Source organism: Triticum urartu, chromosome 6 (assembly GCF_003073215.2).
Source record: "Triticum urartu cultivar G1812 chromosome 6, Tu2.1, whole genome shotgun sequence".
Taxonomy (NCBI): domain Eukaryota; kingdom Viridiplantae; phylum Streptophyta; class Magnoliopsida; order Poales; family Poaceae; genus Triticum; species Triticum urartu.
This window is the reverse complement of record NC_053027.1, coordinates 345,404,581-345,476,669: the sequence shown is the minus strand read 5'-3', so window position 1 is coordinate 345,476,669 and position 72,089 is coordinate 345,404,581. Positions and strand designations below refer to the sequence as shown.

The 72,089-nt window shown below is 43.3% G+C and overlaps 2 protein-coding genes across 2 annotated transcripts; one reads left to right on the top strand and one right to left on the bottom strand.

Annotated features, from left to right (window-relative positions):
* Positions 1-32,490: 32,490 nt before the first annotated feature.
* LOC125513452 (ras-related protein Rab-2-B-like) lies at positions 32,491-38,047 on the top strand. Its single transcript, XM_048678570.1, has 6 exons — positions 32,491-32,724; positions 32,880-33,019; positions 33,772-33,854; positions 33,940-34,144; positions 34,232-34,300; positions 37,645-38,047. The coding sequence occupies exons 1-6, from the start codon at positions 32,679-32,681 to the stop codon at positions 37,732-37,734; spliced, it is 633 nt and encodes a 210-aa protein (XP_048534527.1). The 5' UTR covers positions 32,491-32,678; the 3' UTR covers positions 37,735-38,047.
* Positions 38,048-38,179: 132 nt separating this feature from the next.
* On the bottom strand, positions 38,180-41,356 carry LOC125513453 (small nuclear ribonucleoprotein SmD1a). The gene is made up of 4 exons (XM_048678571.1): positions 41,202-41,356; positions 41,006-41,082; positions 38,607-38,798; positions 38,180-38,515 (listed from the first exon to the last, which is right to left on the bottom strand). Exons 1-4 carry the CDS (start codon positions 41,213-41,215, stop codon positions 38,454-38,456), a joined length of 345 nt encoding a protein of 114 aa, XP_048534528.1. The 5' UTR covers positions 41,216-41,356; the 3' UTR covers positions 38,180-38,453.
* Between the last annotated feature and the right edge of the window lie 30,733 nt (positions 41,357-72,089).

Genomic DNA, 72,089 nt, shown 5'->3' with positions numbered 1-72,089 from the left:
TATGGACCCAAAGGTCTGTGGTAAACTAGTCACACATCATCGGAGAGGTTATGGTGTTGATGTAGAAGCCCTCCGTGATCGAATCCCCCTCCGGCAATTCGCCGGAAAAGGTCCCCAGATGGGATCTCATGGGTACAGAAGGTTGTGGCGGTGGAAAAGTGGTTTCGTGGCTCTCCTGGATGTTTTCAGGATATGAGAGTATATATAGGCGAAGGAAGTAGGTCGGTAGAGCTACGAGGGGCCCACGAGGGTGGGGAGCGCGCCTGCCCCCTGAGTGTGCCACCCTACCTCGTGGCCACCTCTTTGCTTCCTTGACCTCCACTCCAAGTCTCCTGGATTGCGTTTGTTCCAAAAAAGATCCTCGCGAAGGTTTCATTCCGTTTGGATTCCGTTTGATATTCCTTTTCTGCGAAACACTGAAATAGGCAAAAAAATAGCAATTTGCACTGGGCCTTCGATTAATAGGTTAGTCCCAAAAAAATATAAGTGCATAATAAAGCCCATTAAAGATCCAAAAACAGATAATATAATAGCATGGAACAATCAAAAATTATAGGTACGTTGGAGACGTATCAAGCATCCTCAAGCTTAATTCATGCTCGTCCTCGAGTAGGTAAATGATAAAAACAGATTTTTTGATGTGGAATGCTACCTAACACAATTTTTCAATGTAATTCTCTTTATTGCGGCATGAATGTTTAGATCCAAAAGATTCTAGACAAAAGTTTAATATTGACATAAAAATAATAATACTTCAAGCATGCTAACCAAGCAATTATGTCTTATCAAAATAACATAACCAAAGAAAGATTATCCCTACAAAATCATTTAGTTTGTCCATGCTTCATTTTTGTCACACAAAATGCTCCCATCATGCACAACCCCTATGGCAAGCCAAGCAATTTTTTCATACTTAGCCTTTTCAAACTCTTTCAACTTTCACGCGGTATATGAGCGCGAGCCATGGACATAGCACTATGGGTGGAATAGAATATGATGGTGGAGGTTGTGTGAGAAGACAAAAAAGGAGAAAGTATCACATTGACGCGACTAATCAATGGGCTATGGAGATACGCATCAATTGATGTCAATGCAAGGAGTAGGGATTGCCATGCAACGGATGCACTAGAGCTATAAATATATGAAAGCTCAACAAAAGAAACTAAGTGGGTGTGCATCCAACTTGCTTGCTCATGAAGACCTAGGGCATTTTGAGGAAGCCCGTCATTGGAATATACAAGCCAAGTTCTATAATGAAAAATTCCCACTAGTATATGAAAGTGACAAAATAGGAGACTCTCTATCATCAAGATCATGGTGCTACTTTGAAGCACAAGTGTGGAAAAAGGATAGTAACATTGCCCCTTCTCTCTTTTTCTCTCATTTTCATTTTTTTTATTTATTTGGGCCTTTTTCTCTTTTTTATGGCCTCTTTTTTATTATTTTTCGCCCGAAATCTCATCCCGACTTGTGGGGGAATCATAGTCGCCATCATCCTTTCCTCACATGGGACAATGCTCTAATAATGAAAACCATCACACTTTTATTTACTTACAACTCAAGAATTACAACTAGATACTTAGAACAAAATATGACTCTATGTGAATGCCTCCGGCGGTGTATCGGGATATGCAATGAATCAAGAGTGACATGTATGAAAGAATTATGAAGGTGGCTTTGCCACAAATACGATGTCAACTACATGATCATGCAAAGCAATATGACAATGATGGAGCGTGTCATAATAAACGGAATGGTGGAAAGTTGCATGGCAATATATTGTAACATCCCAAATTTTCAATTTGGAATGTTATACATAGATCATTCATGCATATCATATTTTATTGCATTTCATTTTGCGATCCTCGAAATCCTAAGCAACTCAAGGACCCTCGGAGAGAGTTGGGGATTTCCCAGTTTTCATATTTGAGTTTTATCAAATATTGAAACAAGGATTTTGGTTTTAATTATTTTTTCTCTCCGAAAATATTTCATATTAAAATACATGAGAGGAGATAATATGACTTCTCCAAAATAAAGGAAATATTGGAGGAAAAATATTAAAATCAAATATTTGATTTTTATCCGGAGTTTATTGCTATTTTATTCGAATTAGAAAAATTGCACGGTTTTCAAAATTGCATTTTAGGGCCAAGAAAATGTTCACCTTATTCTAAATATTTTATTTAGACGGTGAAAATTTGTTTTGGCATTTTTAGAATTTTATTTTATTTTCTAGGATTTTTTTAGTTTCGGCGGAATTATTTTAAAAAAAGAACACGCAGTGGCTAGTTAGGCCGAAGCCCAGCCACCGGCCCACCTTCCCCGCGCCGATGTCTCCCTCCTGGAGACCGCGCGTCGCCGCCGCCGACTCGGACCGGAGTCCGAGTCGGACTCCTCCACCCCGCCGCCTTGCCCCCTCCCCCAACCTGCCCCCTCCCCTCTTTAAATACCCCGGCCCCCCCCCCCCCGCCACCACCACCAACCCCGCCGCCCGACCATAGCAGTGGCCGCCTCCCTCGACGTGCCGCGCCGCCGTCGCCCCACCGCCACAGCCCCGCCTCGTCGGAGGTAACGCCGCTGTTGCTGCCGCCTGTTTTTTCAAAAAACCGATCCGGTTTTTTTAGAAACCCTAGTTCGTTTTTTTAGATTGGTTCACCGGTTTTTCTCGGTTTAGTTACTTTGTGGACGTTCGTCCGTACGTTCGTTTTAGTGAACGGAGTTTACTCGTTAGCAACAGACAACAAACGCTCGTTCGTTAGCCTGTTCGTCAATTTTCTTTTTCTCGGATTTTCCATGATTATTTTCAATCGCGATTTCTGATCCGATTTTCGTTTTAGTTTATCTTTTCGCTCATTTATCGGAATCAGGCGATTCAAGCGCCTAGATCTTCGTCTCGAGACCCTCTTTCCGTTTAACCAACTTGAACAAGCTTTTGCTACTATAAAATTTGACCTTAGTCCAGATTAGTAAACGGATCTTGTTTCTTTCGCCATTTGAGTTTCGTTGCTCCGTTTGATTTGATTCTTTTCGCAAACCGAAGTTCTTAAGTTGAACTTTCTAGTTAGATCTTCTTATTTGAGATTTACTCGTGTTTCTTTGCTTGATTGCTTATGTATGCTTCTGTTTGTTTGCAATAGAACACCCAGAGTGCGAAGCGTGCTACTACGAGTCCCTAGGTTATGCGGTTCATCAGCAAGGCAAGTAACACTTTGATCATACCCCTTTATCACCCAGTTTTTATGCATTAGCTCCAATCCTCAAACATTGCATGGTTAGGATGTGATTAATATGTGGGTTGGGAAGTAGTTGATGAGGTAGAACCTATTGCCCTATTATATTCAAACCCTCGGGAGTTACTTCTACGTATTGCTTATATTGCTATGCTATGCTCGTAGACGTGGTTTGGGTGAGTGAAATCCATGACAAATGTGAGATTGTTAATTAATGGTTCAACTTAAGGTGGCAACTCGAATACACATTTGGGTGGATTGTTTGTTGGGCACCTAGGGAATCCAGTGTTGTCCTAGGATATCCCGGAGTACCCGTGTGATAATCCTATGGTCCGCCACCCAAGCTCAAAGGGAACTGAGATATTTAAATGCTAGAAACTTCCGTGTGCAGCCACAAGCTATTATGGGCTCTAGCATAGTTGAGTAAGTTGCGTGAAGCTCCCAAAGAGGTGGATCAGCAGGTAGTGGGATGTAGGTTTGGTATGGTCTGCCCGGAGTAAGGAGTTAATGCTTCTGAAAGACTGTGTCTCGGTCATCCGTTTCTCAAACACCCTGTAGTGCGAGAAATCCAACGGAGGAGATCGGGTCTTGTGGGGAAAAGTGCGCAAACCTCTGCAGAGTGTATAAACTAATCATGGTTAGCCGTGTCCCCGGTTATGGACATCTTGAGTATCTAGTACTTGGAGTATCCTATGTATCTCATCACTCTAAACTAATATTGTTGGGTTGTAAATTACTTTAATTGGGATTGAGTTGGAGGAACCTTCTCAATGATGTTTCAACTACCATGATAGTTAAATAAAATATATTCCTTTGTTGTAGGAAAAAATTGGCTTTTCGCAAAAACTATAACCATAGAGCTTTCCACCAGCCAAATATGCATGTACTGATAGCATTATTCTGTTCTTGATCTACTGTGTTATCTTGCCAGCATATTCGATGTGCTGACCCATTTTCGGGCTGCAACATATTATGTTGCAGACTTTTCAGATGAGGAGTAAGGTTCGTTAGGTCATTGCCGTGCAGCTCAGCTATGCCGTTGGAGTTGATGGACTCACTTTATCTTCCAAGCCTTCCGCTGTTATCGTATTAGATGGCCTTAAGCCATATTTACTGTAATAAGTTCTCTTTTGAGACATTCAATGTAATAAGTGTGTGATTGCTACTCTGTTATAAATCCTCGAGTACTGTGTGTGTTAGCATTACCGATCCAGGGATGACACTGAAGCATAGAGACTTGGCCGTTTGAGGTCGGGTCGCCACATATATCTCGGAATGGCTATGGAAATGCCATAATAGGTAGGTATGGTGGCTGTTTTGAGGACGATATAAGGAGGCTTACGTGTGATAGAGCGTATCATATCAAGGGGTTTGGATGCACCAGCGAAGTTTGCACCAACTCTCGAGGTGAGAAAGGGCAATGCACGGTACCGAAGAGGCTAGCAATGATTGAAGGGTGAGAGTGTGTATAATCCATGGACTCAACATTAGTCATAAAGAACTCACATACTTATTCCAAAAATCTACAAGTCATCAAAACCAAGCACTACGTGCATGCTCCTAGGGGGATAGATTGGTAGGAAAAGACCATCGCTTGTCCCCGACCGCCACTCATAAGGAAAGCAATCAAAGAACACCTCATGCTTCAAATTTGTCACACAACGTTTACCATACGTGCAAGCTACGGGACTTGCCAACTTCAACACAAGTATTTCTCAATTTCATAATTACTCAACTAGCACGACTCTAGTATTACCACCTTTATATCTCAAAACAACTATCAAGTATCAAAATTCTCATAATTGAAAGTGCAACTATCCCTGGGTGGTTTTGGTAATTCCTAACAACATATAGCTCATTGAGTTAATGCTACTTGAAAATAAATATTTCAGGAAAAGCTCAATGATTGGCATGGCATGGATTAGAAAGTGGACTCCTCAAAATGCCAAGGACAAAAGGATTGGCTCAAGCTCAAAGCACAAGACTCTACATTTCATTTTTAGTGATCCAAGATCACATTCAATCCATAGGAAAAGCCAATACTATTAAGAGGGGATGAGGTGTTGCTTAATGAGGTGCTTGCTCAAAGTGCTTAGTGATATGCTCCACAACCCTCAACCACTTTCTCATATCCAAATATATCCCAAACCAAAAGTCAAACTCGGCCCCACCAATTTGATCTATCCGGCGCCACCGAGTTCACTTGACATAGCCACTACCACAAACCCTAGTCTTTTCGGTCCCACCGATAGGGATCTCGGTCTCACCGAGATGGGATTGTAATCTCTCTGTTTCCCTTCGTAGCATTTCGGTCCAATCGAGATGAGTGATCGGTCCCACCGAGATTGCAATGCAAACTCTCTATTTCCCTTTCGTAATGTTTCGATCCTACCAAGAGAGCGAATCGGTCCCACCGAGATTGCCTGACCAACTCTCTGGTTAGTCTATTACCAAAATCGGTCTCACCGAGTTTGTGTAATCGGTCTCACCGAGATATTATGCCCTAACCCTAATGATATCGATCCCACCGAGTCAACATGTTGGTCCCACCGAAAACCCTAATGGTCACATTATGAACTAAATCGGTCTGACCGAGTTGTATGATTCGGTCCCATCGAGTTTGGTGATTTGTGTGTAATGGTTAGATTTTGTGTGGAGGCTATATATACCCCTCCACCCACTCTTCATTCGTGGAGAGAGCCATCAGAACATGCCTACACTTCGAACATACATTTTCTGAGAGAGAACCACCTACACTTGTGTTGAGGTCAAGATACTTCATTCCAACCACATAAATCTTGATCTCTAGCCTTCCCCAAGTTGCTTTCCACTTAAATCATCTTTCCACCAGATCCTATCCTATGAGAGAGAGTTGAGTGTTGGGGAGACTATCATTTGAAGCACAAGAGCAAGGAGTTCATCATCAACACACTATTTGTTACCTCTTGGAGAGTGGTGTCTCCTAGATTGGTTAGGTGTCACTTGGGAGCCTCCGTCAAGATTGCGGAGTTGAACCAAGGAGTTTTTACGGGCAAGGAGATCGCCTACTTCGTGAAGATCTACCCTAGTGAGGCAAGTCCTTCGTGGGCGATGGCCATGGTGGGATAGACAAGGTTGCTTCTTCGTGGACCCTTCGTGGGTGGAGCCCTCCGTGGACTTGCGCAACCGTTACCCTTCGTGGGTTGAAGTCTCCATCAACGTGGATGTACGATAGCACCACCTATCGGAACCACGCCAAAAATCTCCGTGTCTACATTGCGTTTTCTCACTCCAAACTCCTCCCTTTACCTTCATATGCAATTGTTTTACATTCCGCTGCTATACTCTTAGAATTGCATGTGTAGGTTGTTTGCTTGACTTGTGCTAAGTTGCTAAAATCTGCCAAGAATTAAAATTGGGAAAAGGCTAGATTTTTATTTGGTCAAGTAGTCTAATCACCCCCCTTCTAGACACACTTTCAATCCTACAAGTGGTATCAGAGCTTTGGTCTCCATTTTCCTTGATTTCCGTAGCTTTGGTAATCATAGCCTTGGTTTCACAACCTAGGAGAGTATGGCGTCTAGTGAGGGAAATTACCATCGTAGAGGTCCTTATTTTGATGGTACTAATTTTGCTAGTTGGAAGCATAAGATGAAAATGCATATTCTTGGACATAACCCCGCCGTTTGGGCTATTGTGTGTATTGGCTTGCAAGGTGAATTCTTTGATGGGAGGGAACCGAACCGTGAGGCTAGAGCGGAAGAGTTGAAGATGCTGCAATACAATGCTCAAGCTTGTGATATTCTCTTCAACGGAATGTGCCCCGAAGAATTCAACAAAATCAGTCGTCTTGAGAATGCAAAGGAAATTTGGGATACTTTGATTGATATGCACGAAGGTACCGACTCCGTCAAGGAATCCGAATTGAATGTGCTTCAAAGTCAACTTGACAAGTTCAAAATGAAGGATGGTGAAGGTGTCGCTGAAATGTACTCTAGGCTTGCTCTCATCACAAATGAGATTGCCGGCTTAGGAAGTGAAGAGATGACCGATAGATTCATCATCAAGAAGATCCTAAGAGCCTTGGATGGAAAATATGATACGTGTGCACATTGATCCAAATGATGCCAAATTACAAAGATCTCAAGCCAACGGAAGTCATTGGAAGGATTTTTGCTCATGAGATGTCACTCAAGGATAAGGAGGAGCTTCACAACAAGTCAAGTGGTGCTTACAAAGCCTCATGTGATGCTCCCACATCATCAAGTGAGAAACAAAACTTCAATGAAGAATTGAGCCTAATGGTGAAGAACTTCAACAAGTTCTACAAGATTAGAAGCAAGGAAAGAAGTTCCAAGTCAAGTTCCTACAATGATAAAAGATCTTCAAGTCATGAACGTAATTGCTACAATGGTGGAAGACCCGGACACTACTCCAATGAGTGTACGGCTCCCTACAAAAGAAGAGAAGGTTCTCCCAAAAGAAGGAGTAGGAGAGAAGAATCACCACCAAGAGAGAGAAGGAGTAGAGATGACCTTTATGAACGAAGAACATCACGGAGAAGCAAGGATTTGGAAAGGAAGGACAAATCATCAAGGGGCTACACAAAATGAATACTTCAATCTCACATTGGTTAATGGGTATCCGGCTCCGACTCAGACGATCACTCTGAGAGAAGTTATCACTCCAACTCCGAATATACTCAAGATGAAGGTGTGGCCGGTCTAGCACTTGTGTCAACCAACTCCTACGACATATTTGAGTCACCAAATGAAGGGATTGGAAGATGCTTCATGGCTAAAGGCCCAAAGGTATCACACCCCGAGTATGTTGATTTCAATAGTGATGAAGATGACTTGCTAGGTGATGATGATTTACTTGTTGACAATTCTAGTGATGGAAACTATGATGAACTTGCTATTAATCATGCTAATCAAGACAAAACGAATGATGATGATAAGAAGGAGATTGAGCGTCTAACTAAAGAGCTAAACACTCTTAAGTTAGCTCATGAAACTACCTTGGAAAATCATCGAGAGCTTTTAAAGACTCATGAGAAGTTACGCTTCGAAAAGCTCAATCTTGAGCAAGAGCATGGGTTCTTAAAAATGATCAATGATGATCTTCGCAAGAAAAGTTCTTCTTACATTGCCAAGTGTTTACTTTTGTCTACTTACATGCCACAAGTTAAATCTAGAAACAAGAGTAAGAAAGATTCTTCTTCTAGTAGTAACGATAATCATGCTAAACCCAATGATGTTGCTTCTAGTAGTTCTCCCGATTCCACTAGTGATTCTCTTAGCCAAGTTACACTTGAGCAAGAAAATAGCTTATTGAAGGGAATTATAGAGAAAGGTGTTTACAAGAGCCTTGCCGAAAGTAAGCAATTTGAGGAAATTGTACGCAAGCAAGGAAGACACCGGAAGAATCAAGGTGTTGGTTTTGAACGAAAGTTCAATTCCAATGGAGTTGAGTGGGAAGAAGATCAATACCCCAAGACAAAGTTTGTTCCTCAACAAGAGAAGTGTGATCCTACTTCTTTCCAAGGAACACAAGCTCAAGATGATCTTCCACCACAAGACCACAAGCAAAAAGGCAAGGACAAGCTTCAAGAGGAGATTGATGCATTTGAAGAAGCTCCCAAAGCCTTGGTCAAGTGGGTTCCCAAGACTACATCAAGTTCTACTTCATCAAGTACGACTACAACTCCAAGGATTCCCATCAAGATGGTGTGGATCCCGAAGAAGAAGAATTAGAGAGTTCTTGAGGGTGACTCCGCCAACACACTTCACTCATATCATTTTGGCGAGGACAAGTGCAAACAACTTCCATATCTTGCACTAGTTCAAGGAGTCACAAACCCTATTGTTGGTAAGACAAGGGACAAGGTAACCTAATGCATTCATGGACATCATCTCATGTGAATATAACTCTATGTCTATGGATATCCTTGTTTGTTCCTTGTGGGACTAACCCGTGTAGGTATTGAAAGTGTAACTCACTTCAAAGGATTGCTCCAAAGGATCTACATCAACATTGAGCATCTACATCTTCAACACCTACATGAAGTCATCATCGACAAAACCCAAGGTTAGTTCATCCCTCTTAAGGGGGGATATCACATCTAGGGGGAGCTTTACTCTAATCAATTGAGCTAAAGCAACTCTATTGGTGTGAACACAACAATGCTTTATGTAAAAGTAGCAACCCCACTTGTGCTTAAACGATGAGTATGACCTATGATCAAATGTTCCCATTTGACTCCTAAGCCAATATACTCATATATAAATGACCTAGTCATCGCCAAATTGCTTGATAGATGCTAGAGTGTTTGTGCATGCTTTGTCACATATTTCTTTTGCCATCTTATTGTGTGAGCATGTTGGTTGCATATTTTACTTATTCAAGGACATCCATTTGTTGCTTTGATTGTTTGGCTTTTTTCTCTGGATGGACAAGAATGCCTAAGAACTCCCTCTAGGTATCTATGCTTTCCTCGTCTCAAACTATATTCATGCTACATCACAAAGTTTGAACAAGTCAGATTCGAACCACTCTGTGTGAGGAGCACTCGAAGTCCCCGATTCGTCATAGACTTAAACTTCCCAAACCTCTTTGTGCACTTCGGTATGACCGAGTCATCCATTTCGGTCACACCGAGATCACTAAGTTGATCTAGGTTTTTAATCTCGGTGCAACCGATTAGAACTTTTCGGTCACACTGAGTTGCAGTAACTGCTTGCAGTTCTGCATCTCGGTGCCACCGAGTTGTTCCACTCGGTCACACCGACAGGGTCAGGTTATATATACTGACGGGTCAAATTTTGGAAATTTTTCCGAAACCTTTCACCCGCATGTGACCTGCTCTGCCTCCTCGGGTCTCTGGATCGTCCTCTCGCCGCCAGCGACTTCCCGCCGCTCGTCTTCGCCGCCATCAACGGCAATCTGCCCGCCGTTGCCGTCGTAGCAAGTTCACCGTCGAAGTAGGGTATGAACTTGATATTTGTGCTATTCCTTAACTCCAATTCATAGCACATTGCTTTGCCATTATTCTTTCCACGTATGAAATCATCCTGTCCAGCGAAAGCATCCCGTAGATTAGATTTGATTTGAAAATTTAGGGGTAGGTCTCCGCCGAACTCATCTCGGACCGACCGAGTTGTAGAAATCGGTCTCACCGATTTGGCTTGGGCCATTGCACATGCGTTTTCGGTCTGATCAAAAATTGCAAATCGGTGTGACCGAGTTCGATTCTTTGTGAAACCCTAGCAGTCTCGGTGCCACCGAACTGTGACTCGGTCTGACCGAGTTCACTAGTTTAGATTCCAAAAGCTGCTTCGGTATCACCGAGTTTACAAATCGGTAGATCCGAAATGCTTTCTGTGAAGAACTAAAACTAAGTTTTTAAATCATATGTTTTGCAAAAATTCTGCACTTTGTGATGCTCATCTACTCTACCTCATCTACAATCTATTCACAGGGTCTACTGACAGTTTGCCTGCAAGATGTCTGATCAAAGTGACAGCCAGAACAAGTCTGAGGAGCAGGTTCATATGAGTGAGGGCACTAGTCCCTCTAGCACTTCTGATGAGGGTAGCAGGAGCACACCAAGCAACTTGCCCAAGGCAGCCACCAGAACAAGGAAGAAGAAGACCTCAGATTCTGAGGATGAGGATTATGTGGCTGTTGAGGAAGAAGTTAGCTCCAAGAAAAAGGTGTTGAAGAAAGAGTATGGCTCAACTGCTACAACAAAGCCAGGGATGCACAAGAAGGCTCCAGCAAAGAGAATTCCCATGTCAAAGGCCAGAGCCTCAACTGCTGAAACCTCCAAGCCAACTGAAGAGGCAGTTGGAGAAGGAAAGAAAAGAAAAGAAAGGGTCAAGAATACCACTCCTAGAGTACTTGGTAGATCCTCCATTATGAGAGATTAAGAAGAAGAGGAGGAGGAAGAGGATGCTGCACCAGCTCCTAAGGCTCAGAAAATCATGGGAGATGCAATCAAGTCAGGGGCTGCTCCATCTAAGCCCAAATCTGCTCCCAAGGTTGCTGCTCAGAAACCCCCAAAACCCAAGAGGAACACCAGGAGTATAACTGCTGAGGAGAAGAACAAGGCCCCAGTGCTTGAAGCTGAAGAAGAAGATGATGATTCTCTTGTTTTGAGGAAGTTGAAGCCCAAAATTCCTAACCAAAATGATGCTCACCCAATCACTGAGGACATGCACATCGGGAAAGATGCAGGACTGAGGTTGTGGAGACAGTCTGATCCCTATGCTGTTAGGAGGAGGACTGCAGTTGACTACAGGTTCCACACAAAGGAACAACAAGATTTCTATGAGACCATTCTGCTTGACAAGAAGCCCATAGTGTGTGACATGAAATGGGTGGACTGGGAGTTCATCCGGGAAAATGAAGATCACTTCCCTGGAGTGTATGACAGCTTTAAGGCTTGTGGAGTAGATGAATTCGTTGGACAAAAGCTCACCAAATGGAATGATGAGTTGATCATGCAGTTCTACACCACTACCCACTTCTATCCAGATGGGAGGATAGTTTGGATGTCCGAGGGTACTAGGTACCAGTCCACAGTTGATGAATGGGCCAAGCTAATCAATGCCCCAAAGGAACATGAAGATGACTTGGATGTGTATGCCACCAAGAAGAAAGACCACAACTCAATGGCAAACATGTACAAGGAGATCCCTGATAAGGCTTTAGAAACACATAAGTTTGGATCTGTACACTATCTGTTGTCTGGTCTGCCTACGATTAAATGGATCTTAAGGCATACGTTGCTACCCAAGTCAGGAGATCACAAGATGATCCGAGGACACTCCATCAACATGCTGCAAATTTTTTATGTCCCCCAGAAGTTCAAAGTTATGAGCTTGATTGTAGAAACAATCAAAAGGACTGCTGCTGATCAAAAAAGGAGTTGCGGATATGCTCCACACATTCAGGAGCTCATCAACTCTAAAATGGGCACATGGACTTACCTGCTGGACAAGGAGCATCTACCTCTATATCCTGAGTTTGAAGACAACACTGTTGTGATGAATGAGGAAGAACCATCATCAGCTCAAGTCCAGGAGAAGAGAGCCAAGGAAAAGGCTGAGAAAGCTACCCAGATGCCAAGTGTTGAAGAGGCATCTCGAGTCTTCCTGAAGAGCAAGCAAGATCAGTTAGGCTATATGATTCAAGCTACACCGAGGATTGAGAAGGGCTTGGCCACCCTGACTCAGAATCAGGAGAGCCTCGAGAGGATTGTGGAAACAAAATTCTATGATCTTGATCTAAAGGTGACTGAGATTCAGACTGCAGTTGAGCAGCTTCAGGAGGAAGCAGAGAAGAGGAGAGGAAAAGCAACCACTGATGCTTTTAAGTGTGTGCCATGAGGTCCAAGGTCTGCTGCAGTGCCAGTCTCAGATGCTAGAGCTTCAGTGTCAGCTCCAGTGCCACCTCCAGCACTCACTCCATCAGCTCCAACTACTTCATCGGAAGCCTTCGTCCTTGGAGTTCTATCTACACCACCTCCCGAAGACCAAGCCTGAGAGACGTATAGCACTATGCATTTTCAAACTTTTTGGTAACTTGTTGCCAAAGGGGGAGAAATATGTATAGATCATAGGCTTCGAGATAGAGTGTCTTGCTTTTTATCTCTCTTGCTATTTTTGTTGAACTACTTTATTGTGTGCTTGTGTGAGATACTTTATGTCCTTGTGAGATACTTATATGATCATGTGGTTGATCATATGCTACCTTAATGTTTGGTTGAATGATGCTATCCTTTATATTCCATATATGATCATTCACTTGCTTGGTGATGAGTGCATGCTTTTAATTTCTATCATTTTGAGCACTCCAGCAAGATGTATGTGACATGGAAGAGTAACCCTAATCGATCGTGCATTTGCATTCAAAAGCAGATTTTAAATAATGCACAAATTTAGGGGGAGCTCTTGCTTATCACATACTTCTCAAAGCGACGATGTTTTTCAATCTTATAATCATTTATCGAAGCTTTAATCTATATGTTGTCATCAATTACCAAAAGGGGGGAGATTGAAAGTGCAACTATCCCTGGGTGGTTTTAGTAATTCCTAACAACATATAGCTCATTGAGCTAATGCTACTTGAAGATAAATATTTCAGGAAAAGCTCAATGATTGACATAGCATGGATTAGAAAGTGGAGTCCTCAAAATGCTAAGGACAAAAGGATTGGCTCAAGCTCAAAGCACAAGACTCTACATTTAATTTTTAGTGATCCAAGATCACATTGAGTACATAGGAAAAGCCAATACTATTAAGAGGGGATGAGGTGTTGCTTATTGAGGTTCTTGCTCAAAGTGCTTAGTGATATGCTCCACAACCCTCAACCACTTTCTCATATCCAAATATATCCCCAACCAAAAGTCAAACTCGGCCCCACCGATTTGATCTATCCGGCGCCACCGAGTTCACTTGACATAGCCACTACCACAAACCCTAGTCTTTTTGGTCCCACCAATAGGGATCTCAGTCTCACCGAGATGGGATTGTAATCTCTCTGTTTCCCTTCGTAACATTTCGGTCCAACTGAGATGAGCGATCGGCCCCATCGAGATTGCAATGCAAACTCTCTGTTTCCCTTTCGTAACGTTTTGGTCCTACCGAGAGAGTGAATCGGTCCCACCGAGATTGCCTGACCAACTCTCTGGTTAGTCTATTACCAAAATCGGTCTCACCAAGTTTGTGTAATTGGTCTCATCGATAACATGTTATGCCCTAACCCTAATGATATTGGTCCCACCGAGTTGACATGTCGGTCCCACCGAAAACCCTAACGGTCACATTATGAACTAAATCGGTCTAACCGAGTTGTATGATTCGGTCCCACCGAGTTTGGTGATTTGTGTGTAATGGTTAGATTTTATGTGGAGGCTATATATACCCCTCCACCCACTCTTCATTCGTGGAGAGAGCCATCAGAACATGCCTACACTTCCAACATTCATTTTCTGAGAGAGAACCACCTACACTTGTGTTGAGGTCAAGATACTTCATTTCAACCACATAAATCCTGATCTCTAGCCTTCCCCAAGTTGCTTTCCACTCAAATCATCTTTCCACCAAATCCTATCCTATGAGAGAGAGTTGAGTGTTGGGGAGACTATCATTTGAAGCACAAGAGCAAGGAGTTCATCATCAACACACCATTTTTACCTCTTGGAGAGTGGTGTCTCCTAGATTGGTTAGGTGTCACTTGGGAGCCTTCGTCAAGATTGTGGAGTTGAACCAAGGAGTTTGTATGGGCAAGGAGATCGCCTACTTCATGAAGATCTACCCTAGTGAGGCAAGTCCTTCGTGGGCGATGGCCATGGTGGGATAGACAAGGTTGCTTCTTCGTGGACCCTTCGTGGGTGGAGCCCTCCGTGGACTCACGCAACCATTACCCTTCGTGGGTTGAAGTCTCCATCAACATGGATGTACAATAGCACCACCTATCGGAACCACACCAAAAATCTCCGTGTCTACATTGCGTTTGCTCCCTCCAAACTCCTCCCTTTACCTTCATATGCAATTGTTTTACATTCTGCTGCTATACTCTTAGAATTGCATGTGTAGGTTATTTTCTTGACTTGTGCTAAGTTGCTAAAATCTGCCAAGAATTAAAATTGGGAAAAGGCTAGATTTTTATTTGGTCAAGTAGTCTAATCACCCCCCCTTCTAGACATACTTTCGATCCTACAATAATATTTAATGCACTCTATATGAAAGTTTTTATTATACCCATCCTGGATGCCTATCATATTAGGACTAATTTTATAGCCAAAGCAAATTACCATGCTGTTCTAAAAGACTCTCAAAATAATATAAGTGAAGCATGAGAGATCAATAATTTATATAAAATAAAACCACCACCGTGCTCTAAAAAGATATAAGTGAAGCACTAGAACAAAATTTATCTAGCTCAAAAGATAGAAGTGAAGCACATAGAGTATTCTAATAAATTCCGATTCATGTGTGTCTCTCCCAAAAGGTGTGTGCAGCAAGGATGATTATGGTAAACTAAAAAGCAAAGACTCAAATCATATAAGACGCTCCAAGAAAAACACATATCATGTGGTGAATAAAAATATAGCCTCAAGTAAAGTTACCGATAGATGAAGACGAAAGAGGGGATGCCTTCCGGGGCATCCCCAAGCTTAGTCATTTGGTTGTCCTTGTATTTTACCTTGGGGTACCTTGGGCATACCCAAGCTTAGGCTCTTGCCACTCTTTGTTCCAAAATCCATCAAATCTTTACCCAAAAACTTGAAAACTTCACAACACAAAACTCAACAGAAAATCTCATGAGCTCCATTAGTATAAGAAAACAAATCACCACTTGAATGTACTATAATGAACTCATTCTTTATTTATGTTTGTGTTAAACCTACTGTACTCCAACTTCTCTATGGTTCATATCCCCGATACTAGCCATAGATTCATCAAAAAAAGCAAACAACACACGAAGAACAGAATCTGTCAAAAACAGAACAGCCTGTAGTAATTTGGAAGTTTAGAATACTTCTGTAACTCCAAAAATCCTGAGAAATTAGGACGTCCTAAATAATTTGTATATTGATCTACTGCAGTTTGACTTGAGATCTTCATTTTTCTTACTAGAAGATTCACCCTTATTTTTAGGAACATAGATAAATTTGTCAACTTTGGTAGGAGGGGGATTTGAGGTGTTTTTAATGGCAGAAAAAGCGGACCCCAAGTTGGTAATAATTTCTTCGAGTTTATCAATTCTAGTGGAATCTTGATCTATCTTTTCATTGACTATGGGTTCCTTTTCCTTAAGATTTTTCAGAGTAACTCCTACCTTAGATCCATATTGAGTAATTTGGTTGTGGATCTTTTTATCCAAATTTTCAATTAACTCTACAGTGGAAATCTTATTTTCAATAATTTCAAGCCTTTGCATCACATGTTCCAAAGTTAAAATAGTTCCATTGACCAAAAGAGGTGGTGGACCTAACAAATCTATCATAGCATTATAAGAATCAAAAGTATAGCTTCCCAAGAAATTCCCTCCAGTGATGGTGTCAAGAACATATCTATACCAAGGAGTGATGCCTACGTAAAAATTGCGGAGAAGAACGGAAGTAGATTGCCTTTTAATATATCTATTTTGAGCATTGCAAATTCTATACCAAGCAACTTTTAGGTTTTCTCCCTCCCTTTGTTTAAAATTAAGAACTTCATTATCGGGAGTGTTAACAATGATAGGAGAACTAGCCATGAGGGCAAATAAATGATCTAACACATGGACACACAAGAGGCAAGTGAAAAGAGACGAACGAAAAAAGGGCGAATAAAACGGCAAAGGTGAAGTGCGGGAGAGGAAAACGAGAGGCAAATGACAAATAATGTAATGCGAGGGATAAGAGTTTGTGAAGGGTACTTGGTATGTCTTGACTTGAGCATAGATCTCCCCGGCAACGGCATCAGAAATGGCTAGTTGACGGGAGATCAAATCTTGACTTGACTTGGTGCAAATCTCCCCGGCAACGGCGCCAGAAATCCTTCTTGCTACCTCTTGAGCATGCGCAGGTTTTCCCTTGAAGAGGAAAGGGTGATGCAGCAAAGTAGCGTAAGTATTTCCCTTAGATTTTGAGAACCAAGGTATCAATCCAGTAGGAGACTACACGCAAGTCTCCTAGTACCTGCACAAACAAACAAGAACCTCGCAACCAACGCGATAAAGGGGTTGTCAATCCCTTCACGGTCACTTTCGAAAGTGAGATCTGATAAAGATTATAAGATAAATATTTTTGGTATTTTTGTTGTATAGATTGGAAAATAAAGATTGCAAAATAAATAATAAACTAGAATTGTAGATCGGAAACTTATATGATGTAAAGTAGACCCGGGGGCCATAGGTTTCACTAGTGGCTTCTCTCAAGATAGCATATATTACGGTGGGTGAACAAATTACTGTCGAGCAATTGATAGAAAAGTGCATAGTTATGAGAATATCTAGGCATGATCATAAACATAGGCATCACGTCCATGTCAAGTAGACCGAAACGATTCTGCATCTACTACTATTACTCCACACATCGACCACTATCCAGCATGCATCTAGAGTATTAAGTTCATAAGAACATAGTAACGCATTAGGCAAGATGACATGATGTAGAGGGATAAACTCAAGCAATATGATATAAACCCCATCTTTTTATCCTCGATGGAAACAATACAATACGTGTCGGTTCCCTTTGTGTCACTGGGATCGAGCGCCGCAAGATTGAACCCAAAGCTAAGCACTTCTCCCATTGCAAGAAAGATCAATCTAGTAGGCCAAACCAAACTGATAATTTGAAGAGACTTGCAAAGATATCAAATCATGCATATAAGAATTCAGAGAAGAATCAAATATTGTTCATAGATAAACTTGATCATAAACCCACAATTAATCGGATCTCGACAAACACACCGCAAAAAGAATTACATTGAATAGATCTCCAAGAACATCGAGGAGAACTTTGTATTGAGATCCAAAGAGAGAGAAGAAGCCATCTAGCTAATAACTATGGACCCAAAGGTCTGTGGTAAACTAGTCACACATCATCGGAGAGGCTATGGTGTTGATGTAGAAGCCCTCCGTGATCGAATCCCCCTCCGGCAGATCGCTGGAAAAGGTCCCCAGATGGGATCTCACGGGTACAGAAGGTTGCGACAGTGGAAAAGTGGTTTCGTGGCTCTCCTAGATGTTTTTAGGGTATAAGAGTATATATAGGCGAAGGAAGTAGGTCGGTGGAGCTACGAGGGGCCCATGAGGGTGGGGGCGTGCCTGCCCCCTTGGGCACGTCGCCCTACCTTGTGGCCGCCTCGTTGCTTCCTTGACCTCCACTCCAAGTCTCTTGGATTGCGTTTGTTCCAAAAAAAGATCCTTGCGAAGGTTTCATTCCATTTGGATTCCGTTTGATATTCCTTTTCTGTGAAACACTGAAATAGGCAAAAAAACAGCAATTTGCACTGGGCCTTCGGTTAATAGGTTAGTCCCAAAAATAATACAAAAGTGCATAATAAAGCCCATTAAACATCGAAAACAGATAATATAATAGCATGGAACAATCAAAAATTATAGATACGTTGGAGACGTATCACATACCAAGCAACAATCCCCTGAAACAATTTCGGAAATGAAGCTTCAAGCAAAGAGATCGAAATCCACGGGTTTGAGAGCAAGAACACGGGAGAGAGAGCAATGGGGAAGTTTTTCTGGAGATAGGTGATGATTTGGTGTAAAGAGATAAGTGAGAGGGGCCACGTGGGGACCACAATCCACCAGGGCACGCTTGGGGGTCCTGGCGCACCCAGGTGGGTTGTGCCCACCTGGTGCACCTCCCTCTGATGTTATTTGCACCAAAAATTCTTAAATATTCGGAAGAAAAAATCGTATTAAATTTTCAAGGCATTCCGAGAACTTCTATTTTTGGGTCATTTTTTATTGCACGGAAAATTCAGAAAACAGACAAAACATGGCATTTTATTTTATTTAATTAATAAAAACAGAAAACAAAAGGTAGGGACAAAAGGTAGTGCTTACTAAATTCATCAACTTCATACCTCTTAAAAATGATCCATTAATAAGGTTGATCAAGTCTTATTAACAACCACTTTCGATTAGCATGAAACCGAAGAACTTTCGTAAATCACTAAGTTACCTCAACGGGGATATGAATGTCCCCAACAATAAGCAATTCATATTTCTTTTTGGTAGTAGGTAGAGGTATTTGAAAACTTCCAATAGTGATTGTCGGAGATTTTTTCAATAACATTAATACCATTCACTTGGAATTGTTTCTTCGGAAAGTGCACCATATGCTAATTACCATTGATATGAAATGTGACCTTGCTTTTATTGCAATCAATAACAGCCCCTGCAGTATTCAAGAAGGGTCTACCAAGGATAACTGACATGTTGTCGTCCTCGAGCATCTCAAGTATAACAAAGTCAGTCAAAATAGTAACATTAGCAACAACAACAGGCACATCCTCACAGATACCGATAGGTTTGGCAGTTGATTTGTCAGCCATTTGCAAAGATATTTCAGTAGGAGTGAGTTTATTCAAATCAAGTCTTTTATATAAAGATAAATGCATAACACTAACACCAGCTCCTAAATCACATAAAGCAGTTCTCACATAATTCTTTTTGATAGAGCAAGGTATAGTTGGTATTCCCAGATCTCCAAGTTTTTTAGGTACTCCATCCTTAAAAGTATAATTAGCATGCATGGTGGAGATTTCAGCTCTGGTATTTTTCTCTTATTAGTGATGATGTCTTTCATATACTTTGCATAAGGAGGCATTTTCAAGATATCAGTCAAGCGGGTACGCAAAAAGAATGGCCTCGGCATTTCAGCAAAGCGTTCAAATTCTTCATCATCTTTCTTTTTAGTTGACTTAGGTGGAAAGGGAATAGGTTTTTGAACCCACGGTTCTCTTTCTTTACCATGTTTTCTAGCAATGAAGTCTCTTTTATCATATCTTTTATTCTTAGGTTGTGGGTTATCAAGATCAACTAGTGGTTCTATCTCAACATCATTGTCTGGTTCTTTACTATTTGGTTGACTATCTATAGGAACCTCATCATTAACTTTTCATTATCAGAAGGTGAGTGTTCACAACCATGTTGAGTTCCAACACCTCTAACATCATTTAAGATTCTAAATAACAAGTCACTCAAGCGAGCAATCATATCAGAATTATATTTCAATTGTGAAAGAACATGTGGTGCCCCCATGTTTGGTTTTGGTAATTGATGACAATCTCGATGGAGTAATGGTTGCCTTGAGTTATATTTGAAGGTTTTGTCCATAGGATTTTCTTGGAGTACATGTGTTGGTTTCAAGGAGAGTTTTTGTCGACCAAGGTGTTATTCAAGGAATTATCCAAAGATTGGTCATGTGAGAGTTGAGCTTATTGCAAGCATGTCTTGAAGAAGAAGATTGTGTGATCATTCATGTCTACCTTCAAGACATCATCCAAATGAAGAGAATTGGAAAGGTTCAAGGTTTATCAAGACTAAGTCAAGAGTGAATCAAGTTGATCAACTCACAAAGCGCAGAAGATGTACCGAGAGGGATCAAGTGATCCCATGGTATATTAAGCATTGTCAATTACGCTTTGTGTACTAACCCATGGTCTTCATGAGAGTTCTGTGTGGGGTTAGGTTGCCGTGTGCAAGTTCAAGTGATGCATCACGAAGAGATCAAGTGCTTGAAGCTTGCCATCCATTATGGTGACAATGGACTTGTGAAGATGTGCGGAAGAGTTGCTCACCCATAGTGGAGTATGGGGGAGCAATCTACTAGTCTTCACCAAGCCAAGCAATCAAGAAAGGTGGTCCAACTTGAGGAAGTCAAGATCGTCCTCATCTAGCTCAAGTGGACTATGTGCAAGACAAAGGTTTGCCCTTGATAGGTTTTCTATTTTGCCGGTCTCGTAGTGGTAGTTGGGAGACCGGGTTATAGGATCGATTGTCGTACTTTCAAGGGGGGCTCTTGATGAGTAGCTTGATCGTATCGTTTGTAGAGAGCTCAAACCATTGCATCCTTGCATCATCTTTTTTGGTTCTTGTTTGGTTCTTCTCTTTGTGAGTTTTGGAGCTTATGGTCATCTTGGTGACAAGCTCGAGTTCATCGAAAACGGAGTTCACTCGTGTCTTCTATGATGTTTTCAATGTTGGAGGTTTTGCCGGTTCTTCTTGGTTGGAGGTTTCACTCCTCTTTGCCGGTTCTTCTCGCTATTTTGATGCTACTCGTCATCTTGTTTCCAACAAGCTTGAGTTTGCTCAATTCGGAGCTCTTATGAAGAAGTTATGGCAGTTCTGGTTTTCTCCCTGCGGTAGTACCGCGGTCAGCAGCGGTAGTACCGCTTATAGCGTCAAGCAGTAGTACCGCTCTACTACCACCTCGATTTTGGGTCCTGCACTCTTCGTGTCGGGTTTAGCAGTAGTTGCACGGAAGTAAGGCACGGTAGTTGCTCCTATAAGCGGTAGTACCGCTCCGGTCGGGCGGTAGTACCGCTACTGCATTACTGCCGCCGTACTCTGCTCTGCCCTGCCTCTTTTGGTCCCGTGTTCTGCTCCTCCGGCGGTAGTACCGCTGGGGTGAGCGGTAGTACCGCTTATATGCGGTACTACCGCCCCAAGGTTCATGTTTTGTTGCTCCTTTTCCATGCTTCTTCCGCCCGAGCGGTAGTACCGCTCGTGTGCGGGCTGAGCACATAACGGTTGGATTTTTCCCCTCCTATAAAAGGGGGTCTTCTTCCCCAATGAACCTTATCCTTTGAGCTCGTGTTCTTCCCCCATTGTTGACCTTCTTCGAGCTTGCTAACTCTCAATCCCTCCATGGATTCTTGCTAGTTTTTGAGGGAAAAGAGAGAGGAGATCTAGATCCACATTTCCACCAAACACTTTCTCCTCTATGTGAGGGGAACCCCTTGGATCTAGATCTTGGAGTTCTCGGTGTTCTCCTTCTTGTTCTTCCTCTCATTTTCCTCCCTAGCATTAGTTGCTTCGGTGGGATTTGAGAGAGAAGGACTTGGGCACTCCGTGTGCCCTTGCCATTGCATTTGGTGCATCGGTTTGAGTTCTCCAAGGTGATACATGGAAGTTACAAGTTGAGAAGCTTACTACTCTTGGGTGCTTGGTATCCTTGAGCTTGTTCCTCTTGGGTGCTTGGGCGCCCTAGACGGTTGTTGGTGTTCGGAGCTCAATCATTGTGGTGTAAAGCTTCAGGCAAGCGTCGGGGTCTCCAATTAGGTTGTGGAGATCGCCCCGAGCAATTTGACGGGTACCGATGACCGCCCCCAAGGGTTGCCAAAGTGTACGGGTTCGGTGACCACCGTCAAGGGTTGCCATTTGTACGGGTTCGGTGACCGCCCTCAAGGGTCCCTTAGTGGAATCACGACATCTTGCATTATGCGAGGGCATGAGGAGATTACGGTGGCCCTAGTGGCTTCTTGGGGAGCATTGTGCCTCCACACCGCTCCAAACGGAGATTAGCATCCGCAAGGGTGTGAACTTCGGGATACATCGTCGTCTCCGTGTGCCTCAGTTATCTCTTACCCGAGCCCTTTTACTTATGCACTTTACTTTGTGATAGTCATATTGTTTCTTGTCATATATCTTGCTATCACATAGTTGCTTATCTTGCTTAACTTAAGTTATTGGTGCACATAGGTGAGCCTAGTTGTTTTAGGTTTTGTGCTTGTCAAACTAACTACTAGGTTTATTCCGCATTTGTTCAAGCCTCAACCATAATTATTTTAAAGTGCCTATTCACCCCCCTCTAGGTGGCACCCACGATCTTTCAAATTGTTTCATAACATTTGCATTGAAGTGATCTTGTTTTCTAATGTAGTTTTCAAACTCATAAAGGCATTGGCTAGGGTGCATATTGTGAGGATTGTCATTATCATTGAACTTCATAAGAGAATTTACCTCTACCACCTTAGGAGGTGGTGGTGTATTAAGCCCATGTATTTCTTCAATAGGAGGTAAATTTTTAACATCCTCGGCTTTAATACCTTTTTCCTTCATAGATTTCTTTGCCTCTTGCATATCTTCAGGACTGGGATATAATATACCTGTCTCCTTCGAAGTGGGTTTAGCCAGTGGTTCAGGAAGAGTCCAATCATCATAATTTTTCAATATGTTATTCAATAATTCTTCAGCTTGCCCAACAGTTCATTCCCTGAGAACACAACCAGCACAACTATCTAGGAAATCCCTAGAAGCATCGGTTAGTCCATTATAGAAGATATCAAGTATTTCATTTTTCTTAAGAGAATGATCAGGAAAAGCATTAAGTAACTGGCAAAGCCACCCCAAGCTTTTCGGAGACTCTCTTCTTTAATTTGCACAAAGTTAAATATTTCATGTAAAGCAGCTTGTTTCTTATGAGCAAGGAAATATTTTTCAGAGAAGTAATAAATCATATCCCGGGGACTACGCACACAACCAGGAGCAAGAGTATTGTACCAAGCTTTAGCATCACCCTTTAATGAGAACGGAAATAATTTGAGAATAAAGTAATAACGAGTCTTCTCATCATGAGTAAAAAGGGTGGCTATGTCATTCAACTTAGTAAGATGTGCCACAACAGTTTCAGTTTCATAACCATGGAAAGGAGCATATTCAACCAAAGTAATTAACTCTAGGTCGATAGAGAATTCATAATCCTTGTCATAAATAAAGATAGGTGAAGTAGCAAACTTAGGATCATATTGCATTCTAGCATTCAGAGATTTTTCTTTATACTTGCATAGTAGTTTCTCTAGATCATCTCTATCTTTACAAGCAAGAATGTCTCTAGTTGTCTCTTCATTCATAACATAGCCTTCTGGTACCCTAGGAAATTCATATCTAGGAAGGCTAGTTCTAGTAGGTGTTTCAAGAGTTTCAGTTTCAAGTTCATCATCAGATTCAACAACATGATGTTGTATTACTCTAGCAATTTGTTCATCAAGAAAGTCACCAAGTGGCACATCATTATCATCAAGCAAGGTACTATCATCATCATAAGTATCATTCATAGAAGAAGTAGCATCATCAATAACTTGTGACATATCAGGATTAATAGCATGTGGGGTGTTGCAAGTTTACTTATAACAGAATGTGAATCTAAAGCAGAACTGGATGGCAGTTCCTTACCTCCCCTCGTCTTAGAGGGATAAATTTTAGTCTTAGCATCCTTCAGATTCTTCATAGTAATAAATTGATAATAATCCCAAGTGACTCAACAAATATAGCTATGCTCCCCAGCAACAGTGCCAGAAAAAGGTCTTGATAACTCACAAGTATAGGGGATCGCAATAGTTTTCGAGGGTAGAGTATTCAACCCAAATTTATAGATTCGACACAAGGGGAGCCAAAGAATATTTGAAGGTATTAGCAGCTGAGTTGTCAATTCAACCACACCTGGAGATTAATTATCTACAAAAACGCGATCAGTAGCAAAGTAATATGATAGTTTTGATAATAGTAGTAGCATCAATGGTACGGTAACAGTGTTATTAATAATTTTGTAGCAAGTGCAACAGTAATGATAGTAGTAGTAACTTAGCAAGAACAATATAGGATAAATTCATAGGCATTGGATCAGTGACTTGTTGGATGATATTCATCATGAGACAGTTATAACCTAGGGCGATACGACACTAGCTCCAGTCCATCAATATAATGTAGGCATGTATTCCGTAAATAGTCATACGTGCTTATGGAAAGAACTTGCATGACATCTTTTTTCCTACCCTCCCATGGTAGCGGGGTCCAAATGGAAACTAAGGGATATTAAGGCCTCCTTTTAATAGAGAACCGGAACAAAGCATTAACATATAGTGAATACATGAACTCCTCAAACTACGGTCATCACCGGGAGTGGTCCCGACTATTGTCACTCTAGGGTTGCCGGATCATAACACTTAGTAGGTGACTATAACTTGCAAGATCAGATCTAGAACATGGATATAATGGTGATAACATAAACGGTTCAGATCTGAAATCATGGCACCCGGGCCCAAAGTGACAAGCATTAAGCATGGCAAAGTCATATCAACATCAATCTTAGAACATAGTGGATGCTAGGGATCAAACCCTAAAAAAACTAACTCAATTACATGATGAATCTCATCCAACTCCTCACCGACCAGCGAGCCTATGAAGGAATTACTCACTCCCGGCAGGGAGAATCATGGAATTGGCGATGGAGAAGGGTTGGTGATGACGAAGAACGAAGATCCCCCTCTCCAGAGCCCCAAACGGACTCCGGATCTGGCCTCCCGATGAAGAACAGGATGTGACGGCGGCTCCGTCTCGCGGATCACGATAATTCTTTCTCCTTGGTTGTTTTCTCCAAATATGTGATTTTACAGTATCAAGGTTGAGGTCTGCGGGGCCACCAGGTGGGGACAACCCACCTGGGTGCACCAGGTTGCCCCCCCCCCTGATGGGTTGTGCCCACCCAGGTGCCCCCCTCCAGTGGATCTTGGCTCCAGAAATTCTCTTTATTTATATAAAAATTCCTCACAAAGTTTCGTTCCATTCTGAGAACTTTTATTTCTGCACAAAAACAACACCATGGGAGTTCTGCTGAAAATAACGTCAGTTCGGGTTAGTTTCATTCAAATCATGCAAATTAGAGTCCAAAACAAGAGGAAAAGCATTAGGAAAAGTAGATATGTTGGAGACGTATCAGTGCCAAGTGCTAGTTATTGTTTTTTGCTTGTTTCTTACTTCGCAGAAAATCCATATCAAACGAAGTCCAAATGCAGCGAAACTTTTTGGAGATTTTTTTCTGCCCAGAAGAGACCCAGGGAGCCCAGAAGGTGTACCAGAGGAGGCCCGTGGGGCCCACAATACACCAGGGCGCGCTAGAGGCCCCAGGCGCTCTCTGGTGCCCTGTGGGGCTGTAGCGCCCCGAGACCGATGTGCCAGGTGTCTTCCAGTTATTCGCTGTTGTTGCCTTATCTTTTGCTTGCGTGTCATGCATTCCATATCATGTCATCATGTGCATTGCATCATCATGTTTTCAAAACCTGCATTCGTCCGGGTTCCCCCAGTTCCTTTTGTTGTCTGTTCTGAGCCCAGCCACACTTGCACGCGCCCACGGCATATCCGAAATATTATTTCATAAGTGGCCAGAAAATGTTCTCGGAATGGGATGAAAGTTGGCGTGCGGTCTTATTTTAGTGTAGGAAGACCGCCTGTCAAATTTCATCGCGTTCGGAGTTCGTTTGATAGCCCAACCGTTAAACTATAGCGGCAGTATAGCCGGCCAATCGTCGGACGTTTTCGGTCTCCGAAAACAGTCACCGGGCCTTTCGCTCTTCTCTTTTCTCAGTCTGAGGCCTTCTTCACAGTCCACTACCACCGCCAGGCCCAACCTAATCTCTCTCGTCAGCTCGCGGTCCTCCTCGCGCGCGCCCGGAAGTTGTCCCGAACCCAACCCAGGGAGTCGTCACCGTTGGGTCCGGAACATCCCCAAACATCTACAAAATATCATCGTTTTATTTATTGGACTCCCTAGCCTATTTTTCTCCGACTGTCCGATTTCGATCGGAGGCACGAAATAGCCCCTAACCAAAATCCAGTGCTATATATATATAGACCAATCCCCTAGGCAGCAACCCTAAAATCTAGCCCGTTGTCCCATCGCGCCACCGCCAGTCATCCACTCCTCTCCTTCCTCGGGATCCATCCCGATCCACCCAATCCCTCCATCGATCCAACCAACCAACCACCCCGACGCTCTCTCTGTGCCCGAGCTCCTCCCGATCCCCCATGGATGCCTTCCCCTGCCCAAGCTCTTCAACTGCGAGCCTCCCGCTCGCTCGCGCCTGCAGCCGCCCGAGCCCCTGTCTAGGAGCTCCTCGGGCATCCGTGCCCCACCGTCCGGTCACCGGTTCGAGCTGCCGGCGACCAGGCCGTCCCACTCTCCTTCCCCCCCTCTCTTTTATCCATCTCCCTGCCCTTTCTCTTATCTCTCTCTCTGTTCACGAGCACAGGAGAAGTGGGGCGTCGCGCCACCGTCCTCGGTCGTTGCCGTTCGCCGTTGTTCTTCACCGGATACTGCATCCCTGGCCACGGGTCTGGTCCTCCTCCGCCCTCCCGTGAAGCCCTGATGCGCCAAGTTCCTCCTCCGGTCGGTCCTGCTGCGGCAAGTCCCGCCGGCCTCCCTGTTGCCGCGCCTGCGTCGCCCTGTTGCCGCAAGTGCAGACGCCGGTGAATCCCGCAGGTCGCCGCCTTGCCAAGTCCCGCGTCGCGTCGTTCTGCTCCGCTCCCGGCGGCCTCCCCCTCGCCTGCCCGTTGAAGCTCCATCCGCCGCTGTCGCCCTGTTGCCGCAAGTGCAGACGCCGGTGAATCCCGCAGGTCGCCGCCTTGCCAAGTCCCGCGTCGCGCCCTTCTGCTCCGCTCCCGGCGGCCTCCACCTCGCCTTGCCAAGTCCCGCCGGCCTCCCTGTTGCCGCGCCTGCGTCGCCCTGTTGCCGCAAGTGCAGACGCCGGTGAATCCCGCAGGTCGCCGCCTTGCCAAGTCCCGCGTCGCGCCGTTCTGCTCCGCTCCCGGCGGCCTCCACCTCGCCTGCCCGTTGAAGCTCCATCCGCCGCTGCTGCCCCCGTTTCGCCAAGCGCCGCGCCCCTGCTTCGTCTCGCTGCTCTCAGCGCCCGGCCTTCCCAAGTGAGGACAGCGCCAAGTCCCGCTCGCCCGCGCCCGCGTTGACCGCTCCCCTCGTCCTCTGCCTCCACATGGACCGAGTGGCCTCCCCTGCTCGCGTGGGCTGCGGCCTCTCCAAGGCCTCAAGGCCCGAGGTGTTGAGCGCCTCATTCCTCTTCTGTGCAGCCCAGTTTATAGATGCAGCCCGTAAATGTTTTTTTCCAATCTCTGTGAATTCAACATTATCCAGAAAACTGTAGTTTTTCAGAAAAACCCCTCAGCTTCATGCATTAAATAACTAAATAACCATGCATCGGTTTAAAATGATCTAATTATGAAAAATGCTTAGAATTTTGTGTAGATTAATAATTTGCAACTTTCATGAATGTTTGACTTGTTTAAAATGTTGTTTGGTTAAATTTGCTCCTATGCCATGTTAAAATGCTTTATTTCATAACTAAATAACCGTTGCTCCAAACTTAACAAACTTTATATGTAAATGGGGTAGAAAATTCCTAGTTTAACATGGTGGCCTTACTTTGCATGTTTAACAACTCTAAAACATGGTTTAGGGCAGAATAGTACCAAACCTTAAAATATGCACATGAGGAGTTTCCGGAATTGTTGTTTGTTATTTCCGGCCTCATTTAAACTTGACTAGATAGTTAGTTTACTTATGCTTCACCCCTTGCCATGGTTGACAACATTTAATTTTGTTGGGTACCTAAACAAGAGAGAACTAAATAAGTCATGTGGTGTTCCGTCAATATGCAACTCGTTGCATATTGAGCTCCACTTAATTTGTAGGATTGCTTGTGCACTTTGCCATGCCATGCCCTCTTTAAACCGGACATGCATCATACTTGTTTGTGCATCATGCCATGTCTATGTGGTGGTTGTTTACTATGTTGTTTTCTTCTTTCCGGTGTTGCTTCTTCGGGTTAGTTCTGATAACGTCGCGTTTGTGAGGATTCGTTCAACTACGTCCGCTTGTCTTCTTCATGGACTCGTTCTTCTTCCTTGCGGGATCTCAGGCAAGATGACCATACCCTCGAAATCACTTCTATCTTTGCTTGCTAGTTGCTCGCTCTTTTGCTATGCCTATGCCGCGATACCTACCACTTGCTTATCATGCCTCCTATATTGTTGAACCAAGCCTCTAACCCACCTTGTCCTAGCAAACCGTTGTTTGGCTATGTTACCGCTTTGCTCAGCCCCTCTTATAGCGTTGTTAGTTGCAGGTGAAGATTGAAGTTGGTTCCTTGTTGGAACATGGAGATGTTGTTCCTTGTTGGAACATGTTTACTTGTTGGGATATCACAATATCTCTTATCTAGTTAATGCATCTATATACTTGGTAAAGGGTGAAAGGCTCGGCCTTATGCCTGGTGTTTTGTTCCACTCTTGCCGCCCTAGTTTCCGTCATATCGGTGTTATGTTCCCGGATTTTGCGTTCCTTACGCGGTTGGGTTATAATGGGAACCCCTTGACAGTTCGCCTTGAATAAAACTCCTCCAGCAATGCCCAACATTGGTTTTACCATTCGCCACCTAGCCTTTTCTTTCCCTTGGATTATGCAGACTCAAGGGTCATCTTTATTTAACCCCCCGGGCCAGTGCTCCTCTGAGTGTTGGTCCGACCGAGTAGACTGCGGGGCCACCTCGGGGCAACTTGAGGGTTGGTTTTACTCGTAGGATGTCTCATCTGAGTGTGCCCTGAGAACGAGATATGTGCAGCTCCTATCGGGATTTGTCGGCACATTCGGGCGGTGTTGCTGGACTTGTTTTACCATTGTCGAGGATGTCTTGTAGAACCGGGATGCCAAGTCTGATCGGAATGTCTCGGGAGAAGGAATATCCTTCGTTGACCGTGAGAGCTTGTGATGGGCTAAGTTGGGACTCCCCTGCAGGGATTTGAACTTCCGAAAGCCGTGCCCGTGGTTATGGGCAGATAGGAATTTGTTAATGTCCGGTTGTAGATAACATGAAACTTAACTTAATTAAAATGAATCAACTGCGTGTGTAACCGTGATGGTCTCTTCTCGACGGAGTCCAGGAAGTGAACACGGTGTTGGAGTAATGCTTGACGTAGGTTGTTATAGGATCACTTCTTGATCATAGTTCTTCGTTCGTGCTTTGCCTTCTCTTCTCGCTCTCTTTTGCGAACAGGTTAGCCACCATATATGCTAGTCGCTTGCTGCAGCTCCACATATTACCTTGCCTTTCCTATAAGCTTAAATAGTCTTGATTGCGAGGGTGCGAGATTGCTGAGTCCCCGTGACTCACAGATTACTTCCAAACCAGATGCAGGGACCGATGATACCGCTCCAGATGATGCGCTTGAGCTCAAGTGGGAGTTCGACGAAGACTCTCGCCGTTACTATGTGTCTTTCCCTGATGATCAGTAGTGGTGCCCAGTTGGGGTGATCGGGGACCGTGTCGCATGTTGGGGTTGATCTTTTATTTTGGTACCGTAGTCGGACCATGAGTGCATTGGATGATTGTAATGTTATTCATGTATTTGTGTGACGTGGCGAGTGTAAGCCAACTATGTATCATTTTCCCCTATTATCTTTTTACATGGGTTGTTGTGAAGATTACCTTACTTGCGACATTGCTTTCAATGCGGTTATGCCTCTAAGTCGTGCTTCGACACGTAGGAGATATAGCCGCATCGAGGGCGTTACAGGGGCCCACAGTGATCTTTTCCACCGCCTCTCTGCTCTATAAATACTCAGATATTCCGTAAACCCTAGGGGAGTCGACAAAACACAATTTGAGATGCCGCAAGTTCCAGAACCACAAGATTCAATCTAGAGCCCTATTCCGGCACCTTGCCGGACTGCGGAAATAACGGAAGGGTTCATCACCCTCATTGGTGCTCCCCCGATGATGTGTGATTAGTTTACCACAGGTCTACTGGTCCGTAGGCAGTAGCTAGATGGCTTTTTTATCTTCAATACAATGTTCTTCTTGATGTTCTTGGAGATCTATTTCATGTAATGTCTTTTTGCGGTGTGTTTGTTGGGATATGATGAATTGTGAGTTTATGATCAGTTCTATCTATGAATATTATTTGAGTCTTCTCTGAACACTTTTATGTATGATCTTTATAGCCTTGTATTTCTTCTCCGAAACTTTGTTTGGTTTGACCAATTAGATTGATTTTTCTTGCAATGGGAAGAGGTGCTTTGTGATGGGTTCGATCTTGCGGTGCTTATTCTCAGTGACAGAAGGAGACATGACACGCATGTATCGTTGCCATTAAGGATAAAAAGATGGGGTCTATTCCTACATGAATAGATCTTGTCTACATCATGTCATCGTTATTATTGCATTACTCCATTTTTCCATGAACTTAATACACTAGATGCAATGCTGGATAGCAGTCTTTGTGTGGAGTAATAGTAGCAGATGCAGGCAAGAGTCGGTCTACTAATTTTGGACGTGATGCCTATATACATGATCATTGCCTTAGATATCGTCATGATTATTTGCTCTTTTATCAATCGCCGAACAGTAATTTGTTTACCCACCGTATGCTATTTTCTCGAGAGAAGCTAGTAGTGAAATCTACAGCCCCTGGGTCTATTTCCTATCATATTATTTTCAGATATATTATTCTAAAAACCCAAAAATACCTAGCTGCACTTTTTATTTATTATTTTATTTTGTGTTTTGTCAGATCTATTTATCAAATCTCATACGATTTTATCTATCTCAAAACCGAGGAGGGATTGACGACCCCTCTTACGCGTTGGGTTGCAAGTATTTGTTATTTGTGTGCAAGTGAGTTTTACATAGTGTTGTTTGGTTCTCCTACTAGATTGATAACCTTGGTTTTATAACTGAGGGAAATACATACTGTTGTTGTGCTACATCATCCTCTCCTTTTCTGGGAAATACCAAGGCAGATACAAGCAATCGAGATGCAAGATAGAGAGGGCAATGATGGCCTCACGCCATGCGCAGGCAGACTTTATGTTAGCCCGGGCGGTTGCCGAGGCGTCGTGGGAGAAGTGGGGCGCCCCACGTCTCGTCGGGCGCCACACGTCAAGCTTGGACAGCAGGCGGTTGGGGCCCTCGCCATTTCGCTCCACCTAGCGGGCGGAGTCATGCGCACCGCTGGCACAGGGGCTACTGTCGTGCCCGTGAGACTGGGGGTACCCAGGCCCGTCTGCTTGCGACCCAGTGCGCGGCGCCCGCCAGGAAGCCCAAGGCTGGCCCTCCACCAGGGCTTCACGAGCAAGACCCTCGCGAGGCGCACGTCAGCGAGCGCCACCAGGAGCCCCGTGAGGCCCTCCAGCAAGGCGGCCTCCCAAGGCCCCTCGCGGAGGCGTGCAAGTCAAGAGCAGTTCGGTAGAGTCCCTTCACGTGGGTGATGTGCATGGCGACGAGCGAAGCTAGAGGTGCGCCAGTAGGCGCGGATGGGAAAGCTTTCCTCTTTTGTGCTAAGGGAGCAAGGCCATCCACCAGTTCCCAAGGCGATCCCCAAAGGCTGCCAATTTAGTGCATGAAGACCAAGACGATAGGATTATCAGTAAATGGAGGCCTTCATGGTCCAAATCAGCAAAAGAAACACCTGAAAGGAGGGAAAGTCTAATGTACTCCCAAGCTTAGGGTACTCTCGATGTTCCAAATTCAAAAAAAAACATTCTTAAATGTTTCAAATAAATCCGACAAAAATTATGAATGTTCATAAGCAATGTGACTACAACCCCTAAAAATTTCAGCTCCAAACTTGAAACGCACATTGAAAAACAAAAATGTGAAATCTAGCATGAATAGTGTTAAAAAAACAAAAGCAACATGAATACTATTTACATCTGGATTTCAACTTTTTGTTTCTAAATGTGTATTTCGGGTTTGGACCTGAAATTTTTAAGGGTTGTAGTCATATTCCTTATGAACATTCATAATTTTTTTCTGAATTTTTGAAATATTTAAAAATTATTTTTTGAATTTGGAGCACCGGGAGTACACCAAGCTTTGGAGCATCTGATACTTTCCCCCTGGAAGCAGATCCAGCCGGATTCCTTGGCCGCGAAGGGCCGAGACGAGCATGAACGTGGCACGCGCATCCAGCCAGCTAGGCGCACCGTGGGCTGCCTCTCGAGTTTTTGGTCGGCCAACATCAAAATAGCTGTCGCGTGCGTCGGTTGCACAAGCGCCCGCAATTCCCCTCCCCCTCCCTTCTCTTAAACCAATCAGACGCTAGAATCCTTGGCAATTCGCCGCTCCTCCGATCCGTTCGCCGCCGCCGGGATCGACCATGTCGTACGCCTACCTCTTCAAGTACATCATCATCGGCGACACAGGTTCGCAAAATCTCTCCCCTGCCCCTCCCGAATCTCTCCCTATGGCCCCTGGGTAGGAATAGGATCGGATCCGCGAGGCCGCTGAGCTGCTTTCTTGGCCCATGCGCGCCGCTTGCTTTTCTTTTAGCGCGTCGTGATTGCTTTTCTTTTTGCAGGCGTGGGCAAGTCATGCCTGCTGCTGCAGTTCACCGACAAGAGGTTTCAGCCCGTGCACGACCTCACCATCGGCGTCGAGTTCGGCGCCCGCATGATCACCATCGACAACAAGCCCATCAAGCTCCAGATTTGGGACACGGTTCGTGCTCCACGCCGTGCCCTTTCTGTTACAACTAGCAACTCTTGATTCAGATGCAATTTAATTTTGGCCAGTATAGTTATTTTCCCTCCTACTGCTTGCAGTATTGCCCCCCGGGAGTAAATGAAGCATACATTCCTTGTTTTATTGTCTTGTCATATGCTAGTTTACAGTATATTACTAGTAGTTATCTTGGTTAGATATGGATCACTCTCTCTGGTCAGAAAAGGATGCCCCATTTGGGCATTGCTGCTTTGGCACGGATTCTAGAAACCAACTTCCATCTCTCTATTGGTCACCAATTTCCGTTGTAATATGTAATATATTTGCAAAGCCTAATAAAAGATTATAGTAATCCAGTGTTTCCCAGATAAACCTACTAGTATGCATTTCTTGAGACGGTCTAAATAGTACGTATTCACCAAGGTGTTTTTTTTAATTAAAGTTCTAATGGTTTGACTGCATTTCCCCCCAATATGGGGTTTGTTACCGAAGGGGTCCTTTTGTGGCCACTTAACTTAAGAGCTTCGCACTCATGTTTATACTTGTTCTTTTAGCTTGTTCATCATACCATGTTATGATTTGCTTTTCATTAGTTACATAACAAGTTTTGCTGTTGATGACTGCTTAACTAAATTGGCATGTGATTTTGCTTGGGATTGCATGTTTCTGTAGTCCAGGATCCACCGTGGTTGTTGAGTTCGACTTCACAGAGCCCTCCATCTCATACCTATCATTTCTTCACATTACAGGCTGGCCAAGAATCATTCAGATCTATAACAAGATCATACTACAGAGGTGCTGCTGGTGCTCTTTTGGTTTATGATATCACCAGGTACGGTAGGTTTGGGAATACAACACTTTTTGTGTTCAAATTTCTGCATGCTAATGGTCCTTCCACCTGACTGACCATACTTCAGGAGGGAAACTTTTAACCATCTTGCGAGCTGGCTAGAAGATGCAAGACAGCATGCAAATGCCAATATGACAGTGATGTTAATCGGAAACAAATGTGATCTGTCTCATAGACGGGCTGTCAGCTACGAGGAGGGTGAACAGTTCGCCAAGGAGCATGGTCTAGTCTTTATGGAAGCATCTGCAAAAACAGCACAAAATGTTGAGGAGGTGATGGTTTATTCGTAGTGTGCTTTGTGGGATTACACTTTTTAGTTTGTGTCCAAAAAGAAAACTCACATCCTTTTTGTGGTGCAGGCATTCATTAAGACGGCTGGAACAATATACAAGAAAATCCAAGATGGTGTTTTTGATGTATCTAATGAGGTGAGTGTTAAATTGCTTGGATTTTCTGTTTATCAAATAACCAAGTTAAATATATTGGTCTGGTCTCCTTCTGGTGCCATACATAACTTGTACTCCCTCTGTTCCTAAATGTAAGTCTTTTTAGAGATTATAATATGGACTACATATGGAGCAAAATGAGTGAATCTACACTCTAAAATACGTCTGTATACATCCGTATGTAGTCCACATTGGAATCTCTAAAAAGACTTATATTTAGGAACGGAGGGAGTATAACAGTTTTTTACTGGAGATCTTGTCATAAGAAAATGCAACAAAATGGCTTTGGGGATATGTTGCTTGTTCCATGTGAGACCCAAGAGATCTTAAAAATGTGCAACTGTAGATCCATATAGATCTTGGTAATATGTCTAGAGGGTATCTGTTATGGCCGGTTTAGCTAGGCCCACCGGGCAATCTTAGACCACAAGTTATCTTAGGTTAATTCTTATGCAAGTTATCTTAGGTTAATTCTTATGCAAGTTATCTAGGTTATAAATATAGGCTGTAAGACTCTTTTTGGAATCAAGCAATAAGAAGATTATTATCTCTATTGCCCGGCTCCTAGAGGAGCCGGAACCCTAGCCGCCGCCATCTCCCTCCTCTTCTGCGACGGCGCCCAACCGCCGGCGCGGCCGCTCATCGCCTCGCCCAGCTCCCTCCTTCCCTTGCTGCTTACGCCTCAGGCCTGGTAGGGTACAAGTTCCTACCAATTTGGTAATCAGAGACCAAGTTCCGATCATGTCGCTGCCACCACCACTGCCGGTGCTTTCCAGCGGCTCCACCGCGCCGATGCTGCCGGCGCCGTCCCTCACCGCGCCGACGACGTCCGCCGCCGGATCAACCACGCTGGCGGGCCCCGTCTCCATCGCGACCCCGACCGCGCCGTCCTCCACAATTCCTCTTGCGCCACCGCCGTCCGCCGTCTTCACACCGAAGCAGGTCACGGCCACCCTGCGGGACCTCGTCACCGCCGTCCAGAGCCTCTACCTGCAACAGCAGCAGTACGCGGCCGGGCCCTACATGCCCCTGCCGACGGCGCCCCCTGCCGCCTACGGCCACACGCCGTGGCCGCCCCAGGGCGTCTCTCCGTACGGCGCGCCCTCTCGCCCTTGGTGCCGACGCCGTCCTTGGGCCCCTGGCCGCTACAGCAGATGCCGCAGGCGGCGGCCACCGGACCGCTGCAGCCGTTCTCCGCGCCGACCTGCATCGGGCAGCCCCTGTTGCCGTTTCCAGCGGGACACCCCGGCGGGACTACGCCGGCCGCGGCCCCTCTGTGGTACTTGCAGCCACCCCCTCCCGCGGCCACCGACGCCCCCGCCCACCCCCCGCCACCGACGCTCCAACCACCGGCACCGCCCCTGCGTAGCTCGGGGGCACCCTCACCGACCGGCCTCCCGATTCATCAGGTCCGGCTCCCGCCCTCCCCGTCGCCACTTCCAGCGTGGGCGGCTGGGTCTTCGCCATCGCCGGTCTACACCACGGCTCCGGAGCAGCCGACCCCGTTTCCGCAGTTCGGCGGGCCATCCAGCTCCGCGGGTCCCTACCCGGAGTACTCCGACCAAGCGCCACCCGCCTCGCTGCTCCGCACCTCTGAGCCAGCTCGACACGGCGCTCCGACCCAGACACCGCCACGGTTCGCCAAGATCGATTTCGCCACCTATGACGGCACGGAGGACCCCCTCAACTGGCTCAACCAGTGCGACCAGTTCTTTCGCGGGCAGCGCACCCTCGCATCGGAGCGTACCTGGCTCGCCTCGTATCACCTCCGCGGCGCGGCACAGACCTGGTATTACGCCCTCGAGCAGGACGAGGGCGCCATGCCCCCTTGGGAGCGCTTCCGCGAGCTCTGCCTCCTTCGCTTTGGGCCTCCGGTTCGCGGGAGCCGCCTGGCGGAGCTCGGCCGCCTTCCCTTCACCTCCACGGTGCAGGACTACGACGACCGTTTCCAGGCCCTGGCATGCCATGTGTCGAGTGTGACGGCGCAGCAGCGGGCCGACCTCTTTGTCGGTGGACTTCCGGATCACATCCACGTGGACGTGGAGCTTCGGGGACCCCAGGATCTCCAGTCGGCCATGTACCATGCCCCCGCGCTTTCGAGCGCCGGGCGGTGGCCATCCAGCAGGAATCACCGTCCCGGACCGCTGGGTCGCTACCCGGGCCGGATTCCGCACAGGGTCGGCCTGCACAGGCTTCTGCGGCACCCCTCGCCGTGACCGCGGCACGCCCGTTCTGCCGGCTCACCTCAGCCGAGCTACTCGAGCATCGCCGCCAAGGGTTGTGCTTCAACTGCGACGAGCCCTACACGCCCGGCCATGCCTGCCCGCGACTCTTCTACCTGGAGGTTGCAGACTACATTCCGGAGGACGCCATCGCCACCAACCTGGCCGCCCCAGCTGTCGAGAAGGTGTTTGACGCTGGTTGATCGCCTCGAGGAGTTCCGCAAGCGCTTCCCCACCTTACAGCTCAAGGACGAGCTGTTTGTGCAGGCGGGGAGAAGTGTTATGGCCGGTTTAGCTAGGCCCACCGGGGAATCTTAGCCCACAAGTTATCTTAGGTTAATTCTTATGCAAGTTATCTTAGGTTAATTCTTATGCAAGTTATCTTAGGTTAATTCTTATGCAAGTTATCTAGGTTATAAATATAGGCTGTAAGACTCTTTTTGGAATCAAGCAATAAGAAGATGATTATCTCTATTGCCCGGCTCCCAGAGGAGCCGGAACCCTAGCCGCCTTTAACCCTAGCCGCCGCCGCCATCTCCCGGCGCCGTCGCGGCCGCTCATCGCCTCGCCCAGCTCCCTCCTTCCCTTACTGCTTACGCCCCAGGCCTGGTAGGGTACAAGTTCCTACCAGTATCTTATCAGGTTGTAAGCATTTAAGTTTTGGTAGGAGGACAGGTGTACTTGGGCAGGTCAACAAACTTTTCTGTGTTAGGTAGTAATTGGAAGTGCGATCATGTGCTTCTCTTAGCATTTGATCATCTAAGCATCAGGGGATGAGTGTGGATAGATGATTAGATGAGTCTCCAGTTATATATTCTCTCTTTTCTTGTTTCCTGTATTTTTTGATTTGTGCCATTTATTCATTTGTCATTGGCAGCTCCTTTTGTTCCATTCGATACCCCATAAATGCAGCTTTTTGTCCTTGGCGAATAGATGAAACCAAAGTTTGATTTACATTCATTCTTCTTCTAAGAACGTCTCTTCTACTTGATTCTGAAACAGTAGTTGTTTTCATTTCCTGTAGCGCTGATTGGCTAGGCTAGCACTGTTCCTCCCCCAAACTAATGTTCTCAATGTATAATGTTTTTTCCTTATTCGCCGTAGTCCTACGGAATCAAAGTTGGCTATGCTGTCCCCAATGCATCCGGAGGTGGTGCTGGCTCGTCCTCTCAATCAGGTGGCTGCTGCAGTTAAGCAAGTTTACGACCAAGTCCTATCATGTGAGACTGAAAACAGCTGCCCAGGTTGTTGTCCTTCCTTCCGCCATTGACGGTGTAATCGGTGAGCAAATGTTCATCAATGGTGCTTGTCTACACTGCGCAATCTTTCTGTAAAGCAAACATCTATAGTTTCTGTCCATTTGTGTCTGTAACTAAATGGTGTGGATATTCATTTGTTCGATGTAATAATGCTTTGTAGACTACAGACATGGCTGTGCAGCAATTGCCCTTATCCATGTCACAATATTTGCCCTGATACTTCCATTGCGCAGTATTTGTCCATGCTATTTGTGCTTGTTGTTGATGATGCATTTAATATTTGTCCAATAGCAATAGTCACAACCATTGTTAAACTTTGTCGGATATTACATGCTTGGGGCATACCAAATTGTTGTTAAAAATAGAGAAAATGAACAAAATTGAGAAGCACCCAGATAAATTTCCTAGAAATGGGAATCATGACACAGTAATCGCAAAATAAAGATAGTACACTTTTGAACACCCGTAATATAAAGCTAGCACACTTTAGAACATCAGTCAAACACCAACAACATAATTCCACATCAAGAACAGCTGGTACAGCCAATATCAACGTCTTCTTGGCTCTAATAAGAATATTGCTCCGTACAAGTAGGAAACCAGATTACACTGCACACAAGCATGCAGTGCAAAATTTCCAAGGTATAACATAGCTCAGCGCCCCCTGCCACGACCGCGCCCACGACCACGACTGCGCCCACGACCCATAGGTTTCCCTGCATCCAGATGAAGGAAGGGGTGTTCAGAGAACGGCGCCAGTGATAGTACATAAACTAAATAAAACACAGAAAGACACTAATACCATACCTGCAGTAGGCTTCTTAGGCTTCACCCTTGGTGTTTCCTCAACCAGCAACGTCTCCAGGTTTAAGCTGTCAGGAAGGATGTAATATCGAATGTTGTTTCCCCTCACACTAAGGTGGTCAAGGGTGACAGGATTCTTCCCTTTCAGTGTGAGCTTGACAGTCTTCAGATGAGTATTCATGCTGATGTCGACGCCTACAAAATAGGCATGAACTCAGGACACTGGCATACACTACTAATGAATACACTTCAGGATGATTACAGGCCATAATACAAAATGATGAGAAAGAAAATTATATCAAAGGACTGACAGACAGATTAATTGTAACTAAATATGGATATGAATGCAAGACTAGCAATTCTGAAACCAGAATCCACTACTTTTACTAAAACAACACAGCTCATGCCATTTTCAAACTCCGTTCCAGCAAAACTCCTATATGTTCACATTAGATACTCAATAACTTGAAAAAAGTTGAAAATACAAAATAATATTTCCTACAACCTTAACATGTGGGTTACATCCAGTACAAATTTCAAGTGATTGTGTTGTGTAGATATCACAGGTAGGAAACATCAGAAAGTACTAATGAAGTGAGATCCGATGATGGGATATGTAAAGTATTTGAGGACATTTCTAAAATCAATAACCGGCATGGCTGTCTCAGCTGCAGATGTTACTATTCAAAAAGGAAGATCAACTTTACTTATCTGAAGTCGTTAGAACTTCATAACATAGTAAACTGTTCATTGCTAAGCCGAATAGACGATTAAGAAGACCTGCAATCCCTCCGGAGCAAGTATAATAGGATGACATAAGAGGTGCCATATCATATTTATGATGAGTTGGAGGAGAGAGAAGAGAAACGGGCTATAAATCAGTAGCTAGCTCAGCACAGGCTGCAAGAAGCACTGTCAGAGAAGGAGAAGGGACAGGTAGTGATAAAGTAGAAAATGCCTATAGTTAACTATTATATGGGTTAGCTTTTACTTTGGCTATAGATGACATGATTACTATACAGAGCAGCAGTTGGCTATACTATTAACCATGCTCTCAAACGATGCCAGCTCATGAAGGAAACATTGTATTCTTAGCATTTTTACTGCACAGAATTACATTTGCAGAATACATTTCAATTAACTAGCTTAACATCTTAACAAATACAATTAAATCTATAAAATGAATTAACATGCTCTCAGTCACCAGATTTATCAAGCCTGTCTATTAGACAGGCGTATAGAGGGACAGTCTCAACCAAGAGCATGTAACTTTAAATGGACGTGGAAAACAAGACTAAACAATCAACCATGAAAAGATTTGCAGAACCAAGCATGTCGCAACATGAAGGTAAGTACAGCTAGCATATGCTGAGTTTATTTAACATGCTATATTACCTTGTATCAAGTTACAGACAGAGTAATTTCTATAGAACGAATGTCAAAATACACACTATTAAAGCTTACTTAGCAAGGCATAGAAAACTGTCCACCTGAAGTTTTCCTACAAAACCTAATATATTCCACCAGGGATTCAGAACATGAAAAAGGTAATTCAGTAAGAAAATACTCCCTCCATTCACAAATATAAGATGTTAAAACCTTTTTTTAAATCAGATGTATATAGACACGTTTTAGTGTGTTCATTCACTCATTTCAGTCAATATGTAGTCCATATTGAAATATCCAAAACATCTTATATTTGTGAAAGGAGGGAGTACATTTTAGGTTTCATTTGATACTTTCTTTGCCATTTCCATTTCAACATCCGGTAACCTAATCATCTGGTCATCAACATCTTCTCGTCGCTCAACAGTTATCCAATCTATGTTTGGTTTACCACGACATAAGCAACATTACCTACTGAAATCAGGATACTGCAAGAAATTAATCAAACAATTCCCATCAGAATTTGTTACTTCTACTACTAGTAACCTGAGTAAGTAAACTACAAATAGTTGCAACATTAAGAGATACAGATAAAAGCTTAACCAAAAACAAAAATACAGACAGCTGCAGGATTCGACTAAAAGGAAGGCTCAAGTGCACACTAGCTCGACATGGCAGCAAGCAGATGACAGCGCTGAAGACCAACAAACAGCCCTGCTATGTCCATGGATTCCAATGACAGGGACAGAGGCTTTGCACAGAAAATCAAGTGGCTTCTTAAAAGTCATAGCAAACAGGCGACACCGCGCTGGCGCCGTCGCCAAATGCATCGAACCAAACAAGTGAACAACCCACCACATCAGCAAAGAAGCCCCCCCCCCCCCCCCCCCCCCCCCAGCCCCCCCCCCCCCCCCCCTCCCCCCCCCCCCCCGCCCCCCCCCCCCCCCCCCCCCCCCCCCCCCCCACACACACACACACAATCTAGTTCTCTCAGTAAAGATCGGTGCGCATCATACCAATGATGGTGCCGTGGACGGTGGTGCCATTCTTGAGCTCGATGGTCACCGTCTCGTTGTTCAGCTTCATCAAGAATCTGCAGGCCACCCAAATCCGCACCAATTTGGGCGAAAATTTGCACCGGAAGAATCAGTAAATTCCAGGGAAATCGAAACTGAATCCTAGAAAAAAGGTCGAACAAGGAGCACCGGTTACCTGACGAGCTTCATCGTAGAGGCGCTTGGTGGCGGAGGTAAAGCTAGGGTTTTTGCAGGGAGCTGCCACGAGCTGCTTCTTTTCTCAGCGGGGAAGGAGACATAAACCCCCGATCTGGGCGAGAGACTTCGACCTGGGCTTAACTGGGCCGTAGTTATCTGATTCACTGCGGTCTGCGAGAACTCTAAGGGCCAGCCTCCCCAGCTTCTCCTAAAATCACCACTTTATATGTTTTTACAATCCTAGCTAATTAGACCTTAATTAGATAGGATTGTAAAAAAATTATAAAGTGACGATTCTGGAAGAAGCTGGGGAGGGGGGTGATTCTGAGAGAATCGCCGAAAAGAACTGGCCCTAGCTAATTAGACCTTAACTAGATAGGATTGTAAAAAAAATTATGAAGTGACGATTTTGAAAGAAGCTGGGGAGGGGGGTGATTCTGGGAGAATCGCCGAAAAGAACTGGCCCTAAGGCCTATTACGGGCGACCACTTGCGGCCTGGCCCATTTAGCTGCGGTCGATCGCTTTAGGTTCGAGGCTCGATCGGTTTACTTTTTTTTCATTTTACTAGCAAAAAGGCCCGTGCATTACAACAAGAGAAAAAAATCCTCTCATATCTCTAGTTGGGTCAGTTGGACAAACTGTGCGTGGCCGGTTCGCGGGTTATGAGATCGAACCCTCCCATCAGTAATTTTATTTTTTGCCAGCTCTCCGGACATGGGCCTCAGTGCTTCGCAAGGTGGGCTTTCTCCGTTGAGTCAAAAAGGGTGGCAAGTTACGAAACCAAATAGCGTACGTGAAATTAATTGAAGTGGGACCAAACGAAGCGGGACGAAACTAAAAATATCACCTCTTTTTATTTTCATTTTATTTACTTTTTTCTTTGATTTCATGGTTTTCTTTGTTTTATTTTTATTTTTCACTCTGGTTTTCTTTGTTTTCTCATTGGTTATTTTTTGGCGCCTACAAGGCGTCATCCGGATGCACAAAAGAAAACAACATCCACCTCTGATATGGGCATCCCTAGCCGCCGATAAAAGTCAACCCAACATGGTCTTCCATCCCTCTGTTCTTCCCATCGCATAACACAACCACGACCATAGCAACTAGCAACTCTGGCAGCCTGCACAGCGGCACCGGCAGCATCGGCTTGCGGCAACGCCACCTGTCATAGCAACTCCGGCGGCCTCGCAGCACATCGGCGGCATCGTAGTAGCACTGGCTCGCAGCAAAGTCGCCCGCCAAAGGATCTTCAACGGCCTCGGAGCATCGGCTCGCAGCATAGCTGCGGCGGCACAGTGCACGCTCGCTACTTGTCTACGGTCGTTGCAGCACTGGCTCGAAGAACAACGACGTCGTCGCAGCGTCGCCGGAGCAGCCCGAATACGGTCGCAGCATCCGTCGCAGCAATTGAGCCGCTGCCGCCGAGATGCCGTCGTAGTCAGATATCGTTGCAACATTCATTGCAGCACGGCAACACCCAGCACGGCAGCGCCGTTGCACCGCGGCGACGGTGTCGCAGCATCGCCAGAGCAATCGAGATCCCGTCGCAGCATCGGGTCGCCGTCGTAGCTCCCAGTGTCGCTCACGGCAGCCGAACCGCTCGCCTCGTAGCACCCTCACATCCCTTGAAAAGAGAGCTCGTGGAGCCCATCCATGGTGGGTGAGATCCTCACGTGATGGAAGAGAAAAAGAGATGGGGAGAAGATGGTTCGAACAGGAAGAGTGAGGACGTGTGGCTGAAAAATGATCACGTGAAGGGATAAGGGAGAGAAAGGATAAAGCAGTGGTGGTCCTGATACGTCTCCGTCGTATCTATAATTTTTGATTGTTCCATGGCAATATTCTAGAACTTTCATATACTTTTGGTAACTTTTTATACTATTTTTGGGATTAACATATTGATCCAGTACCCAGTGTCAGTTCCTGTTTGTTGCATTTTTTTATTTCGCAGAATATCCATATCAAACGGAGTCCAAACGGGATAAAAACTGACAGAGATTTTTTGGAATATGTATGATTTTTGGGAAGAAAAATCCACGCGAGACGGTGCCCGAGGGAGGCACGAGGCAGGGGGGCGCGCCCTGACCCTCGTGGCCACCCTGTAAGGCGGTTGGTGCCCTTCTTTCGCCGCAAGAAAGCTAATATCCGGATAGAGATCGTGTTGAAATTTCAGCCTAATCGGAGTTACGAATCTCCGAGAATATAAAAAACGGTGAAAGGGAAGAATCTGAGAACGCAGAAACAGAGAGAGACAGAGAGACAGATCCAATCTCGGAGGGTCTCTCGCCCCTCCCACACCATGGAGGCCAAGGACCAGAGGGGAAACCCTTCTCCCATCTAGGGAGGAGGTCAAGGAAGAAGAATACGAAGGTCCCCCCTCTCCCCTTCTCTTCCGGTGGCGCCGGAACGCTGCCGTGTCCATCATCATCAACCGCAATGTTCACCAACAACTTCACCACCATCATCACCAACTCTTCCCCCCTCTATGCAGCGGTGTAACCTCTCTCTTACCCGCTGTAATCTCTACTTAAACATGGTGCTCAATGCTATATATTATTCCCCAATAATGTATGGCTATCCTATGATGTTTGAGTAGATCCGTTTTGTCCTATGGGCTATTTGATGATCAAGATTTGTTTGAGCTGCATGTTTTATTATTGGTGACGTCCTATGGTGCTCTCCGTGTCACGCAAGCGTGAGGGATTCCCACTGTAGGGTTTGCAATATGTTCATGATTCGATTATAGTGGGTTGCGTGAGTGACTGAAACACAAACCCGAGTAAGGGGTTTGTTGCGTATGGGATAAAGAGGACTTGATGCTTTAATGCTATGGTTGGGTTTTACCTTAATGATCTTTAGTAGTTGCGGATGCTTGCTAGAATTCCAATCATAAGTGCATATGATCCAAGTAGAGAAAGTATGTTAGCTTATGCCTCTCCCTCAAATAAAATTGCAATAATGATTACCGGTCTAGTTATCGATTGCCTAGGGACAAATAACTTTCTCGTAACAAAAAGCTATTTAGTAAAACTAGCTTAGTTTTGTCTTTATCTAAGAAGCCCCTACTTTTTATTTACATGCTCTTTATTATCTTGCAAACCTATCCAAAAACACCTACGAAGTACTTCTAGTTTCATACTTGTTCTAGGTAAAGCGAACGTCAAGCGTGCGTAGAGTTGTATCGGTGGTCGATAGAACTTGAGGGAATATTTGTTCTGCCTTTAGCTCCTCGTTGGGTTCGACACTCTTACTTATCGAAAACTGTTGCGATCCCCTATACTTCTGGGTTATCAAGACCTTTTTCTGGCGCCGTTGCCGGGGAACAATAGCGTGGGGTGAATATTCTCGTGTGTCCTTGTTTGCTTTATCACTAAGTAATTTTTATTTGCTGTTCTTAGTTGTTCTTTATCTTTAGTTATGGATATGGAACACGAAATACCAAAAAAATTAGGTGTACTTGCTGCTCATGGAGATGAGGAACCTCCTAAAACCCTCGATGCTCGTTATGTGACAGATATCATGTACTACTTTGATAATATAGAGAAAACCCCATTCAATTTGGTAATGGGAGACATGTTGGATCAACGTGAATACTTTAGGGATTATCGCTTAACTCAAAAAGGGAAACTATCATGGGATCAAATTTATATGTTGTATTGGTATGCTAGGCAACTATGCTTGAGATATGATTATACTTGTTGCTCTAGGATGAAGGCTCCACACCTTCCCTTTTCATGTAAATTTAATGATAATGAAACTTTGGCTTCTTATGCTAGAGGTATATATGACTACTATGATGTGGAACAAATAGAAGAATTTGTTGCTTTTATGGGTGCTTATGAAATTGAATCTATGTTAAAAGAATATGAAAATCTTTATGATGCTGTCTACAGACCTGAAAATTTAGCTATCCTTAAATATTGTTATGAGAATTATGAATACAATTCCGATATTGATGCGTTTATTGAGAAAGTCTCCGCTGTCCCAGAAGAGACTAATATTTTGCAGGAATCTATGGAAGAAGAAATTGATGAAACTGTGAGCTCATTGGATGAAAAAGATGAGGAGGAGAGCGAAGAACAAAAGGAGGAAGAGCGGATTGATCACCCGTGCCCACCTTCTAATGAGAGTAACTCTTCAACTCATACATTGTTTAATTTCCCTTCGTGCTTACCGAAGGATGATTGCTATGATGATTGTTATGATCTCGTTGATTCTTTTGGACTATCCCTTTTTGGTGATGCTTGCTATGCTTGTGGCAAAGATGCCAATATGAATTATGCTTATGGAGATGAACTTGCTATAGTTCCTTATGTTAAACATGAAATTGTTGCTATTGCACCCACACATGATAGTCCTATTATCTTTTGAATTCTCCAAACTACACTATATCAGAGAAGTTTGTGCTTATTAAGGATTATATTGATGGGTTGCCTTTTACTACTAGACATGATGATTTTGATAGATATAATATGCATGTGCTTGCTGCTCCTACTTGCAATTATTATGAGAGAGGAACTATATCTCCACCTCTCTATGTTTCCAATATGATAAAATTGCAAGAAACTGTTTATACTAATGAACAAAAGTTTAGATACTATAACAACAGAAGTTCAGACAATATAACAACAGAAGTTTAGACAATATAACTCCAAGGCAAGGGAGAAATGAACAGAAGTCCACATACTACAACAACAGAAGTTTAGACACAAACTAGCATCTCTGGCAGCAACAAAGTTAAGAAGAAGAAAACTCACTCTGAATACTTCTCCACACCCTCTTCACTAAGCACATACTGTTTCAACTTCCGGGCCTCGGATAGATGAGGGTAACTATATTTTTTTAGGGGAGCGATAGCAGAACGCCACTTCAAAGGCAATCTTGGTGCTCTCTTGGAGGAAGTTATGTTGCCAGACTCAACTACCGATTTCCTCCTGATGATGACAACATTCTTCCCACCTCTCCCAGCAACAGCACCAGCAGCAGATTTACCGTTCTTCGGGTAAGCAATCTTCTCAAAATCATCATCGGACAAAATCACTTCTGCTTCGGCTGCTTCGACTGCACCAACCTTCGTGGAGCAAGGGGTTTTTGGAGTACCACTAATACCACCAGCCCGCTTCCCCAACTTGGAAGGAATAAGGGTTCGAGGTCTATCATCTTCTATCGGAGCTGTACTCATCGATTCCTCCCTAGACTGGTATTCCTGTGACCCGAGGAAGGAGTAGTGGTAATCGGTCAAGTCCAACGGCTCCACTGCAAAAAAGCAAGAGAAAACAAGACGATTAAATATAACTGAAGTTCAGGTACAACACAATGTGCAGCCCAACTAATATAGATGACATGGTTACTACCCAAGCTGATCTAAAAAATTTAGTTGCATTTAAATACTAAATGAAGTTCAGGCACAACCAAAAGGCACAATTCAAGATAAAACTGATGAACTGGAAAACATTCAACTACAGCTGACAAAAGCATAGAAAGGCATCATCTCTGAAGTTCTAGTTCTAGTAGAAGAAATGCTCGTGTCAAAGTAAGCAATGAAAGGAAAAAAATACTAAAACAAAACACACAAGCAAAATAAAAAAGATAAAAAAATGAAGTTCATGTACAAGAAATGCTCGTCTCCATCTAAAACCAGTAGCCCAGCCAGATCTCGAAGCAGAAGTTCAAGTTCAAGAAAGAATAAAGTTCATGTAGAATAAAAGATGCAGTACAGGTAAGCAGTCCAAGTTCCAAGACTTACATGTGTAGTAGCCAAACAAAGCTTGGAAGTCTGTCTCAAACAGGTTGGAAGAAGCGATTGAGTACAGCCATGTCTTCCTGATATCCGTGATATTTTCATGCGAATAATTTGCAAGAACCCCATCATGATATGAATTAACATTCGTAAGCATGAAGAATCCACAGTCGATACTGCCATCAAACACAAAAAAAAGATAGTGTTAGAACAAAAAAGAAAGCCAACGAATAAAAGATGTCACAGCTTAAGTACAACTACAGTTAAACAGAAGTGATAAAGAGAAAAGTGGAACTCATACTTGTTAGTCAGTTGGGGCACATCAATCCAATCCAAAGGGAAATGGTCGATAGAAAGAGGACTGAAGGGTGTCTCCCTGTCGTTGCTGGCATCGTTCCAAAGCTTCTTAATGTTATGAGTCATCCGCTGAAACAGGCGTACCACACAGTCATCGTCAGATCCATAGTAGGAGTCGAGAAGATGGAACCTTGAATTCTTCAGGTCAAGAAATATCGAAACCCAATGACCAACTCCACCCATGGAAGCAGGAATTTCAGGCGGGTCAAAAGTGGGGAAAACAACCTGAAGCAACATAAACACACGAATCATTAAAAACTGAGAATTAATATCAAACGGTACAAAGAAAAATAAAACAATATTAACATAGTGGATCGCAGTGCAAAACTAATACAGAGGCAAAGAACAAAGATATTGCGTACACAATCATGTGCATCCATGCTATCTGGACCAGTCGCCAAGAAGTACTTCCTCACACGGGAATCCAATTGACCTCTGAAAATATTGTCCTAAAATAATGCAGACAAAACCAACATATGAAAATAAAAAATGAGACAAGCAAGTTTTAACTAAAATGATAAGGAACAATACAGAAAAGAAAGCACTATATGGTTGACTTACACAAACCCAATACGGCAGGATGAGTTATCCGATCCCTGGTACTTCGCACGTAGACAGTAGAGTGCAACCTTAGCCACATTAGATCGAAGCATTCCGCGAGGAGCAAAAGATATTGCGACATCCTCAACAGAAGCTTCACACTCATTGTTTTTGGAACATTATCGTTGATCTAAAACAAAAGCAATAGAAAGTAAAAGAAGTTCAGCATCAGGAACTCAGGAAGTTCAGCTACATCACAACAGGCAGTTCAAAAGGCCAGAAGTTCAGTACCAAAGAAGTAAAAAATAGAAGTTCAACAACACAGAGTAAAGAAGTTCAGGTATAAAACCACAGGCCGTTCATAGGGGTAGATGGATGTAAAATATTGACCACCTGCACTCACCTCTTGGAACGATCATTCTTAAGTCTAGTTACACTGAAATAAAAGTCATCAACCTTCTTTTGGACGACAGCAAGGTCATCATCTGCTTAGCAAAAGAAATAGAAATTAAGAGCAACATTCAAGCACATAGATTCACGACAGTTTCAATCAATAGCAACATTCAAGCACAACATTCAAACACAAAGCACATCTCAGCTGCTGCACCAGAAAACATCACAACACATGCATTACAAACCTTCCCTCCACATAGAAAACATGTTCACTTAACTTTATTTACAACCCACATGACAAAGCATTAAACCAGAAATTCAACTTGCACCACACAGGCAGTTCATAGGGATATCATGGACAAAAACAAACAACAAAAGGGACGGGGATGGGGAAAGAAGAGAGAAGCATGCTCCTCTCTTTATGGATTCTTGCCTAGACCAGTGGCAGCACTAGAATGATCAACCTCCTCTCCATAGCTATCGCTTTCAGTCTCTTCATCGTCAACTCCAGTAGACATTGCAGCATAGTCGGGAAGGTCACCGACAGCAGCTGGAGCAGCTGGAGAATCTGAAACAACAAAAACGGTTGGCTGTGTTTGAACAACATCAACATCAACTGATGGCTCTGCTGCAGGAGACTTCTCCGGGCTTGCAGCAGCACTACCACCAGTCTCAACAGTAGTCTCGACGGGATCTTTCTCCAAAATGATATCTCCAGCTGTCTTGCCCTGCTCAGCATCATTAACCTTAGCTGTCTTGCCCTGCTCAGCACCAGAAACCTCAGCGCCAATGGACGACTGAGGTTCAGTTGGGTCCACCCCGTTGGAGCAGCCGGTACCTGACACGAACTTGTCTACAACATTCTCTAGAGGAATACTAGCATCATCATTCTACTGCAAGAATAGAAAGTCATTACAAAGGGCCACATAGTGATAAAATGCACAAACAAGTAAAATAAAAAAACAAGACAAATGGACAAGAAAAATGGTACCTTATTTTCACTGCCATGAACCTCATCAACTAATACATCACTAGCGGGAGCAGGTTCATGCACAGGGGCAGCTTCATGCACAGGTAAAACATCCTCCTCAACCCTAGCACCATCATCAACAACCTACAAAAAATCATGTAGAAAACAAATACCTAATCAGCAGAAGTTCACATTACATAATCAGAGAAGGTCAGCTATGACAACTGACACATAATGGAAGTCCAAGTATAGCAAACATAGCAGGTCAGATATCAAACTACTCTAAATACAAAAGGGAACAAAAAGGGCCAGTCATCTAAGTCATAGAAGTTCAGGGGCTGTAGCCCATGAAGTTCAAGTGCTGTAGCCCATGAAGTTCAGGTGCTATAAACAGAGAAGGTCAACTAGGAAACACTAGTACTAAAAACTAAAAGTTTACAACACATGAAATCAATAAGGGTCACCTATGACTAAAAACAGTAATAACTGAAAGCTAACAATGAATAGACAGTCCGCGACCTCGAATGATATCCTACTGTGTTAATAACTTGGATGACTGGCTAATTTGTTTATGTATCAAAATGAGCATTTAGACGCAGGTATGGGTGTCTGGATTACAATCACATCCCAGACAACACTACCGACCGGAATAATTCACGGGGGAAGCCACGGTTGCGAAGATAGCCCGAAGTTCGGGTTCGTGTAGAGGGAAGTCCAGGCGCGTTACTTGGGAAGTTCAAGTTGTGATCAGAATATTATTCTGATCCCGTGATCAGAATAGTGTCTATGTATATATTATATATATTATATTTTGTATATAACACAGCCGGTCTATTCTGTTAATATTAGCAGAATAATTTTCCTGACAACACTTCCGCACTGCACGCTCAACAGAAGCGAACTACATCGTCTTTACGTTGGGAACTACAATGCTTCATGAGAGAACTGCTTCATTTTCTGGTGTTCCGCCCGCGTTTTCTGTGTGGAATCAGGTGTTGTGGGATGATTTAGTTTGTCTCTGCATCTCATTTTACCTTTATTCTTTCTAATTTACAGGAAAATCTACTAGAGTGCTCGCAAATCGAGGGATTTCATGGACGAGCTTTCTCTGTTCGTTCGTGTTTGCGTCAGATGCGATATTTTTGTGCTCGGATGTTGTTTTTAGTAGTAATTCTTTGATTGTGTTCGTTTTAATTGGTCCGTTCACTCTATAATTTGTTAATTTTTAGGAGTTAGTTTTCAGTTCCTGTTAATTTGATTGTGCGGGCGGGTGAGCTTCGTCCGCTCCTCTGTTCTTGTTGATTTTTTGGATTTTGCGCGTCCATGCGTGTTTGAATATTGTAATTACTGTTGCTATAGGTTTGAATTCATTGTATTGCGGGTATAATTGTCATTTTTTGAATTGCATTTTTTAAATGAAAGCTGATGCTGTTCGTCCAGTGGCCGTGTTTTCCATGTAATTTTTTGCGGGGGTATTTTTCGACAGTTTAGTGGTTGGACAATTTTTAGGCGAGTTAGGGAAGTGCGAGTGAAATTGACACATCTGTTAGTCTACCACATGTCTGGAGTTCTACTGCTTTAATTTTATTTGTTGTAGTAGTGTCATACGTTGTAGTGCACTGCATTTTTGTTAGTAGTGTACTTCGTTGTAGCTGCATTACAGTGGTTATGGAAGCTTATGAGATTTCTCTTTTCTTAAACTAAATTATGTGTTCTAGAGGACTACATAATATGCACTTTCGTACTGCATTAGCAGTGTGGTTAATGTTCTATTCTGCTATTAGAATGGATGGTCCATTATATGCTTATGGTTAGCTGAATAGTTATTATAAGAATTTTTTTGAACTGCATACTATGAGAATTGTTTTTGAACATCATATGTTAACTGCAAAGTTTCGACCATTCGTATTTCCTTGTTACTGTTCAGAGGACTGCTTTTTATTATTTATTAGTACCACACTATGTGTTTGAGAGAACTGCATTACCGCCAACAGCAACTTGTCTAAAAGGATGATAAAATGATGCAGTTGAGGTTGCATACTTTAAATAAGCATCGTTCAAAGTGTTTGATGGACATAATTTTAAAAGCATACAACATAAGCAAAGCATTAGAAATATTGGTTTCTTCATATTAGATAGCCTAGAGTGCAAATATTGTAAACTTGAGGGAGTCTTCTTCTTTGTAGAAAAACACCATGGCCACTTCTCCGACCTCAAAGCCATTCTGGGAGACAAAATCTTTCCAACCAGTAGTTATGTTGATGCAGTCTTCAGAGTCGATGTGGTAGTCAGCTTGCATGTCTGCATATCCATTCTTGTGTTGTGTCTCCAAAGTAATCTTTCCTGAACTCGGAGGAGGAAATTTTATTGTGGATGACAGTTTCTGCATATTGGAATGGGTGGAAAAAGAATTTTATAAGTAAACAACAAATGTTTTTCTTTATACTTAGGATGATCTATTTATGTTGACTTAAATACTTACATATATATATATGACTATTATTTTCTAAAGTAGTAGCAATGTATGAACAAACTTATATACGAAATTGACCTCGAGTTTTACTAGGATATATATTATACTGCAACATGCTTGTACTGCAAGGTCAGTTACAGTGTACTTCACCAGCATGTTAAGAGAACTGCAACGCTGATCTACTGACCCTTTTTCTGTTCATGTGTTGGGGTTCTGATCTAACTAGTGTCGATACCTAGTGCAGTACTGAAGAAAAATAGGTGAAAGCATCTAGTCTTAATAGCTAACCAATCTGAACAACAATACAAATTCTGTTTTGTTTTTTGTTAACACTACTGAACAAATTGATTGAACTATATATTCAGATGTGGATTTGCAGGATAGATTATGTCCAAAATTGTGAGGGAAAAAACATACCCAACTTTCCTGCAGATCTGCGGTTGTGAGGCGATGAAGAAATGGCGCCTGAAACCCCCTGTTGGGTATCATCAGGCACTCGAGCATGCTGCGCCACACGGTGTTGGTGAGCTCTAGACCTTCTGTGTACACGCATGTGTCTACTACCGGTGCCATCCTTGCCAAACACCCGCAGTTACAGTCCATGGCGGCTTCAGTGGAATTCCAGAGAAGAGCTGAGGATGGGATGAACCCTAGATCTATGTTTTGAAGAAAAAGAGGAACGGGGGGAGGAGTTGGGTTAGTCTGGAGCATGAATGGATACGTTTTTATGCAACCAATTGAGCAACGGAAGTAATAAATGTTGTGGTTGGTGTTAGGTGGTGGATTGGTTCTGTTTCAGTGTACACGAATGCATTTGAGAAGCAACATGACTGCTTACTTGAAAATAAAGAACTGCATTGTCATATCACGACAAACTGCGGAATGTGTGGTTGGGCCTGTGTATGTGTATGGTATGTGGGATTTTTTTAATTTTATGTGGCCTCTCTTTTTTTGTTGGGCCTGTGTTCGGGTAGTGAAGACGCATTGGGCCCAAGTCGGCCTGTGAGCACGGCTGGTTCCCGGTGCGTTGTGTGCGGCCTAATGTTTAGTCCCACCTCGCCCGCAGAAGGCGTGCCCGACTTGTTTATAAGCGCTGGTGAGGCAGCCGTGTCGAACTCCTCTGGTTACTTATTTGGGCGCTTATACACGGCGCTCGCTGCTCTATGCTCTCTGACCTGTGTGCCCATGTGTGCCCGGCCCCATGCATCGTGGCTCAGAACGACTCGCCTGCTGTGGGCGTAGGTCTACTACAAGACTGGCTGGGGCCGGTTGCACCTGGGTGGTCAATTTTTTAATATTTTCTGTCATGTATTTTTTTTCAATGCCGGGGCGTGCACTGCTTTAGTAAATCATCCGTGCACTGCATTGATCAGGGTTCTGTACTGCATGTGCACGCATTCCGTACTACATGTACAGTTCTCATTTTTGTTTTCATGTTTTTGCTCTTATGTAATCTTTTTTCCAATGTAGGGGAGTGCACTGCTTAGTAAATCATATGTGTACTACATTGATTATGTTTCTGTACTGCATGTTCATATATTTCCGCACTACATATACAAGTTGCATTTTTCTTTTTGTGTTTTTGCTCTTATGTATTCTTTTTCAAATTTAGGGGCGTGCACTACTTTGTTGAGTATGTGTAAACTTTATTCGACAGAGTCTGTACCGCATTCGTACACAATTTGCACCGCATGCGTCCTATTTGCACACTGCATCTTATTTCGTTTTGTGCACTGCTCGAATCTAATGATACATAAGCAAACAATAGAAAACAAATTATCACAAGCATTCTGTACAACAAGTTCATCATCAGCAAACTAAGTTGAACAGAAAGCAATCTAACATACTCAAAGTTCATCATTACAAGCAATTCTGCATGGCAAGCAAACTAAGTTCAGCAAAAGCAAATGATCACAAGCAAACTAACAATACATAAGCAAACAACATAAAGCAAATTTGATGATAAATCTAAAATGACGCTGGCATTGTTGGCTCTTGGCCGCCACCATGTTCTTCTTCACCAGTTAGCGTCTCCCCATCCCGAGATGCTCCTGGCGTGCTTCTTGGGGGGCTCCTCCTTCTCCATCTTTGCACGACGAAGCCCGTCCTGGGTGAGGGTGATGCGGTTCCATATCTCGTACGCTGCATAGGCGTCCTTTGCCGCATACTCGATGTGCCTCATGGACAGAGGCAGGGTGGCTCAGCGCTTGTGTTCGTCGTCGGTGATCTTCTTCTTCTTCATGTTGTTGTAGTAGTCGTCGATGAGCATGCCAGAGACGTCTCCAAGGGAGTCCAACTCCTTGGTTGCCTCGGGCACCCTCCACTCCTTTTGGATGTCGACGAAGTTGGCGACCTCTAGATTGACGCGCTCTAGCCTGGTTTTGTCGCTGTCGATGGAGAAGCCTGCAAAGGTGTACCTGGGGTCGGCGAGGAAGTTGTCAAAGACGGTGCACCTTTCAGCGGCGCTCAGTTGGAAGAGCAGCACCAGGTGATTCTTGTCGATGGAGAGTTGGCAGAGGGCGGGTTTTGGCGTCACTTCATGCTCGTTGTTGTACTCGAGATCAATGTCGATGATCTTGTGGCGCTGGAGGCTGAGGTGGCGCTCGTACTGCGCGAGGGAGATCGCCATCTGCTTCTTGTCGTTGGTGTGGATAACGTGCAACTTGCTGTTGCCGTGGGCCTCCATGCCCTTGTACTCATCGGTGAATGCCATCGCCGGTAGTAGGGCTTGGTGTTTTTGCATGGATATCGATGTGATGGAGCGATTTGGTGGCAGCGCAATGGATACTTGTGTTGTTGTGGATGAGAAGGCCTTTGGTAGGGGTCTGAATTTAAGTGGAGGGCGCGGGGTGGGATGGCCGCATCGGATGAACTGCACGATCTCGCTGACGATGCGGTTGTGTAGATCGTGGGTTGGTGTTGCGTCTGTGATTGTGGGCTTGTGGCGATGGAACTGCTCCGATTGGGTGGTTGTATGCGAACATGGTTTTATTTTATTTTTGATCCATAAATTTTTTTAGCCACCACTTTCTGTGCGAATGGGCATTTTTTCACGTTTATATGTATCCTACGTGATAATGAAACTGCATTGGTTACAATTCTGTACTGCATCATCTACAATACAGAACTGAATTTTGTCTACAGGTGCGTACTTCACCGTTTTTTGCGTGTCCTTGTTGCAGCCCCTGAAAAAAGTACAATTATTCCGCAATTTTACGAGTTTTTCGCTGTGTTCTATACCATGTATTTATTCATGTAGGTAATCCGGAACTGGATTGCTATACCATACTGCATTGTGTAACGAAATGCACTACATTTTTCTAGTGTTGCATACTGCATCTGTTTTTTGCCTGTACTTACTTCAGTCACTGGTACGGGAGGGGTAGGGGGGTTGCCCCCCCCCACTTTTTTTGGTGTGGCACTTATTTGAAGGTAGTGAAGATGCATTGGGCCCAAGTCGTCCTGTGAGCACGACTGGTTCCCGGTGCGTTGTGTGCGGCCTAATGTTTAGTCCCACCTCGCCCGCGGAAGGCGCGCCCGACCTGTTTATAAGCGCTGGCGAGGCAACCGTGTCGAACTCCTCTGGTTACTTATTTGGGCTCTTATACACGACGCTCACTGCTTTATGCTCTCCGGCCTATGGGCTCATGTGTGCCCCGCCCCATGCATCGTGGCTCAGAACGACTCGCCTGCTGTGGGCGTAGGTCTACTACGAGACTGGCTGGGGGCGGTTGCACCTGGGTGGTCATTTTTTTTAATATTTTCTGTCATGTATTTTTTTCAATGTCGGGGCGTGCACTGCTTTAGTAAATCATCCATGCACTGCATTGATCAGGGTTCTACACTGCATGTGCACGCATTCCGTACTACATGTACAGTTCTCATTTTTGTTTTCGTGTTTTCGCTCTTATGTAATCTTTTTTCCAATGTAGGGGAGTGCACTGCTTAGTAAATCATATGTGTACTGCATTGATTATGTTTCTGTATTGCACGTTCATATATTTCCGCACTACATATACAGGTCACATTTTTCTTTTTGTGTTTTTGCTCTTATGTATTCTTTTTTCAAATTTAGGGGAGTGCACTGCTTTGTTGGGTATGTGTAAACTTTATTCGACAGAGTTTGTACTGCATTCGTACACAATTTGCACTGCATGCGTCCTATTTGCACACTGTATCTTATTTCGTTTTGTGTACTGCTCGAATGTAATGATACATAAGCAAACAACAGAAAAGAAATTATCACAAGCATTCTGTACGACAAGTTCATCATCAACAAACTAAGTTGAACAGAAAGTAATCTAACATAATCAAAGTTCATCATTACAAGCGATTCTGCATGGCAAACAAACTAAGTTCAGCAAAAGCAAATGATCACAAGCAAACTAACGATACATAAGCAAACAAAATAAAGCAAATTTGATGATAATTGTAAAACAACGCTAGCATTGTTGGCTCTTGGCTGGCACCATCTTCTTCTTCACCAGTAAGCGTCTCCCCATCACTAGCTGCTCCTGGTGTGCTTCTCGGGGGGCTCCTCCTTCTCCAGCTTTGCACGGCGAAGCCCGTCCTGGGTGAGGGTGATGCGGTTCCATATCTCGTACGCTGCGTAGGCGTCCTTTGCCGCGTACTCGATGTGCCTCATGGACAGAGGCAGGGTGGCCCAACGCTTGTGTTGGTCGTCGGCGATCTTCTTCTTCATGTTGTTGTTGTAGTAGTCGTCGATGAGCATGCCGGAGACGTCTCCAAGGGAATCCAACTCCTTGGTTGCCTTGGGAACCCTCCACTACTTCTGGATGTCGATGAAGTTGGCGACCTCCAGATTGATGCACTCTAGCCTGGTTTTGTCGCTGTTGATGGAGAAGCCTGCAAAGGTTTACCTGGGGTCGGCGAGGAAGTTATCGAAGACGGTGCACCTTTCAGCGGCGCTCAGTTGGAAGAGCAGCACCAGGTGATTCTTGCCAATGGAGAGTTGGCAGAGGGCGGGTTTCTGCATCGCTTTAGGCTTGGTGTTGTACTCGAGATCAATGCCGATGATCTTGCGGCGCTGGAGGCTGAGGTGGTGCTCGTACTGCGCGAGGGAGATCGCTATCTGCTTCTCGTCGTTGGTGTGTATGACGTGCAACTTGGTGTTGCCATGGGCCTCCACGCCCTTGTACTCGTCGGTGAACGCCATCGCCGGTAGTAGGGCTTGGTGTTTTTGCATGGATATCGATGTGATGGAGCGATTTGGTGGCAGCGCAATTGACAACCCACAAGTATAGGGGATCGCAACAGTTTTTGAGGGTAAAGTATTCAGCCCAAATTTATTGATTCGACACAAGGGGAGCCAAAGAATATTCTCAAGTATTAGAAGCTGAGTTGTCAATTCAACCACACCTGGAAACTTAATATCTGCAGCAAAGTATTTAGTAGAAAAGTAATATGATAGTAGTGGTAACGGTAGCAAAAGGTAACAGTAGTAAAAGTAATGTTTTTGGTATTTTATAGTGATGATAGTAATAGCAACAGAAAAGTAAATAAGCAAAGAACAATATATGGAAAGCTCGTAGGCAATGGATCGGTGATGGAGAATTATGCCGGATGTGGTTCATCATGTAACAATCATAACCTAGGGTGACACAGAACTAACTCCAGTTCATCAATGTAATGTAGGCATGTATTCCAAATATAGTCATACGTGCTTATGGAAAAGAACTTTCATGACATCTTTTGTCCTACCCTCCCGTGGCAGCAGGGTCCTATTGGAAAATAAGGGATATTAAGGGCTCCTTTTAATAGAGTACCGGAACAAAGCATTAACACATAGTGAATACATGAACTCCCCAAACTACGGTCATCACCGGTAAGTATCCCGATTATTGTCACTTCGGGGTTAACGTATCATAACACATAATAGGTGACTATAGACTTGCAAGATAGGATCAAGAACTCTCATATATTAATGAAAACATAATAGGTTCAGATCTGAAATCATGGCACTCGGGCCCTAGTGACAAGTATTAAGCATAGCAAAGTCATAGCAACATCAATCTCAGAACATAGTGGATACTAGGGATCAAACCTTAACAAAACTAACTCGATTACATGATATATCCCATCCAACCCATCACCGTCCAGCAAGCCTACGATGGAATTACTCACGCACGGCGGTGAGCATCATGAAATTGGTGATGGAGGATGGTTGATGATGACGATGGCGACAGATTCCCCTCTCCGGAGCCCCGAACGGACTCTAGATCAGCCCTCCCGAGAGGTTTTAGGGCTTGGCGGCGGCTTCGTATCGTAAAACGTAATGAATTCTTCTCTCTGATTTTTTTCTCCCCGAAACCAAATATATAGAGTTGGAGTTGAGGTCGGAGGAGCTCCAGGGGGCCCACGAGGTAGGGGGCGCGCCCTAGGGGGGCAGGCGCGCCCCCACCCTCATGGACAGGTGGTGGGCCCCTGGCCTTCATCTTTTGCAAGGATTTTTTTATTATTTCCGAAAATTTGTTTCGTGAAGTTTCAGGTCATTCCGAGAACTTTCGTTTCTGCACATAAATAACACCATGGTAATTCTGCTGAAAACAGCGTCAGTCCGGGTTAGTTCCATTCAAATCATGCAAGTTAGAGTCCAAAACAAGGGCAAAAGTGTTTGGAAAAGTAGATACGACGGAGACGTATCAACTCCCCCAAGCTTAAACCCTTGCTTGTCCTCAAGCAATTCAGTTGATAAACTGAAAGTGATAAAGAAAAACTTTTACAAACTCTGTTTGCTCTTGTTGTTGTAAATATGTAAAGCCAGCATTCAAGTTTTCAGCAAAGATTATAACTAACCACATTCACAATAACGCTTAGGTCTCAAGTTTACTCATATCAATGGCATAATCAACTAGCGAGCAATAATAATAAATCTCGGATGACAACACTTTCTCAAAACAATCATAATATGATATAACAAGATGGTATCTCGCTAGTCCTTTCTGAGACCGCAAAAACATAAATGCAGAGCACCTTTAAAGATCAAGGACCGACTAGACATTGTAATTCATGGTAAAAGAGATCCAGTCAAGTCATACTCAATGTAAACTAATAGTAATGAATGCAAATGACAGCGGTGCTCTCCAACTGGTGCTTTTTAATAAGAGGATGATGACTCAGCATAAAAGTAAATAGATAGGCCCTTCGCAGAGGGAAGAAGGGATTTGTAGAGGTGCCAGAGCTCGGTTTTGAAATAGAGGTGAATAATATTTTGAGCGGTATACTTTCATTGTCAACATAACAACCAATAGATGGCGATATCTTCCATGCTACACACATTATAGGCGGTTCCCAAACAGAATGGTAAAGTTTATACCCCCCTTCCACCAACAAGCATCAATCCATGGCTTGCTCGAAACAACGAGTGCCTCCAACTAACAAGAGTCCAAGGGGGAGTTTTGTTTGCAATTATTTTGATTTAGTTTGCATAAAGCATGGGACTGGGCATCCCGGTGACCAGCCATTTTCTCGTGAGTGAGGAGCGGAGTCCACTCCTCTTGAGAATAACCCGCCTAACATGGAAGATACAGACAACCCTACTTGATACATGAGCTATTCAAGCATACAAAACAGGATATTTATTTGAAGGTTTAGAGTTTGGCACATACAAATTTACTTGGAACGGCAGGTAGATACCGTATATAGGTAGGTATGATGGACTCATATGGAATAACTTTGGGGTTTATGGAGTGGGATGCACAAGCAGTATTCCCGCTTAGTACAGGTGAAGGCTAGCAAAAGACTGGGAAGCGACCAGCTAGAGAGCGACAACAGTCATGAACATGCATTAAAATTAATCAACACCGAATGCAAGCATGAGTAGGATATAATCCACCATGAACATAAATATCGTGAAGGCTATGTTGATTTTGTTTCAACTACATGCGTGAACATGCGCCAAGTCAAGTCACTTAAATCATTCAGAGGAGGATACCACCCTATCATACCACATCAACCATTTTAATAGCATGTTGGCACGCAAGGTAAACCATTATAACTCATAGCTAATCAAGCATGGCATAAGCACTATGATCTCTAGTTGTCACTGCAAACATGTTTATTCATAATAGGCTGAATTAGGAACGATGAACTAATCATATTTACAAAAACAAGAGAGGTCGAGTTCATACCAGATTTTCTCATCTCAGTCAGTCCATCATATATCGTCATAATTGCCTTTCACTTGCACGACCGAACGATGTGAGTAATAATAATAGTGCACGTGCATTGGACTAAGCTGGAATCTGCAAGCATTCAATAAACAGGAGAAGACAAGGCAATATGGGCTCTTTTATCAGATCAACAATAATGCATACAAGAGCTATTTCAACAATTTAATTATGGTCTTCTCCTATCGACCCCCAAAGAAAAGAAATAAAACTATTTACACGGGAAAGCTCCCAACAAGTAAAACAAGAACAAGAAATCTTTTTGGGTTTTCTTTTTAATTACTACTACAAGCAAGGAAAGTAAACTAATTAAAAGCTACAACTATTTTTTTGGTTTTTCTTAAGGTTTATCAAACACACAAGAAGAAAGCATAAAAAGGAAATAAACTAGCATGGATGATACAATGAAAAAGTATGAGCACCGACATCTAGCAATGAGTGTGTGAACATAAATGTAATGTTGGTGAGAAATACGTACTCCCCCAAGCTTAGGCTTTTGGCCTAAGTTGGTCTATGGCCACGGCTGGCCTGTCGGATATCCATAATAGTAGTTGGGGTCGTACTGCGATGAAGAAGACCCCGATTGCCACTGGTTGGAAATCATCTCCAGATCCCACTGGTAATGAGACTGTCGTGGAGGATCAACTTGTGGTTCCGGCTCTAGCTCTGCGGCTGATGTAGGGTTCCGATAGGCATGAATAACCTCTAACGGAACAAGGTACTGGCCTGCAGATAAATCAAACAAGGAAGGAGCAGGCAAGGTAATAGTCTCAGGATGATGTTTATCAAAGAACAATTTGTATTTAAGCTCTCCTTCCCTATTCTTAACAATAAAATCATGTGCCACCATACTCTTATAATCTAAATAAACACGAGGCAGCACTTTTTCTTCCTTCTCATAATGCCTAATAGGTATGTTAAAATGTGCAGCTAGGCGTGAAGCATAGATGCCTCCAAAGATGGGGCCCTTTGTACGGTTCAGACTTAACCGTTTAGCAATAATGCCGCCCATACTAACAGAGTTATCACTGAATAAACCGTGGAGCAAAATAATAATATCAGGAACACTAAGGTTTCCACAGTTTCCGCGACCAATTAAGCAACGACTAGCAAATAATGCAAAATAGCGTAAAACAGGAAAATGTATGCTAGTGATTCGTGCATCGGAAACCTTCCTCGTTTCCCCTACAGTGATGATATCAATAAACCCATCCACATCTCCGCGATGTGGTTCCTCTGTCGTGCCCTTGAAAGGGACCAAACAAACCCGGCAATCATAAAGTGACATCTCCTTATGCTCATCATATAAATAAAACTCCACCGTAGGTGGTGAGCTCCTAGAATGGAAATGAAAATTTTGCACAAAGATATTTATGAGTAAGAGATACTGATCGTGTTGGTCGTGGAGGAAAGCGGTGAGGCCTGCATTCTTAGCCAATTCATCAAAATCTTCATAAATCCTGGCTGCTCTCAAGAAATCATCGGAAGGCCATTCACACGACCGAACCTCCGCGGTGCGAGGCAGATTATACTTGGGCTTATGTGCCTTTTCCTTCGAGCTTCGGCTCGATGAGCCCCTCAAAAGTCTCTTCATTATTTTCTGAAAAATTCTGAAATTTTTAGTAACTTCGAAATAAAAGTAAACCAAACTCAATAATATTGATAGCAACTACTCCTACAAGTGCCTAGGGCCTATATCATGCATCAAAACTACTTTTGACCATATAAATTTGACATGCAAGCTCAAGAACAGGGTCACCTAAGCAGCAAAAATTTGCAATGAATAAAGCACTAGAACAAAAACTAATTGGACCAATGGAGGAGTCACATGCCAAGGAACAATATCCCCAAGCAGTTTTGTGAGAGGTGCTTTGAGCAAGGAGATCGAAAATGGCAGCAAAACGAGCTTGGACCCGGGTATGAACTAGATATTCGTGTTTGGGGGAGGAAGAAGGAGCGTGTGGGTGAAAGGATAAGTGTAGGAGGGCCACCGTGGGCCCACGAGGCAGGGGGGCGCGCCCTCCACCCTCGTGGCTAGGTGGATGACCCCCCTGCTATGTTCTCAGTGCCAAATATTCTCAAATATTCTAGAAAAATCATATTTAAATTTCAGGGCATTTGGAGAACTTTTATTTTCGGGGTATTTTTATATTGCACGGATAATCAGATAACAAACAGAAAATACTATTTTTATTTTATTTAATATAAATAACAGAAAGTAAAAGGAGGGTACAAGAGGTTGTTCCTTCTAGTTTCATCCATATCATGATCATCAAAAGGAATCCACTAACAAGGTTGATCAAGTCTTGTTAACGAACTCATTCCGAATAACATGGAACCGGAGAAATTTTGAATAACACTATGTTACCTCAACGGGGATATGCACATCCCCAATAACAAGAATATCATATTTCTTCTTGACAGTAGGAAGAGGAAATTCAAAACCTCCAAATATAACCGATGGATTTTTTCCAATAGAGTTGATACTATGAACTTGAGGTTGTTTCCTCGGAAAGTGTACCGTATGCTCATCACCATTAACATGAAAAGTGACATTGCCTTTAGTGCAATCAATAACAGCCCCTGCAGTATTCAAAAAGGGTCTTCCAAGAATAATAGACATACTATTATCCTCGGGAATATCAAGAATAACAAAGTCCGTTAAAATAGTAACGTTTGCAACTACAACAGGCACATCCTCACAAATACCGACAGGTATAGCAGTTGATTTATCAGCCATTTGCAAAGATGTTTTAGTAGGTGTCAACTTATTCAAATCAAGTCTATGATATAAAGAGAGAGGCATAACACTAACACCGGCTCCAAGATCACATAAAGCAGGTTTAACATAGTTTCTTTTAATGGAGCATGGTATAGTGGGTACTCCTGGATCTCCTAGTTTCTTAGGTATTCCACCCTTAAAAGTATAATTAGCAAGCATGGCAGAAATTTCAGCTTCCGGTATCTTTCTTTTATTTGTAACAATATCTTTCCTATACTTAGCATAAGGATTCATTTTGAGCATATCAGTTAATCGCATACGCAAAAAGATAGGTCTAATCATTTCAGCAAAGCGCTCAAAATCCTCATCATCCCTTTTCTTGGATGGTTTGGGAGGAAAAGGCATGGGTTTTTGAACCCATGGTTCTCTTTCTTTACCATGTTTCCTAGCAACAAAGTCTTTCTTATCATAGCGTTGATTCTTTGATTGTGGGTTGTCAAGATCAACAACAGGTTCAATTTCTATATCATTATCATTACTAGGTTGAGCATCATCATGAACATTATTATTAGCATTATCACTAGTTTTAGGTTCATTACCAGATTGTGTTTCAGCATCAGAAATAGAATTATCATTTGGATTCTCAGGTGTTTCAATAACAGGTTCACTAGAAGCATGCAAAGTCCTATCATTTTTCTTTTTCTTCATTTCAGAAGGACTAGGTGCATCCACATTATTTCTCTAAGAATCTTGCTCAATTCTCTTAGGGTGGCCTTCAGGATACAAAGGTTCCTGAGTCATTCTACCACCTCTAGTCATAACTCTAACAGTATTATCATTATTCTTACTATTCAATTCATTGAGCAAATCATTTTGAGCTTTAAGTACTTGTTCTACTTGAGTGGTAACCATAGAAGCATGTTTACTAATAAGTTTAAGTTCACCTTTAACATTAGCCATATAATCACCCAAGTGTTCAAGCATATTTGAATTGTATTTCAATTTTCTACCAAAATAAGCATTAAAGTCTTCTTGCTTAACCATAAATTTATCAAACTCATCTAAGAATGGGCTAGCAAACTTAGTAAATGGGATTTCAGCTTTATCATATGTATAAAGAGAATTTACCTTTACTACCTGTGTCGGGTTATCAAGACCATGAGTTTCTTCAATAGGTGATGGATCAAGATCATATGTTTCTTCAACAGGCGATAAATTAAGACCATGTATTTCTTCAATAGGAGGTAAATTCTTAACATCTTCAGATTTAATACCTTTTTCCTTCATAGATTTCTTTGTCTCTTGCATATCCTCAGGACTGAGAAATAGAATACCCCTCTTCTTCGGAGTTGGTTTAGGAATAGGCTCAGGAGTTGGCTCAGGAAGTGTCCAATTATTTTCATTTGTCAACATATTATTCAATAGAATTTCAGCTTCATCCGGTGTTCTTTCCTTGAAAACAGAACCAACACAACTATCCAGGTAATCTCTGGAGGCATCGGTTAGTCCATTATAAAAGATATCAAGTATTTCATTTTTCTTAAGAGGATGATCAGGCAAAGCATTAAGTAACTTGAGAAGCCTCCCCCAAGCTTGTGGGAGACTCTCTTCTTCAATTTGCACAAAATTATATATATCCCTTAAAGCAGCTTGTTTCTTATGAGCAGGGAAATACTTAGCAGAGAAGTAATAAATCATATCCTGGGGACTACACACACAACCATGATCAAGAGAATTAAACCATGTCTTAGCATCACCCTTTAATGAGAACGTAAATATTTTAAGGATATAAAAGTAACGAGTTCTCTCATCAGTAGTGAACAGGGTGGCTATATCATTTAATTTAGTAAGATGTGCCACAACAGTTTCAGATTCATAGCCATGAAAAGGATCAGATTCAACCAAAGTAATTATATCAGGATCAACAGAGAATTCATAATCCTTATCAGTAACAAAGATAGGTGAAGTAGCAAAAGCAGGGTCAGGTTTCATTCTAGCATTAAGAGATTGCTGCTTCCATTTAGCTAATAACCTCTTGAGTTCGTATCTATCTTTGCAAGCTAAAATAGCTAAAGAAGCTTCTTTATCAAAAACACAACCCTTAGGAATAATAGGCAAGTCTTCATCATCACTTTCATCAGTATTATCAGATTCAATATTTTCATTCTCTCTAGCCCTAGCAAGTTGTTCATCAAGAAATTCACCAAGTGGCACAGCAGTATCATGCATAGAAGTAGTTTCATCATAAGTATCATGTATAGCAGAAGTGGCGTCATCAATAACATGCGACATATCAGAACGAATAGCAGAAGCAGTTTTAGGTGTCGCAAGCTTACTCAAAACAGAAGGTGAATCAAGTGTAGAGCTAGATGGCAGTTCCTTAACTCCCCTCGTAGTTGAGGGATAAATCTTAGTTCTCGGATCTTTCAAGTTCTTCATAATGATAAGCAGATATAAATCCCAAGTGACTCAAAGAATAGAGCTATGCTCCTCGGCAACGGCGCCAGAAAATAGTCTTGATAACCCACAAGTATAGGGGATCGCAATAGTTTTCGAGGGTAAAGTATTCAACCCAAATTTATTGATTCGACACAAGGGGAGACAAAGAATATTCGCAAGTATTAGCAGCTGAGTTGTCAATTCAACCACACCTGGAAACTTAATATCTGCAGCAAAGTATTTAGTAGCAAAGTAATATGATAGTAGTGGTAACGTAGCAAAAGGTAACAGTAGTAAAATTAATGTTTTTGGTATTTTGTAGTGATGATAGCAATAACAACGGAAAAGTAAATAAGCGAAGAACAATATGTGGAAAGCTCGTAGGCAATGGATCGGTGATGGAGAATTATGTTGGATGCGGTTCATCATGTAACAATCATAACCTAGGGTGACACAGAACTAGCTCCAGTTCATCAATGTAATGTAGGCATGTATTCTGAATATAGTCATACGTGCTTATGGAAAAGAACTTGCATGACATCTTTTGTCCCACCCTCCCGTGGCAGCGGGGTCCTATTGGAAACTAAGGGATATTAAGGCCTCCTTTTAATAGAGTACCGGAACAAAGCATTAACACATAGTGAATACATGAACTCCTCAAACTACGGTCAATACCGGTAAGTATCCCGATTATTGCCACTTCGGGGTTAACGGATCATAACACATAATAGGTGACTATAGATTTGCAAGATAGGATCAAGAACTCTCATATATTGATGAAAACATAATAGGTTCAGATCTAAAATCATAGCACTCGGGCCCTAGTGACAAGCATTAAGCATAGCAAAGTCATAGCAACATCAATCTCAGAACATAGTGGATACTAGGGATCAAACCCTAACAAAACTAACTCGATTACATGATAGATCCCATCCAACCCATCACCATCCAGCAAGCCTACGATGGAATTACTCACACACGGCCGTGAGCATCATGAAATTGGTGATGGAGGATGGTTGATGATGATGATGGCAACGGATTCCCCTCTCCGGAGCCCCGAACGGACTCTAGATCAGCCCTCCCGAGAGGTTTTAGGGCTTGGCGGCGGCTCCGTATCGTAAAACGCGATGAATTCTTCTCTCTAATTTTTTTCTCCCCAAAACCAAATATATAGAGTTGGAGTTGAGGTCGGAGGAGCTCCAAGGGGCCCACGAGGTAGGGGGCGCGCCCTAGGGGGCAGGCGCGCCTCCACCCTCGTGGACAGGTGGTGGGCCCCCTGGCCTTCATCTTTTGCAAGGATTTTTTATTATTTCCGAAAAGCTGTTCCATGAAGTTTCAGGTCATTCTGAGAACTTTTGTTTCTGCACATAAATAACACCATGGTAATTCTGCTGAAAACAACGTCAATCCGGGTTAGTTCCATTCAAATCATGCAAGTTAGAGTCCAAAACAAGGGCAAAAGTGTTTGGAAAAGTAGATACGACGGAGACATATCAGCAATGGATACTTGTGTTGTTGTGGATGAGAAGGCCTTTGGTAGGGGTCTGAATTTAAGGGGAGGGTGCGGGGTGGGATGGCCGCATCGGATGAACTGCACGATCTCGCTGACGATGCGGTTGTGCAGATCGTGGGTTGGTGTTGCGTCTGTGATCGTGGGCTTGTGGCGATGGAACCGCTCCGATTAGGTGGTTGTATGCGAACATGGTTTTTTTAACGTGGTTTTATTTTATTTTATTTTTGATTAGTAATTTTTTAACCACCACTTTCCGTGCGAACGGGCATTTTTTCATGTTTATATGTATCTCGCGTGATAATGAAACTGCATTGGTTACAGTTTTGTACTGCATCGTCTACAATACAGAACTGCATTTTGTCTACGTGTGTGTACTTCACCGTTTTTTGCGTGTCCTTGCTGCAGCCCCTGAAAAAAGTACAATGTATTCCGCAATTTTACGAGTTTTTCGCTGTGTTCTATACCGTGTATTTATTCATGTAGGTAATCCGGAACTAGATTGCTATACCGTACTGCATCGTGTAACGAAATGCACTGCATTTTTCTAGTGCTGTGTACTGCATCTGTTTTTTGCCTGTACTTACTGCAGTCACTGGTACGAGAGGGGTAGGGGGGGGGGGGTTGGGCCTGCCCCCACTTTTTTTGGTGTGGCACTTATTTGAAGGTAGACTTTTTTCGGATGCGTTTTCTTAACACGTGTGTTGTTTTTGAGTTTAACTTTTTTTCGAACTGTATGTATTTTATTTTTGTTTTACTTTCTGAACTTCATTGTTCTTCAGAGAGAACTGCATCATGTGCGTTTTGATGTAGTCTGTCTTATTTTAGCCAGGCCGTTTTTGGGCCAGCCCGTTTTATGTGACCCTTTGCCACACGCGGGCCTCCTATGTGTCCCTTCCAGGCGATCCCACCGCTTTGTTGATAGGGAGAGAGACCGAGAACAATCCCCTCTCTTCTCTTGCAGTTTCTCCCGAGGCATCTCTCCCTCGAGCAAAACCGCCGTCACCCGCAGCAACTGCCGTCGCCCGAGGAACCGCTGCCCTCAAGAGGTCCTTATTCCTGCATTTTGCGTCGCCGTCCGCTCCGCGAGCCCTTGCCACTACGCTCCTGCAACCCTTTCCTATCCGTTCCCGTTGCCGCCCCCTCCCCCTCCCTGCCGCCATCGCCGCACCCTTTTTTGTGGTACGTTCTGCTTGGTCTCGGTTTTGATCGTCCCCTTGTCTTGTTTTGTGATTCTCGTAGTTGCTGTTGTTGTTTTTGCTTGTGTAATTTTTCCGTAGGCAGTCGATTTTATCTCGATTTTGAAGTCGATAGTCGTGTGTAGCAAGGTTGATCTAGGGTTTCATGAGATTTTGCCCGATTTTGTTGCTTATATCTGTCACTTCGTCCTTGTGCTGCAGGCAAACACAATGTCTTCGCCGAGCAGAGTGGGAGGAGGAGTTCAGGGTATGTGGAGTGCTTATTTTAGGCTTGTGCATATCCATATGTAGCTCAAGAATCCCATGATGTTGTTTCCCCTAGTCGGCATGAAGATTATGATTTTGGAATTGAAAAGCTGCTGGAGAATGTCGTCCCTGCTGTTAGTGTTGTGGCTTCCACTGTTTGTCTGGTGGCCAACGATGTTCCTGAAGTATCGGGAGTGGAGCCTCATGTAGCTGAAGTATCTAAGGAAATTGCGGTTGACCAAACTATTGTAAATCCAGAGAATGCTGATGTTGCTGCAGAAGGGCAGTCCAGTGAGGTTGTGGTGGATTAGTCGCAACCTAGCCAAGAAAATGTTTGTGTCAGCTCTGAAGAACAACAACATGAAGACTCTGACACCGAAGGCAAGAGTTTTGTTTTGAACAGTGCCGTTGAAGTTTTTCTCATTCATTTTGTTTAATTACTATGGTATCTGAATTAGATGTTTAATGATAAGTGAAACTTGATGTTTTGTTTATGATTTTCAAAATAGCTACCAGAATTTCCTTATCTTAGTATTTGAACTTCATTCTTTGGATAAGTGAACTTCATCTTTTTATTACAGATGACGAACTTCCTGTTTTGACACCGTCGAGCATTGATCCAGCTCTTCTTAAAAGATACAATGAGTTGTACGCTGCTGTTACGAGGGTTCGGAAGGACAAGAAGAAGAAGTATGGTTTTTTAGAAATTGTTTTGTTCATATGTATTTTCTATGGTTTTTTAGAAATTGTTTTGTTCATATGTATTTTCTAATTTTGGTATTTACCCCTTTTTCTTTGCTGTTATTTTTTAATATCTTATGTTTCAGTTTTTCATGAAAAATTCAAGGACATGATTGCTTTTAAAACTGAGATGGCTGATATTACCATTGGCGAAGTTGGTCAATCCTTTTGGGATAAAGGGATGCTCACCACAAGCCTTGTAGATCTTGGGGTTTCTTTGCTGATAGATAAGTTTAAGGGACCTCCGACAATGGTAGCCCCGTACCATATTTGTGTAAGAATGCAGAAATTTTTGTTTTATTTTTTGATTTTCTTTTCTGATTTCGTGCGACGACTTGTTTGCTTGAGCACTATTTGATTTTTGGTTTTGTTTTGGCAGAGAAATATTTGGAATGGTGGTACTATAGGCAGGAGTGTTAAAATGATGTTCTCTTCAAAAGCCGAGGAGCGTGTTGATAAAAAGGATATGGTGAGTAACGTTTTTATGTGTCGAAAACTATATTTTTTGTGTTTGTTTTTATAGTGTTCTGTTTCTTCTTCTTATAATAATTTTATTTATTTATTCGTGCTTCAAACAGGTCCTTTTGAAACTTTTGATCCGTCAGAGATGAGGGCTGGCGTTGGTCATTATTGTGTAGTTGATTTAAATGTGAAAGAAAGGCGGTTTGAATTTCTTAACTCGCTCAATAAACCTGGCAGCCCTGATGCGATCAGGGTTTTTAGGAGGATGGTTAAAAATATCAAGCGTGCATGGAAAGAATGAAGCTCAAGTTCTGATGAGCCGCTAAATCCTCCTACACTTGATGGATTTGTGTTGAAACATGTCATTGTCCCAATGCAGCCAAATGGGTGTGTTCTGTACAGCCCCTCTCCACCATACTGCTCAAGTTTTTTTATTTCATTTTGTGAAACTGATGTTTTTTATTCTTTTTATTGCAGTCATGATTGTGGATTCTATATGTTCCTATTCTTGTAGACTTGGGATGGTGTTCGAGTTGCTCAGTTTGGGGTGGAGCACATTGGCTACAGCAGAAAGGCCATGCTCTATAGTTGGCTCACATCGAGAAAGTGTTTCCTTGATTTAACATCACTTTTAATTTTTGCAGATAAAGGTTGTTTTAGTGAACTTCTTCATCCTCCATTTTATTTATTTTTTGTCAACTGCTTGCTTCTTCTTCTTACGAGCTTTTTTTACTAGTTTGTTTAGTTAAGTTCTTGATTTAGAATGGATGTGTATATTTATTTGTTGTGTTAGTGAGATGCATTTTATTTTTTGGGCAAGTGAGATTCATTGTTCTTTATAAGTGGGCTGCATTGTTCTTTATAAGTAGGCTGCATTGTTGTATACAAGTGGGCTGCATTGCTGTAGACAAGTGGACTGCATTGCTGTAGACAAGTGGACTGCATTCTGTTCTTTAGTGAACCGCATTTTTTATATTAATGAGATGTATTACATGTTTTTTGGTTTTGTATTTTGTGCTGAGTGTTTCCATGTTTTTTCTACACGTTTTTAGGTTTTGATGGGGGGCTTCATGAAAGTTGTACGTCACTGTTTGAGTCCCAGGGTTCTGAGGTGGTTATGGAGGATTGTGTCATTGAAATATCTCCAGATAATTCTGGTTCTTTGGATGGAGATGGTTTGAACACAGATGTGGCGTTTGGACCTGATGGTGGAAGTGTCTCTCGACCTAGCTCTCCACACGATGTATTTGATGTTGATGATGATGATTTTGTTACGCCGTGTCCACGCGTCACTAGGACTAGGATTGCAGCAATTAATCGTCCTCCTATGGATGAGGTTGAAGTATTTTCGAACAAGAGGGCAGGTGAGAGGGCTTTTAAGTTGAGATGCTCTATAGAGAAATTGAAGCCTCTGAGGTTCAAATATATTGATGAGGTGAGGAAAATAAAGGATCTTGTTCTCAGCAAAGATTTTATAACCAAATACCATGAGTAAGTTTTATGTGTGTGCCCTTCATCCTTTTTGTGTGTTTTGTTTTTAATTTTAATTTTATTGATCCCATCTGTGTATGTTTACTGCAGGAACGCGTTATTTATGGTGAATAGTCCTTTTGGTGATGACGATACTTACACTCTTGACTATATCTATAATACATTTGGCAAAGGAGCTTTAATGGATTCATATCTCATGGATTTTGTCATCAAGTACTGGAAGCAAGACCCTGAATTGGGTTTAGTTTATCATTCCGGTGAACGTATGCTACTTTCACCTTTATTTATCACGGTAAACATGTGCTATCATTTTTTCCTATTGTACTGGTCTTTTCATGTCCATGCCTGCATGCATTGTTTATCCTTTTTTCATGTCCTTTTTTTGTTCTTTTTTCTGTGTAGTAAATTCTTCAAATGGAAACCTTTGTGACGAGAGATGATGATTTAAACCCTGTGTTGCCAGTTGTGGATAGCCCATTTGTTTTAGAAGATGAAGTTAAGAAGTTCAAGGTTTTTGTGAACGACGACATAAACCTGTTGGGTGCAAATCTGGTAAGTTCATTGTTTTCCGTCATTTATTTTTCTGGTTTGTTGCATTTCTTTTTATAGTTATTTTTGGAATAGTGGTCCTGGTGCTACGTGTCGAAAGAACTTTTCATTTTCATTTCTGTTTTTTTGATGTGAACAGATTATGATGCCGTGCTCCAAGGATGGTCATTATTCCTTATACACGATGAACCAGCATCGCCAGACGTTTGATATCCATGACACTAGGAAGTACACTGGCCATCCTGATGTCACGACAAAGTGGCGCAGGACTGACTACCACTCAGATTGCACTAAAGTGGTATGTCATTTTTTCTTGCCAAGTGCAAAGCTTTTTTTGTGTTTCTCCTACTGCATTTTTTATAAACTACACATGCAATGTTAGCACACATAGAACCACACTTGTTTATGTAGTGCACTGCAACATATGCGTGACAGAACTGCATTTTCTCACACCCCCATAATTTATGTAAAAAGGGTAAAAGGAAATGACCTCGCGTGCATTTAAAAGAGGGACTGTCTAGACATTGAGAACAACTTTTGTATTTTTTGGTTCGTCTGAATAGTAACTTGATCTGTGATGTGTGTTATTTTTACCTTGTGCTTCCTTTTTTTTGCCAGATGAGGAGGATGACTCAGCTGCTTAAGGCGATTTATGGTGAAAAAATGTATAAATCGAAGAACCACCCTGACTGGGTTAAATTGGCAGAGAAGCCCTCTTACCCGGTCGTGCCAGCGCAGGGAGCAAACGAGTGCGGAATCTATGTTCTAAGGTTGACGCGGTTGTATGACGACCAACGTCTAGTTGAGAGAATTATCAAATCCTACGTAACACCTTCTCTTTTTTCTTCTTTTTCTTGTTACTTT

What these genes read in the sequence shown, in the direction of transcription:
- LOC125513453 (XM_048678571.1), bottom strand. An exon ending in CGTCCACGGCACCATCATTG is followed by an intron (nt 38,799 to 41,005) that starts GTATGATGCGCA and finishes CCTATTTTGTAG; the next exon opens with GCGTCGACATCAGCATGAAT. An exon ending in GCCTAAGAAGCCTACTGCAG is followed by an intron (nt 38,516 to 38,606) that starts GTATGGTATTAG and finishes ATCTGGATGCAG; the next exon opens with GGAAACCTATGGGTCGTGGG.
- LOC125513452 (XM_048678570.1), top strand. Translation starts at nt 32,679, where the DNA reads ATGTCGTACGCCTACCTCTTCAAGTACATCATCATCGGCGACACAG. An exon ending in TTGGTTTATGATATCACCAG is followed by an intron (nt 33,855 to 33,939) that starts GTACGGTAGGTT and finishes ACCATACTTCAG; the next exon opens with GAGGGAAACTTTTAACCATC. An exon ending in TTTTTGATGTATCTAATGAG is followed by an intron (nt 34,301 to 37,644) that starts GTGAGTGTTAAA and finishes TATTCGCCGTAG; the next exon opens with TCCTACGGAATCAAAGTTGG.